Source organism: Poromitra crassiceps, assembly GCF_964638095.1.
Source record: "Poromitra crassiceps genome assembly, chromosome: 11".
In the NCBI taxonomy this organism is placed as follows: Eukaryota; Metazoa; Chordata; class Actinopteri; order Beryciformes; family Melamphaidae; genus Poromitra; species Poromitra crassiceps.
In genome coordinates this window covers 13,940,117-14,001,064 of record NC_139643.1, presented here as the reverse complement: position 1 = coordinate 14,001,064, position 60,948 = coordinate 13,940,117, and the positions used below count along the sequence as shown (strand labels likewise).

The 60,948-nt window shown below is 42.9% G+C and overlaps 1 protein-coding gene across 1 annotated transcript; it reads left to right on the top strand.

Moving 5' to 3' along the window:
* Window positions 1–225: 225 nt before the first annotated feature.
* On the top strand, window positions 226–39,578 carry LOC310785413 (uncharacterized protein). Its single transcript, XM_083646468.1, has 6 exons — window positions 226–425; window positions 5,434–5,562; window positions 11,611–11,805; window positions 13,139–13,365; window positions 30,592–30,707; window positions 35,678–39,578. Exons 1-6 carry the CDS (start codon window positions 314–316, stop codon window positions 35,862–35,864), a joined length of 966 nt encoding a protein of 321 aa, XP_083502594.1. The 5' UTR covers window positions 226–313; the 3' UTR covers window positions 35,865–39,578.
* The last annotated feature ends 21,370 nt before the right edge of the window (window positions 39,579–60,948 follow it).

The window sequence follows — 60,948 nt, the reverse complement described above, 5'->3', positions numbered from 1 at the left end:
TAACAACACGCATAGTTTGCTAGCAAAGCAGTTGATTAAAACAAATCTGTTGACAAAGGTCTGTAGGCCTAAATAAAATAAGAGATCAAACTGCTGCTCATAGGAAATCCTGTCCAACAATGTACGCTTTTACTTTGAAAGCTGAGACAGGAAGACCTTTGTTACATTCTGTCTGACTTGACAGCAGTGTGGGAAGCAGAGACGGTATAAAGTGTGGCCATGCAGAGGAGAGTTCAACCTGAAGCTGTCTGCATAACCTAAAGCCTGCTTCTCTCCAGTCTGATCAGTGTTGTTATTGTGTTATTGTAGTGAGATGTGTTCTGGGATGGAGCCTGCGGCCTGTGAGGGCATGTATTCCAAACTGATAGACGACGAAGCGTCTTACTTTGACGACGCGACCCGCAGACCAGATGCTGCCCTCAGGGGTAAGAACACATGAGACATGCATCTAGACAACCAATCAATAACAATACCAACCAATTAGCCTACTTTATAGTCCATCTAAAAGAGGGTATTTAGGCATTTATTTCTTTAGGGACTTCAGTTGTGTCTGTGAGGTTTTTTATGTTGTCACTATAATATTATTATTATTATGCAGGATTATTACTGCCTACACTATTTAGTGTCTTTAGGGCAATATTATTCTCCGAAAGCATGAACTAGCCTACCCTAAATGTTAGGCTACCTACAGTAGGCTATATTGTACACTATCCTAACGGAAGAAAATGTCTATATAGCAATCTACCTTTTTCTTTTTCTTTTCAAATGCAGAAAAATCACTCACAATTATCCAACAACAATTTGATTGACTGCTTATAATACTCATCGGCCTATAATCTTGTCAAACTGATGTAGCTGTTGTTGACAATTGACATTGTTAATAGTGGAAATGGATAGTGAGAGTCTTCTGTCTGAGTGAGTTAGCTGCACTGTACTATAGCCCAGTGGTTCTCAAAACTTTTTCACATGAAGGACGCCTAAACTGACACAAATTAGACCATGGACCCCTATTTGATCAGATTTTCTTCCACCAAGGGTCCCGCGCATCTGATACGATCGTTGGTTTTAGATGTTTTATTACAGAAAGTGTATGAAACCCATGACCAAAATAAGCATAGATTCTGTCATTGTCTTACTTATGGATGGAATTAGAGTGAAAATAGACTATCCCCCTTTTTGCTGGTGACCCGCTGGAACCCCCTCAAGGACCCCCGGGGGTCCCCGGACCCCACCTTGAGAACCACTGCTGTAACCGACAGATATGATGACTGAAGGAATGAAGGCTTGTTAACTCAGTTTGCTGTAAGGCAGGGGTGGCCAAACTTTTTTGGTTGTGGGCCGCATACAGAAACATTTAAGGAGTCGCGGGCCAAACAATATTAAGCCCGGCAGTTTTCGCGGCAAAAAAATTGGACCAGAAAACCCTTGTGCCATCAAAAATTGAATTTCTACCTAAATAAATGTATGACACATAGTTTATTGATGCGCTCACCTATTACAATGGGTATTTCTGTATGTTATCAAATTTTCTTTTCCTGTGCCAACAGGTTAAGACAGAGATAATTTAACATAACATTAGTATTAAACATTAATTCAGTATTTTTTATTTTTTTTTATAAATAGACCATGTCAGGGTGCCCAAGTATAACCCATTTTCAATGGTTTTAAATTGAAAAAACGAAATGGGGGGAATCAGTTTTTTTGTTTTTGTTTTTCAGTTTCTTTTTCTTAATGTTTTTGTTTTTCCGTTTTTTCCGCCGTTTTCGTTTTCGTTTTCGTTTTCCGTTTTAAACTTTGAAACAGAAAAACGGAAAAACGTTTTTAGCAACATTTTTTTTTTTTTTTTTTCCTAAATTCATGGCAGGCCACTTAAAAACGGGCAGCGGGCCGCAGTTGGCCCGCGGGCCGTAGTTTGGCCACCCCTGCGTAAGGAGAACAGACTTCATGTGATTCTCCACCGATCCCCCAGAGGGAACCTCTTTCCTCCTGCTCCTTTCCACCGGAGGTTAAAGGGCAGATCGACCACAGATTCTCGGTCTTCCTGTCTAAGACCCGCTGCAGATCTAGCACCAGATCTGGCGGTAGTGTGTTAGTGTGTTAGATATAAACAACCAGTAGAATCAGTGAATATCTCTGAAGTAAACAGTTCCTTCTTTCCCTCCCTGCCTGCTGCAAACCTGTCGTGTTTCCTCCACACAGCCTGGTGACCTCGGCATCAGGACAAACCGGCATGTTACGCCCCCGTATTTATGTGTGGCAGTGTACTGTAACTGTAACTGACAGATTCACGTCACAAATCTGCTCTGACATGTTTGATTTGCTCAAGTCTGCGCGTGTAATTAATCACACCATGTAAACAAGACATGTAGAGGATCAACATGGAGGAGATTCTTCAGTGACTCAAAAGCTCTGCAACAAGACGCTGATACAGCCGTCATCACTCACAAATGCAATGTATAAAACCATTCAAGCCTCAAAGAGGTTAGCACTTGGCAGGCACAGGGACATAAAATAGCTATTCAATTAATAACTTAACAAACTTCCAAAGTGAGGTCTGTTATGGCAGCAATAATTTTCTACGAGCAGGCGGGACAAAGTGCCAAGTGAATTTAACTTCATCAATACCAAGGTTAAAGACTTCGGTCCCTATCGTTGCATCGGCGCTGTTTCTAGGCCGAATGCCTGGCGCAGCTCAAATCAGTGGGCGTGGACCAGCGCACTTGATATCGTCATGCTGGCGCTAGACGCAGCCTCAACCATTACAACCACGCCTTTTAAGCGTAAAATTATGCACCGTCATGCTCATTGGATAACTGCAATAAACGAATCGCACGCTTGCCTTTTTAGCTCCAATTCCAGTGATCCCGCAAAACCAGACGAAAGCCAAACGCTCTGCCCCCCCCCCCTCCCTTCATCCAGTCTGTCTGTCTGACTGCATTATAGGCTATTATTCCATATTATTATGCTTCTCAAACCAATCTAACTGCAGTTTCAATACTGCAAGCATGTAAATACGCTACACTATAGCAAGATCAAAGTGAAAATAATGTACTAAACGCATCAGCTAGAAAAATATAGCCTATTAGATTGGTGAAAGTTTGTCCAGAAAGATATCGTTTTCTCTCCCCTGCTGCAGGTAGAATGATCGATGCACATAAATATACCCTACATTATGTAAAGTCATTGCATAAATGTGTTTTTATTGTAAAACTAAATGTCAAGTAGGGCCAAGTTATTGGAGCGGACATCACAGTATAGCACATCACAGAAGCGCGTTCCGCTGTCACTTATCTAAATCACGTTAAACCCACAAGGGGTATATATAGGCTCAAGAGGACATATATGTTTCACATAGGGTGGTGTTTCATTTCGATGTTTTATTTGGTCCAATATTGAAATGTTCGACAATTGCAGGTTGTCTTACCATTACACATTATTTTAGATCTACCTTTTATATCTATTTCGGCTCATTTGGTTGCTATTTAGTAGCGAAATGGAGGACCCAATTGCATGCTGGGAGTGGACATTCACAGGCAGTAAACTTACAACTGCTATTTCCTATGGGAAGCTGGGTGCTGCTATGTGTTGTGTCTGTTTGAGCGAGGGAGTCAGAGAGAGAGAGAGAAGGGTGACTCAGAGGCAGAAGAGCACTGGCGCACTGAATAGGCCTGGTTTCAGAGAGAGACAGAGAAGGGTGACAGGGGAGAGGCACAAGTGCACTGGCGCACTGAATAGGCCTGGTTTTCAAAGGCGCAAAGCGCTAAATGTAGGCCAGGTGCGAAGATAGCACTACGCCGGTAGTTAGCGCCGACACGCCCACTTTGGCCCATTCTGGGACTGCGCCACGCCCATTCGGCCTAAAGCCCATTTGGCAGCCTAAAGCCATATTGATATCGTCCCAAAACAGGCGCAAGGCACGTTTTTTTGCGTTTAAGGCCCGTTTTAGCGCCGAAGGCTTGTGGGAGAATAGGGCCCTTCAACTACAGCCCACTAGTGTTAATTTTGTCGTCTATTTTTTTATTTAGTCTTAGTCTTAGTCCCGTGTTAAATGTCCTTGTTAGTCTGTATCATATTTAGTCAACCTCATCCTGTTTTTATTTAGTCAAGCATTTTAGTCTCAGCTTAGTCAAATAAAACCATAAGTATTTTAGTCTAGTTTTAGTCAACGAACACTGTTGAATCTGCTGATGCGCTTGCACAAGTAATTGTGTGGAATTGTGTGGAAAGCACTCAGACTTCTCTGGATATAATGTAGACAAGCAAGTAGCTGTACATTTTGGGAACACAATGCCTCATACACACATAGATAAGACCCTTAGCTAAGACTGGGTGGGTTCTGTTGTAACTACTGTCAATGTTTTTAAGACAGCTAAATGTCAGCTACATCTATGATGCTGCAGCACAGGAACCTGAACTGCTGCATTGAGGGGGGGGGGGGACAGTCTATAATTAGTGTTAATTTTGTCGTCTATTTTTAAATTTTGTCGTAGTCTTAGTCCTGTGTCAAATGTCCTTGTTAGTTTTTATCATATTTAGTCAACCCCATCCTCTTTTTGTTTAGTCAAGTTTTAGTCGACTAAACGTTTGAGTATTTTAGTCACGTCTTAGTCAATGAAACTAAAAGTCTGAACATTTTAGTCTCGTCTTAGTCTTGGGGAAAAAGGTAGTCGACTAACATTTTTCGTCATAGTTTTCGTCAACAAAATTAACACTACAGCCCACTCCCATAGCTTTAACTTCAGAGGCTTCATCATCATTATTATTATTATTTATTTATGTATGTATGTATGTATGTAGGTATTTATGTATGTACGTATGTATTTATTAATTTATTTATTCAAACAAATCCATGAAGGTCAGGGGGGCAACACTCCTCATTTGCACCATATTAGTGGCCTCATCAGGCTATAGCCCAGTATTCTTAAAGCTGGTCGGAAAATTACAGTTTGCTTACTGAGTGTTTTGACAATGATAACATGCAACACATAGACATGAAACTAGCAGCAGCAGTATGCACAAGTTGGTAGCTTAAATTGACACTGGATAAGCAGATGAATGCATGCTTCTGTTCTGCTACAGGACGTGACTTCATCTCACACTTTGATCATTTTTAGTCTAATTCGAGGCTGCACAGAGCAGATAGTGCACCCTAGCTGCACAGAGCAGATAGTGCACCCTAGCACCAACTGATTGCACCAATTAACAGTTGTTCCTGGAGCAACATTTCTTCCTAGTATGGGCCGGGAAAACCCCGCCCTGAACTCATTTGATTGGTCGCCGCAGTTGCTTCTTCCTGAAAACGTGTATCATGTGAAAGCATCTTATTTGTTCTTTGTTCTTGTTGACAAACAGTTGATCGATGGACAGTTGACCAACGGACAAGTCTCTAACAATCTCACTGTATCTTTTCAATAATGTCTCTCTTTCCTCCAGCCCACCCAGTGTCCCCGGTCAGAGTGGCCCTCAGGCCAGGCGGCCCCGGCCCCTACCGACCAGCCACCTTCTGCCTGGCTGCCCTGTGTGCTGTCCTGCTCATCTCCATTATAGCTGTCACTGCACACTGTGAGTACAACACTACACTACACTACAATACAACAATACAATACGATACGATACGATACAATACAATGTAGTACAATATGATACGATACAATACAACAATACAATACAATGCAATAAAATACAATGTAGTACAATATGATACAATACAATACAATACAATGCAATACAATACAATACAATACAATACAATGCAATACAATACAATACAATACAATGCAATGTAGTACAATATGATACAATACAATACAATACAATATGATACAATACAATACAATACAATAGGATACAATACAATACAATATTGCAATAAAATACAATGTAGTACAATGATACAATGCAATACAATACAATACAATACAATACAACAATCATCATCATCATCATCACTCTATAAAAGGGAGCCGGGGCTCTGTTTGTTTCTCTGTCTGTCCCACTGATGACATCATCAGTGATGTCATAAATTCACTCACACACACACACAAAGTCCCAGTGATGATGTTATCAGTGATGTCATAAATTGTGACATCATCAGTGATGTCAGAGGCATTGTGACATCTTCAGTGATGCACACATACACATACACACGAGACAGACAGGCACACACATGCACACACAACACACACACACACACACACACACACACACACACACACACACACACACACACACACACACACACACACAAGAGACAGACACACAGATTGATGAGATCAGTGATGATCATCAGTGATGATGTCATCAGTGATGACATCACTAAGTGATAACTAAGTGTTAACTAAGGAAAACTAACGTGCACATTTACATAAACATAACATAAAAACCATCAGTCAATATCAAGTAATGTGCTTTCTTTAATCTGGTGGAAGCATTTTTCAATCAAAGGTGAAACAACACAATGATGGTTCATAGTGGGACATACCCTGCCATTCACCATTCACTTCAATAGAACTGACCCCACAAACTGTAAACACCGTCATGTGACTGATGACGTATCTTCCTTCTTTGGTTCCTTGATCAAAACCAGTAAATGTGACACCTTCCAAGAGGGTTGTGTGAGGTGTTTCCAGATGTGGGTGTGTTTATTTGTGCTTTCACAATATAACAGCTGTGAAACAATCGGAAGAAGAAGATAAATAATCCCTCGTTTCACCTGGTTTTGCGCCGCTCGCTCTCGCCATTCACTGTTGACCTCGCTCGACCCCTGAACCTCTCTCGCTCTCTCTTGCTCACTTGTGGAGCCGGGGGGGAGGGGCAAACTTTGAATGTTTACAAACAGCAAGCTCATGAAAGTTGCGTAGTATACCTTTTTACAGGTATACCTTAGACACTGCGGCGTGCGGACGCTCCAGCAGCTCTTGCATTACAGATATTATCTGGAAGTGATTTCAAATGTTTGTTTTTGGCATTCCAGTATTTCAGGAGACTAAACAGAGGAAGTACATTTAGACAAGTGCATTGACTTCTTCATCAGTGCACTGTGTGAAAAGTGAGGCCTGACTTCAAAACATTTAGTCCATAGTTACCGAATCAATAGTTTCACATGAGTGTACAGTATAAGAGGACCCATGGTGTTAGCGTTGCAACACTCTGAATCAGCACATTTTCTTGCATGTGTGTGTGTGTGTGTGTGTGTGTTGGAGGTTCTGCTTTCCATCAGCCAGTTGCCCAGCAGCCTGTTGCCAGATGAGTTCTGAGTCACAGTGGAATTCATGAGGAAACAAAAGAACACAAGTTGCACGTTGTTTGCACAAGACCTCGTGCACACATGTGGACTGATTATGATACAGTTGATGGAAGTTGGTCTGGTGCTGTGTACTACGCACATGCAGGCCACTTTCACTTCACGGTATACCTCGGCTTGAACAAATCGCGGTTCCAAAACCGCTAATATTTCCTGTCATCCCGCTCCGATGGTATGAGCTGCTGGCATAGAGTGCCCAAGTCATGGCCTATTCCGGGTTCGCCCTGCGGGACCTAAAGGGTTTCATACCCCTTGGTCAAACCAAGCCATTCAGAATCAGGAGAGACCACAGAACATTTAGCTCAGACCAAAACTATAAAAAGTTGTATTTATTTAGTTATTATTTGATTTTTAATAACTATTAAGTAAGAAAGTAAAAACCATTATTGGTTCATTCCTACCGCCCATAATTGTGAGAGGGGACAAAGGCAAGAAAATGGCTTGTGAAAGTAACCAACCTGCCACCTGCATGCTGCCAAGTTTCAAGTCAAGTTTTGACTTGAAAACATGAATACATTTCTCAGCTAGAAAAACAGAAAGCTAAAAGACTCAAGAGATTAATGGTGGATCTGCTGCACTGGCAGTGAATGGGAACCTGTTTTGGGATATCATGACAAAACCCTATGGTGCTTTCACAGCGATAGAGGGCACATTTTCTGTTTCCTAAGTGTGTTTGGGCTTGAATGAACGAATTAAGTGAAACACGCCTTTGGCTGTGAGTGACAGAGCAGAGCTCAAATCAAGATTTGTGTCTCAGAAACAAACATAATGCTGCGCGGTCAGACTGTTGTCACTGAACCTTTATTGATCACATCATACTGATCACATCATACCTTTTACTGATCACATCATACCTTTTATTGATCACATCATACTTTTTACTGATCACATCATACCTTTTATTGATCACATCATACCTTTTATTGATCACATCATACCTTTTATTGATCACATCATACCTTTTACTGATCACATCATACCTTTTATTGATCACATCATACCTTTTATTGATCACATCATACCTTTTACTGATCACATCATACCTTTTACTGATCACATCATACCTTTTACTGATCACATCATACCTTTTACTGATCACATCATACCTTTTACTGATCACATCATACCTTTTATTGATCACATCATACCTTTTATTGATCACATCATACCTTTTACTGATCACATCATACCTTTTATTGATCACATCATACCTTTTATTGATCACATCATACCTTTTATTGATCACATCATACCTTTTACTGATCACATCATACTTTTTATTGATCACATCATACCTTTTATTGATCACATCATACCTTTTATTGATCACATCATACCTTTTATTGATCATATCATACCTTTTATTGATCACATCATACCTTTTATTGATCACATCATACCTTTTATTGATCACATCATACTTTTTACTGATCACATCATACCTTTTACTGATCACATCATACTGATCACATCATACCTTTTACTGATCACATCATACTGATCACATCATACCTTTTATTGATCACATCATACCTTTTATTGATCACATCATACTTTTTACTGATCACATCATACCTTTTACTGATCACATCATACTGATCACATCATACCTTTTACTGATCACATCATACCTTTTACTGATCACATCATACTGATCACATCATACCTTTTATTGATCACATCATACCTTTTATTGATCACATCATACCTTTTATTGATCACATCATACTTTTTACTGATCACATCATACCTTTTACTGATCACATCATACTGATCACATCATACCTTTTACTGATCACATCATACCTTTTACTGATCACATCATACCTTTTATTGATCACATCATACCTTTTATTGATCACATCATACCTTTTACTGATCACATCATACCTTTTATTGATCACATCATACCTTTTATTGATCACATCATACCTTTTATTGATCACATCATACCTTTTACTGATCACATCATACTTTTTATTGATCACATCATACCTTTTATTGATCACATCATACCTTTTATTGATCACATCATACCTTTTATTGATCACATCATACCTTTTATTGATCACATCATACCTTTTATTGATCACATCATACCTTTTATTGATCACATCATACTTTTTACTGATCACATCATACCTTTTACTGATCACATCATACTGATCACATCATACCTTTTATTGATCACATCATACTTTTTACTGATCACATCATACCTTTTACTGATCACATCATACCTTTTACTGATCACATCATACCTTTTACTGATCACATCATACCTTTTATTGATCACATCATACCTTTTATTGATCACATCATACTTTTTACTGATCACATCATACTTTTTACTGATCACATCATACTTTTTGTTGATCACATCATACCTTTTACTGATCACATCATGTTGATCACATCATACCTTTTGTTGATCACATCATACCTTTTATTGATCACATCATACCTTTTATTGATCACATCATACCTTTTATTGATCACATCATACCTTTTATTGATCACATCATACCTTTTATTGATCACATCATACCTTTTACTGATCACATCATACCTTTTACTGATCACATCATGTTGATCACATCATACCTTTTACTGATCACATCATGTTGATCACATCATACCTTTTATTGATCACATCATACCTTTTATTGATCACATCATACCTTTTATTGATCACATCATACCTTTTACTGATCACATCATACCTTTTACTGATCACATCATACCTTTTATTGATCACATCATACCTTTTACTGATCACATCATACCTTTTACTGATCACATCATACCTTTTATTGATCACATCATACCTTTTATTGATCACATCATACCTTTTACTGATCACATCATACCTTTTATTGATCACATCATACTTTTTACTGATCACATCATACCTTTTACTGATCACATCATACCTTTTACTGATCACATCATACCTTTTACTGATCACATCATACCTTTTGTTGATCACATCATACTTTTTATTGATCACATCATACTTTTTATTGATCACATCATACTTTTTACTGATCACATCATACCTTTTATTGATCACATCATACTTTTTACTGATCACATCATACCTTTTACTGATCACATCATACCTTTTACTGATCACATCATACCTTTTACTGATCACATCATACCTTTTACTGATCACATCATACCTTTTACTGATCACATCATACCTTTTGTTGATCACATCATACTTTTTACTGATCACATCATACCTTTTGTTGATCACATCATACCTTTTATTGATCACATCATACTTTTTATTGATCACATCATACCTTTTATTGATCACATCATACCTTTTACTGATCACATCATACCTTTTATTGATCACATCATACCTTTTATTGATCACATCATACCTTTTACTGATCACATCATACCTTTTATTGATCACATCATACCTTTTACTGATCACATCATACCTTTTATTGATCACATCATACCTTTTATTGATCACATCATACCTTTTACTGATCACATCATACCTTTTACTGATCACATCATACCTTTTGTTGATCACATCATACCTTTTACTGATCACATCATACCTTTTACTGATCACATCATACCTTTTATTGATCACAGTATCTGGTGATGTTCGTACCATCAAAGCAAAGGCATGTTGTAAAAGGAAACTTAATTTGACCTAAACTCACACACACTATACTGATTTATATCACATCTCTTCTCGTCTGTTTGCTATGTCTGTTTTGTAAATTACAAAAGAAATGTTCTGATTGTAAGTTCCAATTTTGGTCCACTGGCTAGCTAGAGGGCTAGCGGACCATGCTACATTGTTTTATCTGGTTCTAGATTTGTTTTGAACTTTTTTCTTTTTCTTCTTCTTTCATTTTTCTCTTTTATTCTTATGGGATACATGTTTTTTTTTGGTATTCTATTTCATTGTTTGTCTGTCATGTAATGTATATTGTTGTCTTGGACCCCAGGAAGACTAGCTGTCATCTGGGCGTCAGCTAATGGTGATCCGTTCAATAAACAAATAAACAAATTGTTGAATGATACTGTATTTGATAATAATACTATTGTAGACAGATCCTCACTTTTAGTTTCTGATTTCTGTGTGGTGCTGATGGACAGCTCCTTTTATCGTTAAAATAAAAAGTGCTCTCAGAAAGCATTATTTCGGATGTGGGCCGCGAACATTTTTGAGATTTTCCAGTTGGCCACGAGCTGGAAAAGGTTGGGAACCGCTGCTGTAGATAAAGTGTATCTATCAGCCAGTAATGCGTCACCTGTCCACCTGTGCCCAGATAAGAACCTGCCGCAGCCCCCTGCTGGTGGTCCAGAGATCCAGAAGCAGAAGCAGGAGGTGAACATCACGTCTCTGACTGCCTCCATCACCAAGCTGCAGCAGAACAACACCGAGCTGCAGCGCGAGAAGGAGCGCCTGCAGCGGGAGAAGGAGCAGCTGCTGAACAGACTGGACGCCCTGACCGCCACTGAAGGTAGAGAGAGCCTGTGGAGGGTGTGAATGCTTCAAAATGTGTTTGGATATAGGGCTGGCCATATCATTATTCAGTCACAATAACATAAACGATAATATTGGACCAGAAAAGCTAACATTAGCTGCTAATGTTAGCGATCTGTAGCTAACGGTTAGCAGCTAGTGATTGTGCCATCCCATTTCTAAACGGTCTCTGCTGTAGCTTTAGTTGAAAAGATCCATGGCTGTATCTTTGAGATGAGGCGAGATGGGCTGTATAGAGCATTGTTTCTGTCAGAATCTATTGGTCAGTGGGCATGTGTCAACTGGTGCGTATGAAACAGGCTTACGTCACACCGTGTATCACGTGCCATGGCCGACCAGTGGTGTAACTTCATCAGCGACTCACTCAGAAACTCAATCAGTCAGCGACAACAGTTTGCATCAAAACTAAGTATGGGAGATAATTTCCCAGTCCTAGTTTGGGTTTGTGTGTGAGATAAGTATGTGTACTTATCATGTTAGTTATCAAATGGATAGTTACGGAAAGAGATGGCTGTGCACCGATTGGCTATCAATAGCGTGGGAGAGTGTGGATAACTGTGATTGGATAGGGAGAAGTATGAATGAAACTGAGCGTGGATAACTGTGATCGAATAGGGAGAAATGTGAATGAACAGGGCGTGGGCTAAGTAGTCTTCCTGATTTCAATTACGTGTAGACTTCACATAATGCAGGTGATAAGACGTGGTATCCCCAGAAGTCAAGTCGTCTCCCCACAAGTCTGATCCAAGCATTCGTCATTCCCTCTGCCTGCCACAGGATCTTCAGCCAAGTTCAATAGAGCAGAGCCTTATTTTGGCCGAGGCTGTGGCAGAGGTTGAGGTTTTGTGAAGGAGACCCCCATGACGGCACCCGGCATTTCTCAAACTTCTCCAGTAAAATTGGTCCCTATCGCGAGCCTCAACCCCGACCAATGCAAGCGGACGATCAAAGCCTGTGTCATCAACCCACTGATGATGTGGTTGACATTAGCCTCGACGCCAGACTCGGTCTTCATTCTTCATTCGCACCGAGTCTCGCCGTTACAACCCCTGAGTCAACTGCAGGCTCGGCTAAAATGGCCGCAAGCTACATACATACACGTTATCAATCACAATAAAACTGTACCTACCTCCTGCACAAGGTTGTTATCCAAAGTTTGCCACCAAGAGTTCTCCCAAATATTGCCTAGTTTCCAATAGCGAGCCCTTCTCTCTCTCTCTCTCTCTCTCTCTCTCTCTCTCTCTCTCCCTCTCTCTCTCTCTCCCTCTCTCCCTCTCTCTCTCTCTCTCTCTCTCTCTCCCTGTCCACAGCTCCTGAGGTCATTAACCCGGCGACGGTGGCGCCGACGACGAAGACCGATGTGGCGGTGACAGCGGGCCCCAACATCTGCCATGGTCTGCCATCGTTTGAGGACTGGGTCCATTTCAACAGCAGCTGCTACTTCATCTCCAGAACCTCCAGGAACTGGAGAGACAGCCAGAGACACTGCCAGAGACAAGGAGGCCACCTGGCCATCATCCACACCGCCGAGGAGCAGGTACACAACCAGATGAAAGGTCTTTGCACACTGAGTCCGATGCGTTTTATTATTAGGGCTTCAAGCCCTGAAGGGACTGAAACCCTATTGTTTTTGTGCTGGTTTATTATTCTTGTCCTGCTTGTCCTTGTTGTCGTTGTTCATCTGCCTCAACACAAATTCCAGTGAGTTGATAAATGGCAGAGACCTGAAATTTGGCTTGTTTCTGCTCAAGGAATATTTTTCGAATCGGCCTGAAGGTGGCACTATAATTAGAGGTTTTACCTTAAACGCCATAGCTTCCACGCCGTTTGTCTGATTTACAAGCATTCTTTTCCCACATGATCAGGTGAACCTGCTCTACAAATTTGCCATAAGGACCCTCAAGGTCCGTCTGGAAAATGTTTGAGATATTTCGAAAAGTTTGGAAAACGCTGTTGGAGGCGGCTGGTGTGGTTGACGGTGACCTGGATGGGCGGAGGGCTTGGGGACAGATGCAGCCTGGGGAAATTTTGGAAAAGATTTAGATCATAGATCGTATAGACCGGGGGAGTCAGTCTAACAGAATAATATACTCTGTCTAAGCTTCATTGGTAAAAGTTTTGAGGAATGCTGTTTGGGGCTGTGGGAGAAAAGATTTACATAGTTATATTTATAGAGAGATGAATGTCAAATTGATCTAGAATACATTTTGACTGGCATCCATTTGCTCAGTTTGTAGGAACGTTTTATAAATGTTTTGCATGGTCTGGCTGTTCCTTGAAGCTGAGTTCCATGATATTGATTCTAAAAGGTTATTCAATACACTGTTTACTCATTACAGCAGTGTAATACCTAATAAACTGATAAAATGGCAAAGCTAATATACACTCACTGCGCGCTTAATACTGGGTCATTAATATCAGCTTTCAGCTCAGTGTCAACCTGCTAACCAAAGTGACATCCACCTCCAGGTTGGAAGTGTTGCATTCTGAGATGCTTTTCTGCTTGTAAAGTTGTAAAGAGGTTATCTGACTTGTTTTTGTTGTATATCCCATTCTGTGTAAACTCTAGAGACTGCTGTGCATGAAAATCCCAGGAGATCAGCAGGATCAGAAACACTCACCGGTGGTCAAAGTCACTGAGATCTAGTCTTGGGTAGGGATGGGTATCGTTTCATATTTTTCGATACTGGTGCTAAAACGATCCTTCTAAGACGGTACCAGTGCCTGAAACGGTACTTTAAAAAATATTAAAACAGATTTAAACCTACTTTTTTTAATTAATGAGGTTATAAAGAGGATTTCAAACAATAATTGTATGTGTTATGCCCTAGAATTAGGGCTGCAACTAACGATTATTTTGATAATCGATTAATCGGTCAATTATTTGTTCGATTAATCTGATAAAAAAATGCACTGATATTGTTTCCATCCGTTTATTGAAAAACAACTTTTTTTTTGTTAAACAAAAACCCACCGGGCTTTGCTACATCAAATAGCTTTGACAGGGCATGAACGAATACAAAATACATACAAATGTATGGTGTAAGTGCAAAATAAATCTTCATATCTTCTTAAATAAAGTGCTAGGAGGAATTTCAAATCTAGCTACAACCTCCTCCAACCACTCTGCGATGTTGGGAGCTGTATGTCTCTCGTGCCAGCTCAGTGGCCTTGTGGTCTGAGTGTCCGCCCTGAGACTGGGAGGTCGTGAGTTCGATCCCCGGCCGAGTCATACCAAAGACTATAAAAATGGGACCCATTTGCCTCCCTGCGTGGCACTCAGCATCAAAGGGTTGGAATTGGGGGGTTAAATCACCATGTGATTCCCAAGCGCGGCGCATGCTGCTGCTCACCGCTCCCCCAGGGGATGGGTCAAATGCGGAGAACAAATTTCACACATTGTGTGACAATCAGTGGGACTTTACCTTTACTTTACCTTTATGGTGGTCAGGGAGTTTGCCTGCATGACCCAATCATCGGTTATGTAATGGCAAGTAATGCTTGCCAGGCAAGTAGGCTTCGTTTGCAACACTTGTCCATACATCTGTGGTGATTGCAATTTTGCTGGTGGTGGCCTTTAATGCATTTTTTACCTCCTGGAATGTGTCTTCATATTTTTGCTCCATCAGTTTTGTGAAGAATGTTCTTGAAGGAAGAGTGTAGCCAGGGTGGAGGGTGTTAATCATGGCAATGAAGCCTGCATCTCCAACCATTGACATGGGCCTCATGTCGGTGACCAGCATGTTCAGGACACTGTCTGTCACGATGGCTGCGCCTGCTTGCCTTGGTGTACATGCCGCATTCCCCAGAACGAAGCCCCTCATGGTGAGTTGTTTTTTTCTCAGCAATTGAACAATCAATAAAAGACACTCTTACTAAATACAGAGAGAAACTTCAGGCCACCAAATTGAATAAATACAGAAGAGACACAGAGGACTACCAGAGAAATGAGGTGTACGAGTGGGAAACTACGGCAAACGAACTATCTGAACAAGAACAAGCGAGGGCACCGCCGCGCACCAGTGCGCAATTACGCATGGATACTTCAAGACCAACATCGAAGCCCCGAAAACCCAGGAGAAACAGAGTTCAGACGAGGGGAGAATCGTCAATGGAGAGCGACTTCACTTTCGACAGCGACTCCACAAGTGCCCCTTTTTTATCCACACGCAGGAAGAGGTACTACCGAAAAACAAAAGGAGATGCAGACATGGGAGGAGGCGAAGATCCAAATATGGAACCCCCCCGCCGGTGGTATCCACGGAATCAACGGTAATAAACATTTCCTCGAAAGAACTCTCTGGTGACCAAATGTCCCTTCTTGCCAAAGGTTTATCATTTGTCCCGACTAGTGGAACTAATATGTTTGGCTTAAAAGTGGACCTTTTCAAAAGTTTCAGAAAAATTTAACTGAGACATTTCTTTTCACACAATTCTGGCCCTGCACCTATAGCCCCCCCCATTACCTCCTTTAGACCTAAGAGCACTTTTAGCCCTTCAGTGATGAATCATTCCATCAACACATTTTGTAGGATTGTCGAACAAGACATTATGAAAATGTGTGAGAAGCCATATAGGACCTCAAACAATCTTTCTAAGGGAGAGAAAAGAGCTCTAGGCGATTTGGTAAAAGATAAAGATTTAGTCATTAAACCTGCTGATAAAGGTGGAGCTATTGTTTTACAGGATGCCGATAAATATAAAACAGAAATTTTGTCTCAGTTGTCTAATGAGAAGTTCTATAAATTACTTCTCTCTGACCCTACTATGCGCTTTCAGCAGGAGATACATAGTTTTTTGGAAGGGGCCAAAGAAAATGGCTGGATCTCCAAGTCTGAATATGACTTTTTATATTGTCAATACCCAATTAGACCTGCCTTTTATACTCTTCCTAAAGTGCACAAATCACTTTCAAATCCTCCCGGAAGACCTATAGTGGCACAAACAAATTCTCTACTAGCTCCCCTCTCAGAATTTGTTGATTTCCATATTAAACCTTTTGTACAGACACTGCCTGCTTTTGTCAAGGACTCTACTGATTTTATTAATAAAATATCTAGTCTGACTGACCTCCCTGATGATGTCTTCCTTATGACATTAGACGTCACAAGTCTCTACACTAACATCCCCCATGATGAAGGTTTGGAAGCCTTACATTTCTTTTTAGAGGCTCGAGATCAGACAGTAAATCCTCCTAACCATTTTATTATTGACTTAGCAGCCTATGTGATGAAATACAACTATTTCTGTTTCAACAATGATTTCTATTTACAGATCTCTGGTGCTAGTATGGGCTCGATCTGTGCTCCAAATTATGCCAATTTGTATATGTTTTTTTTTTAAATAACTTCATATTTAATCATAGTATGAATATATATGCACCTAGATTGCTTAAATACTATAGATTTATTGATGACATTTTCTGTGTGTTCCAAGGTACCCATGAGGACTTGAATAATTTTGTGACTTTATTAACACGTTGAGTGCCATAGCCGAGATATCTCGTCTTACATAATCCAACGCTTGAGAGTGCCAGAGCCGAGATATCTCGTCTTACATAAACATTTTTTTTTTTTGACGGTGGGACATCAATCAACAACTTTTACGTCTTCTATATCACTATTGGAGCAAGAGAATGTGTATAATCTATTTTACCGACCACTAAGTGGCGACAGTTCTCTCCAGACAGAGACAGAGACAAAGCCACAGCCACAGGACCCGTGGACCAAAAGCAGCCGCCTCCCGCGGAAATGGCTTGGCGATTTTACAGTCAGAAACGAACGAGCCTCATTCTCATACTGTAGGCGGGGACGCTTCGCGCTGCTGCGGTGGGGGGTTCCAGAAATGGACTGGGTGAGCAGCATAAAGCCTAGAGTCGCACGGGGGTTCATCGGGGCTCTCAAACCCAAGAGACAGTGAGACCTATCCACACTCGCTGCCAGGGAGAGTCGCTGCTCAAACTCCCAGCAGCAGAGCACTGCGCAGCACAGACGGAGGGAGGAGTTTGGAGACACACACACTCTCTCTCTCTCTCTCTCTCTCTCTCTCTCTCTCTCTCTCTCTCGAGAGAGAGAGAGAGAGAGAGAGAGAGAGAGAGAGAGAGAGAGAGAGAGAGAGAGAGAGAGAGAGAGAGAGAGAGAGAGAGAGAGAGGAGAGAGAGAGGAGAGAGAGAGAAGAGAGAGAGAGAGAGAGCGCACAGAGTGGGAGACAAGGGCACCCATAATCACAGGCACGTGAGGTGGTTCTAAAAATCCATTTATCTCCAAACTCTCTGAAAATCTCTGAAACCATGCTGTACTCAACGGCTAATATCTACATAACTACTAACTCTGCAAACTAACTCTTTTAGACAGAGAAAGCACACATTATATTAGTTATTTTTAGATGATTGGTGTTCACGAATTCTTAACAGAAAATAATCCTCGGCTCTTGTAAAATGAGCCAGAATCCTCAAAAAAAAACCTGGCACAACTTACCTACAGGATTGAAAAAATGGCTGGCACTCAATGTGTTAAATGGTTTTAAGAATAATTTACAGTTTACTTGTGAGTTTAGCGCTGAAAAAGTTCATTTTTTGGATATGTGGGTGATGGTTAAGGATGGATGTCTTTCCACAACTTTATATCGGAAGGAGACGGATAGAAATACCTTGTTATTAGCAACGAGCGCTCACCCCACCCCTCTTAAAAGAGGCCTACCAAAGAGCCAATTGTATAGACTTCGAAGACTCTGTTACTCTACAGAGGATTATATAGATAAAGCTGATGACATGAGATCTAAATTTGTGGCACGGGGCTACTCCACTGACTGTGTTGAACTGGCTTATAAAACAGCACTGAGCCATTCTAGGTCTGACCTTCTCAAACCTAGTCAGAAAAAAGAAAGGCCATTTTCTGTCACCTGTTCCACAGTCTATTCTCCCCATTCCCATTTTATTAAATCAATATTTTTGAAGCATTGGCATATTTTACAATCTGACATGGAACTGTCCGATACATTTAAACACCCCCCTTTATTTGTAAATAAACGGGCAAAAAATTTAAGAGATCATCTTGTTCATCCCACCTTTTCTCAGAGGATCCCACAACAGAGTCAGACGCTCCTTGCTCCTCTGGAAAATGGTAATTATCGTTGCGGGAATTACGCTCAATGTCATAACACTTACAAGACATCCTCCTTTCACCATCCTCACACTGGGAAAAGATATATGATAAACAGCCTTATCACTTGCGCCTCTACTCATGTGGTGTACATGATCCGTTGTCCGTGTGGTCTTGCTTATGTCGGCAAGACCACACGTAAATTAAAACAATGCATTAGTGAACACAAGAGTACTATTCGGCGTAATGACAGGGACTATCCCGTAGCTGTCCATTTTAATGATATGAAGCATGATATTTCTTCCCTACGCTTCTGTGGCATTGAAAGGGTTGCCTCGCCACCTAGGGGTGGGGATCATGACCTTCTACTGAAAAGAAGAGAAGCTTTTTGGATTTTTCATTTACAAACCCTATCGCCAAAAGGCCTAAATGATGAACTCCTTCTAAATGTCATGCTTTGAGTTATATAATTATTATTATTGTTTTCATATAGCCTACCTTTTTTCTATTTATTCCAGGGTCTGTTGTAGACTATCCCTTTAATACTGTATTTGTAATTGTGTCACACCTGCAGTTATTTGCACTGATTTACTCCATGGGTCTTGACATGATTGCCTTGCTCCCATTGGATAATTGTTCTTGTCCTGGTTCCTATAAATAGGTTCCAGTGTTCTGCCATACCATATGCCAGATGAAGGTCTTGTGACCGAAACGTTGCAGCATTATTATTAAAAGCCTTGAAGTGGGAGTCAGTGTGCGGGAGTCCTCTTTTTTTCATTTGATCCTGCCTTTTCCGACGCACCTGACGTACACGGTTGTGCAGAGATTTCCTCTCTTTGAGTTGTTTTTTTCTGAAATAAGAAAGACAGTATGAGTGAGTATGCCTAACAGCACTATTAACATAAAACTCAATAAAACTCACTCATTGATGATTTAGTTGATAATTGCTTATGTAAAGAAGGCCTTTATATAACAGAAGCCTCAAATGCAATTTGTCCTAGCTCACTCCTTACATTAAGATGCACACACACACACACACACACACACACACACACACACACACACACACACACACACACACACACACACACACAATGAACAAGGGACAACAACCCCTCTTTTAGCCTTAGTTTACATACCAAGTCTGCTCTACCACTAACGTTAGCAAGCTAACGTAACGTTAACTAGCCGGTCGGCTTAACACACCATGCTTGTCGACCTGGGTGCGGGCGCATCAGCTGTTAATGTTAGATAAACGAAACAAACTATCTGAGTTTACATACCACGTCTGCTCTACCACTAACGTTAGCAAGCTAACGTAACGTTAACGAGCCGGTCGGCTATAACGTTAACGTTGTCGACCTGGGTGCGGGCGCATCGCCTGTTAACGTTAGATAAACAAAACAAACTATCTGCTGTGAGACAAACATTTCCACTTCAAACAACAATACACATGGGTCTAATAATGTAACATTAGTTTACATGCATATCGAGTTTGTAGTAGTATAACGCTAAGTTAAGTTAACTTACCCGGCTCCTGAGCTCCCTTCACCGGCATCATCCAATGATCCAACATGTTTGCGTTTAAGGTGTTCACGCAGGGCCGTTGTGCTTCCATGCCATGCAAGATTGGCTTTGCACATTTTGCACGTAACAGACTTTTTATTTCCAGTTAATATGAAGTGCTCCCAAACTTGCGAAGTTTTGGGTCGAGCTGCTTTCTCGTTCTCGGCCATGTTTCAACTTGTTTGTCGTTTACTCGTTTACTTTATATCAACAAAACAGATCGCTCTGCGGTCCAACTAATCGCGAGGCAACGAATCGATAATCAAATTCGTTGCCAACGAATTTAATAATCGATTTTAATCGATTTAATCGATTAGTTGTTGCAGCCCTACCTAGAATGTTAGTGAAGGTGCGTGCACCGGAGGGCGGATATTTCACTCAGCAGCTCGGGCATGGCACCTAAATGAGGCACCTAAAATCTGGGTTGCAATTCGGTACCGGTAGTATTGGTTGTAAAAGTACCGGTACGATATTGGTACCTGGTTTCGGTACTCAACCCTAGTCTCAGGGTTCCATGTCGCTGTTCCGACCTCTCGCTGTTCCGACCTCCCCTCTCCCAGCCCCCATGCCTAAACCTAACCTCCCCCAGACCCTAACCCAAAACCTAACCTCTCCCAGCCCCCATGCCTAAACCTAACCTCCCCCAGACCCTAACCCAAAACCTAACCTCTCCCACCCCCCACGCCTAAACCTAAGGTCGGCATTGCGAGTGGTCAGCATAGCGGGTGGACACCAGTCTCGGCTCCTACAATTGGAGATCTCTGCCTACTGGCCAAATGGATAGTGTCTGTTCACACTTTACCAGCCACTCAATAGCTTACCATTGCTTTAAGTTGTTGTTTTTTGTGAGTGAAGCAAATCTACCAGCCAGTTGCATATTTACGAGCATTTGGCTGGTGTTAATTGTGTACCCTGTTTCTACCCAGTTTTAACTGAAAGCTGGGGAAAAGTTCTCAGTCTCTACTTAACGGAAGCAGATAGAGACTGAGGACTGAATCTACTGAGATCACATTCCCCCATGAGGTTTGATGTGAACATGAGCTGAAGCTGCTGACCGGTATCTGCATAATCTTATGCTAGCGATGGGTTCTTTAAGTGTGATTTGCAAACTACTCACCAGAATGTTCTTTGACAGTGAGGCAGAGGCTAGGGGTGGCAGTAGCTCAGGAGGTAGGCATGTCGTATGCAAGTCGGAAGGTCAGAGCCTGGCTTCTCGCAGCAGTGTGTCAAAGTGTGCCTGAGCAAAACACTGAACCCCTAACGGCTCCCGACAAGTTGATTGGTGCCTTGCATAGCGCCCGCCGCCGTTGGGGTGTGCATGTGATCTGTGTGAATGTAGGCATTATTGTAAATCGCTTTGAGTGGTCATTAAGACTGGAAAGGTGTTATATAAATGCAGTGCATTTACCTTTTACTAAGAAAAATGCCAAAAACTATAGTGATAAGACAAATCTATCTTTCTGTGATTGGAATTGATTATTCACCTGTGCATCCAGCTTCTCCGTAAATCGTCCATGTCATTTTGGCTCTGCACATCTCCAGTAAGCCCCCGGTTCTCCAATGCTGTCAGGAGAGTTGACTTCAGAGAGAGAGAGAGAGAGACAGAGGTCAAGTCTTCACTAGGTTGTTTTCCAGAAAACAGGCAGAATATGTTAATTGAAGTGTTCTATCTACACTAATCCTTCTCTTTGTCCACACAGCTCCCCTGAAAATGGCTATAGCCTATACATAACATAAGGCATATATTTAGGCTATATATATATTTTTAATTGAAAAGGAAAGTAGGCTAGTTATAGACTACATTATATAAACTCTATAATACATTTGACATGTGCATATAAGGGTGTGGGGCTAACACCTATAAACACAATGAATTTCCTACAGTTTTAGGCCTATACATATCAGATGAAATAAAATAGAATAAACACTCACAAATACTGGTGCATGCCATAGCAGCGAAGATCTGCGTGTTTCAAACTCCTCGTATGGCCTTGACGCGCGCGGGTGTGTGTGTGTGTGTGTGGGTTACATGCACGTGGGTGTGTGTGCCCCCTTATGCCCCCCTTATCACTATGTCATCATCAGTGGGTGGGTGTGATGTCACGATGACATCATCAGTGGGACGAAAATTTAAACAGAGAACAGAGAACAAACAGAGCCCAAATTGCCAAATTTATGATAAGATAGATAGATAGATAGATAGATAGATAGATAGATAGATAGATAGATAGATAGATAGATAGATATGTGATGGAGGTGTTGGTTGAATGAGCCCAAGCTTAAGACCACCTATTATCCTTAAGTTACTGGTTATTTGAATGGATGTATTCATCACCACAGATATCTGGTAAGAACTCAATTGAGAAGATGTCCTCAAATGGGGGTTTACACACATGCAAGCAACTCTCTGTTAGTCTTCAGAACAATATTGTGAACTGAGATGTGTGGTCTCTGAAAAATACTAACGGCATAAATAACAAGCATTAACTATCACACAATGAAATGCATACACAGTATGCACCACATCATCACTATGCAACCACATCGAACATAAAGTATAATTTAACTGATGCATTCATCAATAACAGCGTTGCCAGACGTACGATAATTATCGTATTTGTACGATAATTTCGACCTCTGTACGATGTACGATCAATAATCCCAAAATCCCCCAAATGTACGATAATTTCATCATTTTGTGACACTCAGTCGAATCCTACGTCTATCACTCTATCTGTTTATACAAAGTAAGCACAGAAAACAAATGTACCCTGACTGAATGGGAAAGCAACGCTTTATTCACTGGCTGGCTCAAAGCTGTTGCAGGGTGTTTTGTTGTTGTTGCAACGCAGGCTGAGGTCACAGTGTTGAAAAATCATGCCAAGTCCAAAAAGTAGCCTGTGATCAGCCGCAGCCCCCCGGACATAGGCGCCGCTGGGGAGGGGGCGTACGATAATTTCACTCCAAAAACGATAATTTTGACCCTCTGGTACGATAATTCAACATTTGCCATCTGGCAACACTGATCAATAACAGCAATATTGGCATTTAACAAATAGAAAGCAATTGTGGATTATGAAATTACAATTAACTAGCCACACCTAAATACATCAAATGAAACAAATGAGAACCACAGATAATAAATCAACATGGCAAAGGTCATGAATCTAAACCTGCATGAAATAACAGCAGTAGTAAACTTACATGGACGCATAAATCTTTCAGTCCACAATGAGTCCAGGATAAAAAGAACAGAAAATAAATGAATATTCTGCTAACAGAGATACAGTGTTGATGGAGAGAAATGCCAACCACACACTGACTGCAACAGAGCAGAACTGAAACTAACTGTGGAGTGTCCTTCTCTGATTGGCTGAGGCCTTCATTGGCATTTCCCCAGAATTGAAACCTAAGCACCTGAACTGAAACTCAAAACAGGTAATCTCATTTGTCCACACGGGGCGCTCAAGACACACACACACACACACACACACACACACACACACACACACACACACACACCACAGCACACACACACACACACACACATGCGTGGCACACGCAAAGCTCTGCTGTTGTTGTTGCATCAAAACATTCTAACTCTCGAGTTGACCAAACAGAGAGGAATATAGTATCAGAAGAAAAAGAAAATGCATCAATACCTTTTAACACGTTCACTGCCGTTGACGAGTCAACTCGTCAAGCAGAAACCAACGGTTGACTGCCAATGACGAGTCAACTCGTCAAAAAAAAAAAAAAAAAAATTTGACGGTGGGACGTGGATCAAACCCTTTTACGTCTCCTATAAAAATATGGGAGCAACCGAACGTGTACAACCCATTCCACCGACCCACTAAGTGGCGACAGTGCTCTCCAGACTAGAGAAAGCGAGCCAAAACTGCAGGGAAAAGCGTGAGGAAACCATTCTCATACTGTAGAATGGTTTGGCGAAAACGCTTTCGCGCTGGCGCACAACGGTGGCGCACAACGGTGGCGCACAACGTTGGGGGGTTCCAAAAATAGACTCGGTGGAACACACTTTGAAACACGCAGCATAAAGCCCAGAATCGCAAAAGCTTCATCAAAGCTCTCAACCGAAACCCCAAGAAACGAGCGAGCCCATCCAGACTCGCCCGACGAGGGGCAGCCAGGCAGCACAGACAGCAGAAAGTCGCTTGTGACACACCCGCTGCAGCCACGGAGGGAGGAGGAGAACACACACGTAGGGTGACCAGATGTCCCGCATTGTGCGGGACTGCACAGCATTTTCAAGATTTTTCAAGCGTCCCGCAAATTGAGACGTCCCGCATTTTGATCGTCTGGCTCCAGTTTTCAAATGCGCGTTTCTAAAGTCTGGTTTATGAAGGCTGTGTGTGGTCTGTGGAGAAAGCAGGGAGGGAAAGCTGTCATGACGGGGCGGGCTATGTCTGATGTCACATGTCAATCAAACTGGAGCGGGTACACAAGGTCCTGGGATCAAATCAAAATAATGCAGGCAACCGGTTAGGGTACGCCCACACACCACCACAACACGGAAAAGAACAGCGAGTCGATTTGACGCCGCGCGCGGAATATGAAACATGGAAAGAGAAAGGGAAGAAACTGCGACTACAGCCAAGAAAAGGAGATGCAGCTACAATAAGGACTGGACCACTATTTACCCATGGGTGAAACCAGTGCAAGGCGATTCTCAGAGAGTGTTTTGCAACGTTTGCCGAAGTGATTTTTCAGTTGCACACGGAGGTGAATACGATGTGAAACGACACAAACAATGCGAGACTCACAAGAAACGTGTGGCTCAAAAGGATGCTTCCCAGTCTGTGGATACGTTCATACTGAAACCCAAACAAGATTCCAACACAGATAAGGTAACAGCAGCTGAAATAACTACCGTTTACCACACTGTGCAACACTGCCACTCATACAGGTCAGAAGACTGTGGCAGTAAGCTAACAGCTGTCTGTTGTTTGAGAAAGTACAGGCAGGACAAACCCTTTTGAAAGCACTTTAAGTACTACTTGAAAGAACAGTTCTAAGCCTTGACTGTTCTGTTTTATTGTAGGCTACACAGTTTAGTCAGGTCAGGTGTGTAGAAGCACTGTGAAACTTAAGCTTCATGCTTACTGTGTTTATGGAATGTAAAGTTGCATTTAAATAAAATACATTTGTTAAGTTGTTATTTGCATAGTCTATATTATGTGCTACTGAATCAACCTGAGGGCAGATGTTATGAGCTAAGGGCAGAATAGAAACGTTTATTTTTTTTAAGTTAGAGACATTTATATCAACATTTTAGACTACATTGATGCATTGGTAACGCGTCCCACATTGTCCCACACAAACATACTCTTTGTCCCACATTTGGCTAGTTGGGATCTGGTCACCCTACACACACGGAGGGAGGAGTTTGAAGGAGAGGGGGGTTTCCTGCTGTTATGGAGGAAATTACTGTTCAAAACTATTGTTTAGATGTCTGACGTCTTACTGATGCCAAAAATAAATGGTTAAAGTGACTGTTCTATCGAATTTCACAAAAAGGCATTTTTCTAACCTTTCATTTTCAGACGCTGAAACCATGCTGTATTCTACTGCTAATGCCTACATAACTACTAACTCTACAAACTAACTCTTTTAGACAGAGAAAGCACACATTCTATTAGTTCTTTTGAGATATTTTGTGTTCACAAAATCCTAACAGAAAAGAATCCTCGGCTCTTGAAAGATGAGCCAGAATCCTCAAAAAAAAACTTGGCAGAAGCTATACAGTAAAAAAAAAACTGTTGGCAGTGAATGTGTTAACTATCGGTGATGTTATGGAGACAAAAAAAAAAAAAAAAATGGCATCAGGACATTCTAGCTTTCATTGAAGCGAATTAAGAAAACAATGGCAGTAAATAATGGCAGCAGAAGACGGAGATATATTACCTGACATCACACCTTGTAAAATAGCTCCACCGAAAAAAAACCCAACAACAAGGTTGAGAATGAGATGTTGATGCCAGTGTTACTTAGCCAGCCCCGTCGTTGGTAACGATCGTCTTCACATAGGCCATTGCTTTCCCAGAATCCAGGAATTCCTTGTCGTCCCCTTTGTAGGAGATGCGCAGTCGGGCAGGGAATAACACACCATAGCGAACGTCACGTCGGCCTCGGAGAAGGTTCCTGATGTCGTTGAACGCTGATCGGGCCTTGGCAACGCTCGCCGTGTAATCTGGAAAGATGGCGATCCGTTCCCCCTTGTACTGGAGCGGGCCGTTCTCTCTGGCTCGGCGCAGCACCTCAACACAATCCTGGTAGTAGTGGAGTTTGGCGACGATGACGCGTGGTTTACCATCGAGCCTCCTCGGTGCGAGGCCTCTGTGTGAGCGATCAACCAGGATCTCCTTTTCCATGCGTAATACCTCCTTCAGAAGTTTGGAGACCGATGCAGTAGAACTTGAATCAGGATCCTCAGCGATGTCCACAATACGGATATTACATCGCCGCATCCTCCCCTCCATGTCCTCACACTTTCCCCTCAAATTCGCCATCTCAGATTTGAGCTCAGTCACCGTAGCTTGTAAGCCTGTGATATCATCCGAGCATGATGATAAGCCGCCCTCCACGCCGGTGATAGTATACCGCAAAGCATCCATTTCAGAGCGGATCGTGGCTGTGTTATTTGCAATTTCAGACTTAACCTCCTTTAGCTCACTCCTGAGGATACCAAAATCATCGGCCAACGCATTTTTTAGCTCTCCCCTGATGACAGCAGCAATGTCCGCTTTCAGCGAGGCTTATCTTGGCTGGTGTAGCACTGCTGTTAGCACGGTTAGCACTGCGGGATGTAGCGTTAGCACTCCGCGACGCGGAAGCTTTGGGCCTCGTGTTGGAGCTGGGACCGTCGTAACTGAATCTAGCACGGAGATTGTCGGCCATTGACGTAATGGAAGCCGCTCAAACTCACTCTTGGGTATTCTTGCATGTGTAATGAAACGAATTTCACATCAAATGTGGAAAGAATGCGTGATTAAATGATAGATTAGAAGAAGCTAGGAAGGAGCTTTCCCCACCACGTCTTGTATTTATTTTTAAACATGCGGCAATTTTGGACGACGAAATATGGACTTTGTGTGCAAAAGCCTTAACTGTCACTTCACTCAAATGAGTCACATTTCATTTCAATTTGAATGTTAATGATAAAATGTGCAGGGCTGGCCCGGATGCCTTTTTACAGGCTTTGAATACTTGTGATTTCCAAATGAACATTGAATAGTTGAACTAGTTCTCACCAATAACACGTTCAAAACTCATTTGAAGCGTTATTAGGTAGATAGATAGATACATTTTATTTCTGTGTCATGCACCATATTCATGGTGCCCAACCCATCTGGGCTTACAAGACACAAATCATTCAAGTTCAACAATACAAACAAATCAACAAACAAGCTACAAAAAGCTCAAACATAAACAAGACAAGACAGAGTTGTATTCAGATGAACAACGTCTCCATTCTGAGTTTCCAAGCACTCCCAATAAACCTGGCCAAAGTGAAGACTTCATCTCTGAATAGCCATTCCAACTTAGCATCATCTCCTGACCAAAATAGTTCAGGTTTCTTATTTTGCATTCACTGAAATAGAGACAATCTTGGTTCCTCATATAGCGTACAATGAAACAAGTGAAATTCATCTTCCACAACACCTAATTCACATACAGTACAACGTCTCTCCTCCTCAGCAATAGAATTGTTAGGATCCTAAATTTAAGTTTCAATGTCAAGGTAATGAACGAATATCTGAATCATCAAATAGAAAGGAGGAGGGTGTGTGTGTGTGTGTGTGTGTGTGTGTGTGTGTGTGTGTGTGAGAAAGGGGGACTGACTTCGGGGGGGAAATACAGGATACACAGTTTTGTTTTTAGTTTGCTTGTGAACCAAATTCTAAACATATTTTTTTTCTATGTGAGTTTGTTTGTTCTGTTGTTGGGTGCTCAGACTCTAAAAGAGAAAGAATGTCTTCATGTTGCAACGCCAACAGGAATGAAAAGAGACTTGTTCTCTGCAAGAAAAACAAGTGGTCTAGTAATTTATATTGAACTAAATTCATCACAGCACACATAGTTTTGGTAAAAGGTTTGGGGAGGCTGATGTTGTGTAACGTAACATAGCCAACGTGACCGACACCCCCCCAAAAGAAAACATGAAGATGTGGCAAACAGCGTTCCATGTGGCTGCTGTGTGAATCGCCTAATCCAGTTGAAGAAATTGTGTGATCCTGGTCGCTGTACTAGCGCCTCCTCTGGTTGGTCGGGACGCCTGTTCTGGGCAGAAGGCAACTGGTGGGAATAGCGTGATCCTCCCACGCGCTTCGTCCTGCCGGTGAAGCTCCCCGCTGTCAGGCGAAAAGAAGCGGCTGGCAACTGTGCATGTGTTGGAGGAAGCATGGTGCTAGTCTCGGCTCTCCCCAGATCGGCAGAGGGTGGAGCAGCGACCGGGGCAGCAGGGGGGGGGGGGGGGGGGGGGAGCAATTGGCCGTTATTTTATGAAGGGAAAAAAAACAGCTCACAAAGAACGAATTGATACAAAAGGTTTTTTCAATGGATTGTGTTACCATTGAGGATGGTAAATAACATAGTAAAAGTCTACTGTACCAAATTGAAAATGGTAACAGAATCCAAGGAAAAACCTTTTGTATCAATCTGTTTTGCTCCGCCCCGGTCACAACATGTACTGACTTCATGCCTGGTTGCACGCGGCCGCTCGTGGCGTGTGTCAAAAATAGACCAGACGAGGAAACTCTGGCTGCCGCGTCACACCCGCTGTGATCGCTAGCTCGTTAGCGAGGACCGTTATTATTATTATTATTAACGTGTGCCGCATTGATTCTGTGCAATTCGACCGAAAGTGGATGCCACAAATGCCAAAAATGGGCGGGGCCTAACACTAAGAAAATACGTCATCCCTGCGGTACTCTATTACTCCGTTCAAGACAACTCGGACCGCCGGAAAAAATGCGTTCCGACCTGTAAAAAGTGAATTGAACGGTCGTTCAGGCCGGAATTACAGCTCGGAAATTTGGGTATCATCCAGAGCTCCGGTTTCTCCGAGTTGACGTCACAGCCACATCAAAATGGCAACTTTACTTGACTTGCATCGTTAATGATAATCACAGAATTGTTATAAAGACGTTTGTTGACGTTTCAACACACAATTTGAGGCCTTAATTATGTAATGTTAATGTTTCATATGTGTTTGTGTCATCTGTGTTTCGCTCTGTGTGAAATTCAGCATTCAGCATGTTCGTCGGTTAGCATTGTTCGCTAGTAGGTAGCTACCATGCTAACGTGGGTTGCTATAGCAACAGCTTGTTTTCCCCCCGAGCGGGAGGTGCAGCGTGAACGCAAATCTGTCCGGGCCGGAGGTTCCGTGTTGAAACTTACGGCGGTCCAAGTTGTCTTGAGTTGTATTAAGACCCTTTTCACGGGGACGTTGGAAACTCTTATTAGTGTTTTGCTTGCACCTGTGTTTACCCTGCCTTTTCCACACAAACTGTCATCGCTATTATTAGTGTCTGTATCAGAGATTTAGCTGCAGAGTGACGCGAGAGAGACGCTTTGACAGGACAGACGGCTGTTGAAAGGAATCAAACATGCAATGTTTTGGTTAGGGTCAAGGTCAAGGTTTTCTTTATTTGTGTCCCTTGGGAGACATTTGTCTCCCAAGCTGCATACGTGGAAACATTTGACAAAAAAACACCAAGAACCAAAAACATTGCATATACACCATTGCACATACCCCCCGTGATAAAGTGCATCTCGTCACTTCTAGTTAATGTCATTAATCATTTTGATTGACAGAGGAACGAATGCGTGTTTATATCTATTATATTTGCAACGCGGGATCCTATATCTCCTGCCAGATTGCAGTAGTTCGTACTCTGGGTTCAGTACATGCGAGGGGTCGGATAAGATATTCCGAGCTTCAGTCTTACAGGACACTGTCTAACCATGAAAGGTACACGACTGTAAAGATAATGGAATTTAAACAAATGCTTTGTGTGTGTGTGTGTGTGTGTGTGTGTGTGTGTGTGTGTGTGTGTGTGTGTGTGTCTTGTCAGTCCTTCCTGTGGGAGCTTCTTCCCAGAGGCCACTGGAACGCCTTCTGGTTTGGCATCACTGATGAATCCACAGAGGACATGTGGAAGTGGGTGGACGGCACCCCGCTGGTCGGCGGGTAGGTCCTCCCGTCTCATTTACTGCAGAATGTGACTCCGCCCACCTGGCTCACAGCCTCCTGTGATTGGTCAGCAGATGGTAGCTGTGACTCAGAGCAATCTAGTAAAGCTGTGTTCACACCGAGATATTTATTTTTCTCCCTGTCGCTCGATTCAACCCTTTGGAATCACGCTGTCGCTGTGTTTAAATCGCTCTGCAAATCGGGAGCGCACTCCGCCCTGTGGCTGAGGTGTTCATACTCCGAGCTCGGAGAGAGGGACTGAGGGAGAGACTATTTGTGCACAATAGAGAGCCGCATGAACGAGTCCGGAAATCATCGATGCTAACACTCCTGGTTCTTCACTGTTTTCGCCTATGGGAGTTTTGAGTGGGTTTTTGGCACGATGCTTCTAATAATCTCTCTGGGCAACGCTGGCTTAATCAAACGCGAACCAGTGTTTAGTAATATCATCTTCACACACGAGGACCACTTTTATGAGTTTTGAAGCTTTTATGTGCCGTTAAAAGGGCGGCTAGCTAGCAAACGGCTAAATGAGACTACACTGTTGAGTCGATGGGGATATATACGTCAATAACGTCACCACTTCAAAGCACGAACACGGAAATTATCTTTCCCTCACCTGGTTCAGCCCGTTCAGCCCGGGGTAATCAGTGCACATCAACAACAGTCCAGGTTGAGTGCTGACGTGACGTGGAAGCCTATGCAACAGTGTGTAGTTCTGGATTAGCTTAGCTCGAGCTTTTTACTTCTAGGGCTCGCATTTACGTTACAAAACTCATGAAAGTGGTCCTCATGGGTGAAGATTATCCGACTGAACTCTGGTTCGCGTTTGATTAAGCTTGCCTTGCCCAGAGACCTTATTTGAAGCATCGCGGCAAAAACCCATTCAAAAATGAAGAACCAGGAAGTCCGGGACTTCCGCGTTCTGACTACAAAAATACGTCATCCCTGCGGCTCTCTATTGGCAGCACCTGTGTCGGCCCGCTGATAGATGTGGGCGGGGTGCAGCGATCTTGAGAAACAAGGGCCCCTATTCTCCCACAAGCCTTCGGCGCTAAAACGGGCCTTAATTAAACGCAAAAAAACGTGCCTTGCGCCTGTTTTGGGACGATATCAATATGGCTTTACGCTGCCAAATGCGCTTTAGGCCGAATGGGCGTGGCGCAGTCCCAGAATGGGCCAAAGTGGGCGTGTCGGCCTTAAATACCGGCGTACTGCTATCTTCGCACCTGCCGGAAATTTAGCGCTTTGCGCCTTTGAAAACCAGGCCTATTCAGTGCGCCAGTGCTCTTCTGCTGCCTCTCCCCTGTCACCCTTCTCTGTCTCTCTCTGAAACCAGGCCTATTCAGTGCGCCAGTGCTCTTCTGCCTCTGAGTCACCCTTCTCTCTCTCTCTCTGACTCCCTCGCTCAAACAGACACAACAGATAGCAGCACCCAGCTTCCCATAGGAAATAGCAGTTGTAAGTTTACTGCCTGTGAATGTCCACTCCCAGCATGCAATTGGGTCCTCCATTTCGCTACTAAATAGCAACCAAATGAGCCGAAATAGATATAAAAGGTAGATCTAAAATAATGTGTAATGGTAAGACAACCTGCAATTGTCGAACATTTCAATATTGGACCAAATAAAACATCGAAATGAAACACCACCCTATGTGAAACATATATGTCCTCTTGAGCCTATATATACCCCTTGTGGGTTTAACGTGATTTAGATAAGTGACAGCGGAACATGCTTCTGTGATGTGCTATACTGTGATGTCCGCTCCAATAACTTGGCCCTACTTGACATTTAGTTTTACAATAAAAACACATTTATGCAATGACTTTACATAATGTAGGGTATATTTATGTGCATCATTCTACCTGCAGCAGGGGAGAGAAAACGATATCTTTCTGGACAAACTTTCACCAATCTAATAGGCTATATTTTTCTAGCTGATGCGTTTAGTACATTATTTTCACTTTGATCTTGCTATAGTGTAGCGTATTTACATGCTTGCAGTATTGAAACTGCAGTTAGATTGGTTTGAGAAGCATAATAATATGGAATAATAGCCTATAATGCAGACAGACAGACTGGATGAAGGGAGGGGGGGGGCAGAGCGTTTGGCTTTCGTCTGGTTTTGCGGGATCACTGGAATTGGAGCTAAAAAGGCAAGCGTGCGATTCGTTTATTGCAGTTATCCAATGAGCATGACGGTGCATAATTTTACGCTTAAAAGGCGTGGTTGTAATGGTTGAGGCTGCGTCTAGCGCCAGCACGACGATATCAAGTGCGCTGGTCCACGCCCACTGATTTGAGCTGCGCCAGCCGCTCGGCCTAGAAACAGCGCCGATGCAACGATAGGGACCTATATCTTCACTGTCAAGAAACAAGCAGCACACAGCTCTAACGTTAGACAGGATGAAAACGCAAACAACACAACTGTGTTTTCTCCAAATGCAAGAATGAATAAATACTCCGGGGTTACGGCAGCCAATCAGCGTTAAGCAGCAAGCGACTGTTGGCAGCGAAATTACGCTCGAGTTGGGATATTTCATCTCGGACGCCCAGCGATTTTTCCCCCGGGCGAATATACGCTCAATCGCTGGTTTGCATTGACTTTGTATGTAAACTCAATGCCAGCGAAAAACTTTAATAGGTCGGTGTGAATGCACCTTTAGAGAGTGGCGTCAGCGAAGGTCCAAAACGCTGATCCAGGAAGGGGCCTTGTGCTATGTTTGAATGCATAAAATAAAGCTGATAATATACAATTTGATTCTTTAAACGTCTTTTCAAAAGTACATCACAAACAGTCCATTCTGCTGCAACTCGACAGCACTGCTTAATCCAGAACCTTAGAAAGTTCCTTTTGCAATGTAAACCACTGGCGTGAACGGAGATGTCGCAACTCTTCTATCATACAGCTCTGCTGTGACTCCGCCCTCCTGGCTCACAGCCTCCTGTGATTGGCCGGTCAGCAGATGGTAGCTGTTATTTTAGATGAAAACAAAGAAATGGTTGGCGTTGAACATGCTCTCTGGACCGTATTACACAATCAGCTGGATCTCTCTCTCTCTCTCTCTCTCTCTCTCTCTCTCTCTCTCTCCCTCTCTTTCTCTCTCTCTTTCTCTCGCTTTATATGTCTGTCTTTCTCTGTGAATGTCTCTCACTAACACCTCTCTCTCTCTCTCTCTACTTAACACACACACACACACACACAGACACACACACACACACACACACACACACACACACATTCTGACTAACCTTTTTAGGAATGTGAGCTGTGTTGATCCCTCATGCACCAAAAGACAGGTTTTGGTTTGTTTCCTGCACAGTGACGGTCAATCACCTGCTTTACATTAAACAGGGCCCGTCAGTGTGTCAGTGCAGGCTAGTGAACAGTGGGGGGGGGGGGGGGGGGGGGGGGGATCGATACAGCATAGTATCGCCATATTTTGTGGGCAATATATCGTATCGTATCGAATGCCAAGTATCGTGATATTTTATTATACAAAATGTCAAGTGCATGCAACATTTATGACAGGCTTTCATGACAGTGTTGGTCTGTCTGTCTGCTTGACAATCACATTTTGCTGCAATTAATATGATTGAAGTGAGATGAACAGACTGATTAGATAAGACAGATGTTGACAAAGTTTTGTCCTTTGGGGACATCATTTGCAGTTGAAAAAAGGTGATAAATCACAATATATCGCAATATCACAATACTCAATAATATATCGCAAATCACAATACTATCGTATCGTGAGCCAGTCGGGGCTTACTCAGTGTCAGTGCAGGCGAGTGCACAGGGCCAGTCAGGTCACTGTTATTAGTTTGCCCTCTCAACTCCTCGTGCTTCATTTGGCTTCGGGACAAAATATTCCGAGATATGTCCTTCCCCTTTAGTGCCGAGTCAGCAGGGTGTAATAATCATATGATGTCTCTTCCCCTTTATCAACAATATTTTGTGTCGATGCTGCTTGTTTTCTGTGGCTTATTAATCCTGTTATCCCCCTCTCATTCCTTCTCTTCCTCTTTTCATGCTGAGTTGTTGATGTCTTTTCCTACACTCACATTGTTGCTTTCTTGCCTGTGTTCATTTGGACGGTCCTGTCTGCTTGTATGTTGGCATGTTGTAATAACAACACATTTGGATGGTCCTGTCTGCTTGTATGTTGGCATGTTGTAATAACAACACATTTGGACGGTCCTGTCTGCTTGTATGTTGGCATGTTGTAATAACAACACATTTGGACGGTCCTGTCTGCTTGTATGTTGGCATGTTGTAATAACAACACATTTGTCAAAGCGTTTCAGGACAATCAACAAAACGATACAAATGATCTAACAACAAAGTAAACAGTGGATACATTAGTTAATATATCCATCTCTCTCTCTCTCTCTCTCTGTCTCTGTCTCTGTCTCTCTCTCTCTCTGTCTCTCTCGGTCTCTTTTTCTCTCTCTCTCTCTCTCTCTCTCTCTCTCTCAAAAATTCAAATTCAAATTCAAAAGGGCTTTATTGGCATGATAAGGTGCATCTTACATTGCCAAAGCATACATTAGCAACACTTAGCAATTACAAAGAATCAAAAACAGAAAACAAGGCATTTTGTTACTCAGTAACATAAATCACAAAATCTTAAGATATTCAAAGAGGAAGAGAAAAGAAAATTAAATGGAATATGATAAGAGAGAATATAAGACTATTGTTGACTGGAATCTATTCAAAATAATAACAGAACTGTAATAAATGGGCAGTTAAATTGTGATAGTGCAAATAGAGAGCAATTACAGTGTATTAACAAAAATTCACAGAATCTGTAAATAACCGTTGTTATTTTGAAATCTTCAGAAGAGAGCGAAAAACCAATCAAACCAAAAAAGAATAAAATATAATAGAATAGAATAAGATAAAATAAAGTATTAAAATAAAATAAAGTATAAAGTATATAGAGTATCTCTCTCTCTCTGTAGTTTCTGGGAGGACGGCGAGCCCAACAACCACATCAACGAGGACTGCGGCTACATCATCAAAACCCGCGTACTGCACCGAGTGGCGGTGAAGAGCTGGTACGACGCCCCCTGCACCATGTACTGGCCCTTCATCTGCGAGAGGGAGATGCGCACCGCGGCCACTAACAGCACCGCCGCGCCGCAGTAAGACCAAAACAACGTTATTTTTTTAAATGAACTTGTTCTTTGTGAACTTCAACAACTCTCGTCCAAAGCCGGAGTGAAGAGTTCTTACACTGCCTCTTGTCTTATTTGTATTGTCTTGCATATTTGTGTGTCCAAACAGGGTCAGAAGTAAGGGATTACAATGTAATGAGATTACAAAGTAATCAGATTGAATAAAAGGTAACTGTATTCTGAATTCAGTTACTGTTAAGGGAGGGGGGGGGGTTGATCTGGGTTTGTATGGACAGAATGATTAATACTGCTTTTGCACACTGCTTATTCTCTTGATAAATCACAGTATAATGCAAATTAGCCTTTCAAAGAACCTTTATGAGAATATTATGTGATTTACTTTTTGGGTCGCTAAATAAGTTTGAAAAGAATAAATATGCTTGAAGAAGGAAAAGGACATTTAAAGCAGCTACGAGCAACTTTTTCGATTGTTATTAAACAGTATAAATTTAATATCAATGCATCACATCTTACCTCTAATAGTCGACGAGACCAACGCACAGTAGTCTCGCTTGAACCCCGAGTGAATCGGCCAGTGTAGTCTGTCTGTGGCCAGGGAAGATCAGGAAGTGAAATGAAACGGTTTGCAGCAGCCACTTCGGCCATAACCACAAAATAACTTCCAAAAAACCTGTTAGAATATAACGAGAGATGTTCACGGGAGTATGCGTGGCATTCACATTGTTTATGCTATGTTGCTAGGCAGCGCGAACGGGGTCGGCAGGCAGCTGCGTTTCACTTCCGGGTTTCACTTCCGCGTTTCACTTCCGGGTAGCCGGGCCGGCGGTAAGGAGAGAGAGAGAGAGAGCCCCCTGTTGACGCGAGTTTAGACAGAGACAGACTTAATAATCATCCAAGGGAGCAATCTCCGATTCACACGGCTTTGCTCTCAGCTACTATTATAGGTAAGATGTGATGCATCAATATTGTAATTATACTGTTTAATAACAATCGAAAAAGTTGCTCGTAGCTGCTTTAAAGTGTGAAAACATGGACACAAACATCATTTTAGACCAATTACACTGTGAATTGGATGAAATTGTTGATTTAATTTCAATGTATTTTGGAGGTAAATTAATGTAAAAGGTTATGTTCAGGTAAATTGTCTGGGTTTTTCTATCACCTTTCCTCCAAAAAGCAAACTCTAAGTACACAAGTTATAGCACTTAGTTTGAGTATCCAGGGTATTCCGTCCGTATATCCAGGGTGGGAATTTCTTCATTTTAGGGGCGAGGCCATTTGGCCTTCGGCATCGCAAGAAAGTTTAGGGCACAAGGCCACAAAAGGCCATTGCTCTGTTGACATTGTGAAGAGCGATTTTTCTTAAATGTGTTCAAATGATTCAATGACACATCCTTTGCATAGAGCAGACTACATTAAACTGAGACCACTGATGCTTTTAAAGCAGCTGACACTAGCAGGCTGCTAGCAGGGCACTGCCAAGGTGGCCTTAGGGATCTCAGGGCGCCATTGCCAGAGGGAGGGGCAATGGAGGCCTCTGTGTAATCTCCACCCTGCGTATATCATTTCAGTGTTGTGCTGATAATGGATTTGAGGTTAGAGTTGTGGTTTTTGCAGGACAGAAACTCAATGTCTTGGTCACTGGCTGCAGTTACTGATTCATCCCATAATAGAGAGCCGCAGGGATGACGTATTTTTGTAGTCGGAACGCCGAAGTCCCGGACTTCCTGGTTCTTCACTGTTTCTGTCTATGGGATTTTTGAATGGGTTTTTGGTGCGATGCTTCAAATAAGGTCTCTGGGCAACACAAGCTTAATCAAACGCGAACCAGTGTTCAGCGGGATAATCTTCACACATGAGGACCACTTTCATGAGTTTTGAAGCGTAAATGCGAGCCCTAGAAGTAAAAAAGCTTGTGCTAAGCTAATCCAGAACTACACACAGTGTCGCATAGGCTTCCACGTCACGTCACCACTCAACCTGGACTGTTGTTGATGTGTGCGCTGCTGTGCATTGATTACCCCGGGCTGAACCAGGTGAGGGAAAGAGAATTTCCGTGTTCGTCCTTTGAAGTGATGACGTTATTGACCTATAATATCCCCGTCGACTCAACAGTGTAGTCTCATTTAGCCGTTTGCTAGCTAGCCGCCCTTTTAACGGCACGTAAAAGCTTAAAAACTCATAAAAGTGGTCCTCATGTGTGAAGATTATCCTGCTGAACACTGGTTCACATTTGAATAAGCTTGCGTTACACAGACCTCATTAGAAGCATCGCCCCAAAAACCCATTCAAAAATCCCATAGGCGAAAACAGTGAAGAACCGGGAGTGTTAGCATCAATGTTTCCCGGACTCATTCCTGCGGCCATTTTCACTATTTTATCAGGTAACATTTTACAGTGTAGGACTGTTACCAGTTTTTACAGTGTAGGACTGTTACCAGGCCAAGCAGAGCAGACAAAACAGAGCCAGCATTTCTTTGCATTTGGCTGCTGGTTGATGGTGATTTCCCGCACTGGATATAAAGTGGCTTTAGAGAGGTTTATGTCTGTTTTGTAAAGTCAGATCGTTTTTTAATTGTCAGAAGTTTGCATACATTTTAACAACTGTTGGGCCACAATTTGCAACAAGCAAAGGCTATGCATGTGAAACAGAAACATTTTAAATTTAAACCAACTTTATCGTGGCTTTATCTTTCCATAGCACTGTCATCGGATAAAAACAATTGTCTCCAAAATGAATGTTTATGTTTTCAGGGAATGAAGAAAATAATGCTTTCTTTCTCATTTAAACCTGTGCATTGTCTTTTAACTTGGTGGGGTTTTTTTTCCAACCACTTCCATGGTGAAGTAGCCGGTAGCTTTCTAAGCTATGCTTTCAAAGTAGCTTTCCTGTCAATTAATCGTTTGTCATTTTCAAGTAAAAACATCAAGCATTTGCTGCTTACAGCTCCATAAATACTGAGATTTGCTGCTTTTCTGTTTCATCATTATCAAACATTGCTTTTCGTGCTGATCATCACCCGTAAGTTGTGATGGGGAGTAATTATTTTTGTTATTTTATAGATTAATAATTAATTGATTAATTGGAAAAAAAATATCGGAGTAAATTAATCAAAAATCTAAAATAACCATTAGTTCAGTGTAAACTGCCGGCTTGTCTCCACACCTGAGAGGAGCGAGTGACAAATATACATTACAATGTGAAATAAAAGCCTTATAGGATCTTATACCGTCAACTGACATCAATTCCAAGTCCCTTGTATTTTCTGGAAGACTTGGAGGACCTGGTGTTAACATGGCTCATGATGGTGACTGTCATGTCAAGCTGTGGTGCTTCAGTCTTTGTATTTAGATTTATGCACCAGGGATGAAAGAACAATCCATGTTTTCATACACTTTTTATGTGTAATGGTATTAAAAACGATGTCGCTGCTGTAACATCTTTTAGCTTAGCACAGTGCCAGGTTTATTTCTGCTGTACATAAAATCAAAGTTGTTTTAATTATATTGGTGTATGATTATATGATCGAATGTTTCAGTGAAGTAACCACTTCAGAAAAGAGATTGCTTTGAATTTCTTGTAATGCACTTTTATATGTCACAAGGATTTCAATCTGTTTTTCAGGCTGTTTTGCTTGTTTTATTAGTTTCAACTTGATATAAATCAAATATGTGAAATTATACAGAAATGTGCTCTGTAAATAAAAAATATATAATTTCTGTACATCACGTCTATACCTCCTTTGGTTCACTAACCCTGGACCAACCAAATGTCTTATTTATTTTCTCTGGTAGTTTGTTTTCCTTTCTCAATACAGCTGAGCATTATTTATTCTCTGTCCAACACTGCTGGATGTGGCTTAGAAATTACATTATACTGTATTACTGTACGATGTAACATGTACAGTACATTGAAGTCATGTAAGTTGTATGAAGATAGATTTTCAGTAGAAAAAAGGGGGCATGCTTTGATGAAAATATCATCATAAATCTTTGGTCAATAATCACACAAAACATATGAACCATCACTTGAATCTTATATATTGATGCTTCTACAGCCCACCAGCAGGAGAAAGTTAGATTAGGCCACCATCTTGTGGCCATTCAGAGTAACACAGGCATAAATGTTACAATTTCACTTGGCAGCCGATTTTATCCAAAGCGACGTCTGAGCTTTATACAACACAACCAATGATCTAGTCAGAAGATAACATGAGTAAGTGCCATGAGGTCAAGCTTGAGCTATATATATATTTTCTATTGCTTGTGTGGATTTGCGGTTCTGTGGGTTCATAGTAGTCTCTTAGAACAGACGAGTTGGCTTCCGCAATTTTCAAATGCTTCCGCCATACCGTCTGTACTTCGTGGGGGAAAATCATGCACCAACCGGAATGGGAAGTAGAAAGGCGGGTTTTCCGCTCATTAGTCCAATCAGAATCGCAGAAAGGCGGGGATCATTAAAGTCTTTCTGATTCTGATTCTTCCGCTCATTAGTCCAATCAAAATCCAATATGCCGCATTTTTCGTGGACACACGAGTCGTGATTGGTCGGATTCCGTCGAACTTCTTTCCTGTCTGAAGGTTTTTTTCCCAACTTCCTTGCATGTTCTGGGGGTGTAACGTACAGACTGTATATAGCTGCATTCGCCGGATGTAGATGAGACAGTCTGTTTTAAGAGACTCGTTTCATATTGATCTCCATGTGACCTAAATGGGCTGTTCTTGATGAGATTGTGCTCGGGGGAAAAACAAAACAACAAAAGACTGAAACAGACTAGATGTTCTCTTTTGAAACGCCAAAAAAGGAGTTTACGAATTATATCTTTCAACTGTTTTTTTTTTATAAAATTGTTATTATTGGAAATATGCAATCTTTACAGCAATGGAGTTTCTGTTAAAAATGTGAGAAATGTGATATTGTTTCAAAACAGATTCAAAAGTATATGTGTTTTCTGTTTTGCTATGATCGTAAAACATTATTAATAACGATTGTGAGGAATCATTAACAGTAATTAGTGATCAGCCGATTCTCCTGTATCAGATTAAATGCATAATATTCATTATTTAAGGTAATCCGAGTAAATGTACAAGTATATCAAACAGGTAGCACTCCACATCCTTCAGGAAACTCAGTCTCAAAAAGGTTGGTGAGCACTGACGCTACAGTGATACTCAACTTGCGGCCCGGGGGCCAGATCCCGCGATAGGGTGCAGAGTGGCCCTCCAACCATTTTCTAATTCACAATGAAAAAATAAGTTTGACTGAGCTCTAGCTAAATTGTCAAATACCACTGTCTGCTCGATGCTCAGGCACTTCTATGTACTGTGGCGACCCAGAGTTTGACATGTCGGTGGCGATTACGACGTTACGTGAAGGCAGCGGACCAGCCAGTGTATAGGGGACTTCCGGTCTCGGGTGGGGAGCGAGTCGGAGAATATGAGGAAGCGGACAGGACGTGTGTGTAGCTAGGAGCTGTGTGTGTGTAGCTAGAAGCTATGAGTGTGAACCAGAAATAAAGACTGTACCAAGTATTGCCTCTTCTCCTCCTCACTTAATGATCCCGGGAGCGGATTATTACATTGGTGCCAGAAGTGTAACTACGAACTTTGGTCGCTCGCCTCGCACGAGGTTCCAGCCAGCTGCAAGCTAATCGGGCTGGATTTCCCTCAAGTAGGCCGGCTTGAGTGCTACAGTTGGCGTGTGAGAAGGGGCAAGGAGGAGCGGAGAAGAAGTGAAAATTAACGCCTTGGAGGATCGGCCAGGCGTGGGCGGCTAGCTGTGTCTGCTAGCTGCTGGAAGGTTAGCTGTGTCTGCTAAACTGCTGCAAGGCTAGCTGTGCGTGCTAGCTGGAGGCTAGCTGGTGTGCTAGCTGGGGGTTAGCTGGTGTGCTAAATGCTACAAACACCACGTGGAATGGCACACGTTGGTGGACCCTCGTCGTTGGACGGGGGGAGGGAGGAGCTGCTACCGACTCCGGAGTTCAGCGCGGTACTGGCTGGCATGGAGACACGCCTGAAGCAGGAGTTCAGCGCGGTGCTTGCCGGCGTGGAGGCCCGCTTGATGCAGGAGATCAGACGGCTGTTGGAAGCGACGCCTGTCTGGGCAGAGGAGCTTATGAAACGGCTGCAGGAGGTCACAAAGCACGGAGAAAAGCGGACGGAGGAGCCGCAGAGACTGTGTTAGACTTGTGGAGCACAGGGTCATCTGGCGAGGTCACAGCATTCATTCGGGGCAAACCAGGTACGTGGAGCAACGGTACTGGGGGCGCCCGGGTGTCGTGCGGGACGTCTGGACATCTGGCCAGGGAGTGTCCGGAGGCTGTCAGAGGACAGAGGACAGCGGGAGAGGAGAGATGCGCAGGCGGTAGAGGGCGTACAACAGGTGTAGAGGGCGTCCGGGAGGCAGGGCCGAAGGGTGGAGCAACCCTGGACGATGGCCCGGACACCAACGACACAGGCGGAACCTTTCAGGAGGCCGACCCGGACACTGGTGACGAAGACCATGATGGTGGCTGGGCGGTGCAGAAAGCTGGCGACTAAGGATGGGCAAAAACAAAAGGGGTCAGACGTCACAGCCCTAAAAGAGGCCTTGATTGTCATGCCTGGCCTAATGTCAAATTCAAAGCAACAAAGCTATACACTAAATTACATAACATCCAGTGTGACAGTCAGTCAGTCAGTCAGTCAGTGGCAGACAGACAGACATCAGTCAGTCAGGTAGACAGGCAGACAGTGAAACACACAGTCAGTTCAGACACTGACAGTGGGACAGGCAGACAGTCAGGCAGACAGTGAGACAGTCAGTCAGGTAGACAGGCAGACAGTGAGAGAGTCAGGCAGACAGTGAGACAGACAGACGGTCAGTCAGGTAGACAGACAGTCAGGTAGACAGGCAGTCAGTCTGATAGACAGGCAGACAGTGAGACAGTCAGGCAGACAATTAGACAGACAGACGGTCGGTCAGTCAGTCAGTCAGGTAGACAGTCTGACAGACAGTCAGTCAGTCAGTGACAGACAGACATCAGTCAGTCAGGTAGACAGACAGTGAAACACACAGTCAGTTCAGACACTGACAGTCAGGTAGACAGGCAGACAGTGAGACAGTCAGGCAGACAGACAGACAGGTAGACAGGCAGTCAGTCTGACAACAGTCAGTCAGGTAGACAGGCAGACAGTGAGACAGTCGAGCAGACAGACAGAAAGTTGGAAAGTAGGATATTGACTGTCTGTCTACCTGTTGAAAGCACATTAATGTAACATACACATCTGTTATAGCTGATATAAGTTTGCAAGCATGGCCACATGGAGAGGACAACATAAAAATGACAAACATAAAACATACCGAAATAACGTTACTCACCTTCATTCCAGAACTGATATTTCAGCCAGGTCCACTTGCTCAGCCCTGCTACAGACAGCTTTGTCTGTGATCCCCGTCTGTCTGTCTGTCTGTCTGTCTGTCTGTCTGTCTGTCTGTCTGTCTGCTGCAATATAGGGCTGTTTTTGTGTTGACAATGACAGAATGTTGGCCATGGGTGCCACACACTATCTCCTAATAAAACATCTAATATCAGATGGGGGACCCTGATCAAATATGATCGAATGAGGGTCCATGTGGTCTAATTTGTTTTAGTTTAGGGGACCTTGACATGAAAAAGTTTGAGAACAGTGTATAAAGGCAGAGACCTTATTGATTTTTTTTTTAGCTATGTATTTTTATTTTTTATTTTTTGTAGCCTATTATTTATTTATTTTTAGTTATTCATTTATTTTGTATTTATGTATGTATTTATTTATTTATTTTTATATTATTTATTTTTATTTATGGATTAAATATAGCATTGATGCACTACCACCATTTATACTTGAAACTGTCAAATTTTGAATATTCATTGAAGGTAAATTTTTTTAATTTTTAATGAACAATGTAATTATTTTGACCAAATATTTTATACAGAAATGTAAATACTGTATAGCAAAACTCTACTCTGTCTACAACCTTTAAAAATGATTTAGAAACATTTTCCAAATCCATAAAATATACAGTATGAAAAACAAAATGTGTTGGGTGAGTTGAAAACGAGCCTAACTACGCTCAGTGTGGAAGATAGAAAGCATAATTGTTCTTGTAATTCTTTAAATCAAGAGAAAAATAACGAGTATTTTATTTTGAAGGGTGATGTGTATACCAGACCGTGTCAAGAGGCGTAGCCAGACCGTGTCAAGAGGCGTAGCCAGACCGTGTCAAGAGGCGTAGCCAGCTGGCTCTGCGGCGCTGCAATAGACCAAATCACCGTGACGTCACCATGTAAACAAATTTACTTCCGGGTACCACTTGGGAAAGGCGGCAGGTTTAAATGTGCGTGTTGTCATATAAATGCTGTCAAACCCTCTCGTTGTTTTCGGCCGACTACTTTCAATTTAAATGGTTAAACGGTTGGTAAACATGCTTGTCCGACGTATCTAGCCTTTCTTCTGTGTTTGTTTTATGTAGTGTTAGCTAGCTAATAAAGTTTGTTTGTCTGTCAAACTCGCTGTTTTTTTACGTTACAGACAGAGTAACCTCGCGTCACCAGGCTCTTCTCGGCGAGAAAGAGCCTGGTACAGACAGAGCTACTGACGCCAGGTCAATTTAATTTAGCTTCAAGTCTACTCTAGTCTGGTCCAACAGGTAAATTAGCTAGTCTGGTCTCCACTAACGTTAGTGAAAGTGTTGTTATGAATGATATTAAACAACAACACAACACGGACGGACCATTTTTGTCTTCTTTGTCTGTTTTTGTCTTCAACATGTCAGTTTGTGCCGTCCACCGCCATTATAATGTGTGGACCTCAGGGGTACCCGGAAGTAAATGTAAACATCCCGCTGATTTGGTCAATTAGATGATGTTGGCCTCGCCCAGCCTCGCCATCTTCTCCTCCGCCCTGCAGGTTTACATCGAGGTGTCTCATATGGATGTGGTTTCTCATCGCTCCGGTAGAGTGGTTATATGCGAGTTTCTGCTTACACAGCCTGTCATCGTCATCTGCTGCATCAAAATACTGCCAAACGGTGCTGACTTTCTTGCGCGGCAGCGTCGCCATCTTCCCACTTTCCAAACTTTCTTGCTTTCTTCCCCAAACTTTCTGGCCCTGCCCCCTGGTAGGTGTGCGTGTGGGGGGAGGGGAGGAGGAGCATCTCTGCCTGGCTGCTCAGACTGACAAAGAAGCCGAGGCGGATGCGTGAAGCCAAAATCCATTAAAGAAAAGCAGAGCTGAACTGCATTGAGAACATAAATGTTCAGCTCCTAATTTTATACACTTGGTCGACTTGGAGACATTCAATTCAGTTCAAATTTGACTGGGTGGTTAATAACTCAATTTCCTGGGCTGTGACACACTTAAACACATTTTTTGGTTTCAAATGACTTTAAGATGTCCAGTGTATTGTAATGTGTAATGTGTAATGTGTAATGTGTTGCAGACCTCAAACCAAAGGGCAAAGGAAAAGCAGTTACAGCCCAGAATATATTATAATATTTTGTTGTTTTGTGTACATTAGCAAAAATATGTTTTTGATATGTTTTGTTTGTATTTTGATTATATTTTGTAAAAACAAATGGCCTTATCTGCAGATTTCTGTTTACCCTGACAAATAAAACAAAACAAAACAAAACGTGGAATTTTTCAAATGTAATATTCTTCAGAGATAATCAGATTTTTTTGTGCATTTTGGTCATTTTTGTTAGATAGAGATATTGCTGTGAACTTTGTAAAGTTTGATTCAAAGGCTGTGATTTAAAGGCTGTCTGTAAACAATAGCCCCCCCACACTCACGAGCATCATTCCCTGCCCTGGCCCTGATTTGCATTTTTGTATCACCTCATTATTATTTACATGTGAAAGGCCCCAAGCCAGGGGGAGGCTGCGGGGGCTGTGTAAAACAGCCATCCCCGTCAATCCTTCAGAGCTTCCTGTGCTCTCAGGAGATCACCACAAATAGTTGTTAATCTGAACTTCCACAGCCATTCACAATGGCGCTTACTGACGAAAATGCCACTTTTCATCTAGTGTTTGCTACTCTATGATGAACGGCACTGCGGGTATAATGATAATAATGATAACAATAATGATTGTAACTGCCCGCTTGCCTCCTTTTGTTAGGCCTTTTGCTTGCTTTATTTGTGCTATTTATATGTTCTCTTTTTATAAGGAATTATTGCAGTACTCTTTAGTTTTTGTCATTGATTGAACATGAACTGCGCCTTTACCTGTGGTGTCCACAAGATGTAGACATTTTAAGTCAACTGCCCTTGCATGGTATGTCATGTGACACAGAAACCCCTCATAAGGCCCAAAACACCTGTCCCAGATGGCCTCATGCACATGCAGGCAACAAGCATGTAAGGGGTGTTTGGACAAACTCCAACACACTACAAATAAATATTGGAAATGACTTGTAAACGCTTGAAGGTATGTACAAGTATAGTTTCGGAATTACAAGCTGTGATTGCATTCGAGTGTGTTTCATTCGATTTAAAGGTGATTTACTCTGCTCAATTTGTTTGTTAGTGTACCATGTGTGATCACTGATGCCAGAGATGAATCTGAAAACCCACGTTTAACACCCTTGGTGAGCGGAACGAGGTACGATCAGATTGTTTATCCCGTATGTATACATGTGAATGCAGTTTGTTCGATCAAGTAGTTTGGTGCTGCTTCGTTGATTGTGTGTATTGAGGACATGCACTTTATTTGTTTGCACTTTTGGTGGATAAGTATTTTTAATAGTTGATTTGGTAATAAAGTCCTGTATTTTAAATCGTTGTTTTAACTAGCTTAATAAATTGTACAGTTTTAATTTGTTGTGAAAACTATGTATTGATTTTTTGTATTGTGTCTTATAGTTTTCACGGTGTCTACCACAGAATCTTCTACTGTGCCATGTGATGATTGGCAACAAAATAAACTGTGGACCATCTGTATGAAACTCTCTGCGTCTTCCTTAAACACCAACCCGAGGGCTGTTACAATGATGATAACAATAATGTACACACCCTCAAGTGTGTAGATGCTCAGCTAACTTCTCCTTGTTGTGACTGACTGTTATGAACTACAAGTCCCATGAGCGCTGCGCAACACTACCCCAGTGTTGTGTGCTATCCACAGGGAAGATGGCATAATGTGATCTGGTTTCCCCCCAAAATACAAATAAATGCTTCTCCTTACTCACCGACAGAGCTCTTCTGCTGTCTTCCTATGTATTCTCCCTTAAAGGGGAGGTTTGGTGATTTTGGACCGGGCAGAGATCGCTGTTTCAACCAACAGCTGACTCTGGAGCCAATATTGTCTGTGGGTCCAATAAGGATGGAATATGTTAATTATCCTATATATTGGTCCAAAATCTCTGAACCTATCCAAGTATATACTATACATAGACCCTGAAATGTCATGTTTATTTCCAAGGTTAAAAACAAAGAAAAGAAAAAAAGAAGTGTATCTTTCTGACCACAAGGTGGTGAGAGAGAGCAGCCTGTCACCAGGACACAACTTTGATCCCTGCATCCTGTTGAAGTGTCCGTCAGCACCGACCCACTCAGTCTGTCAAACTTGCTCCAGGTAAGAGTGTCAGTTACATTTGTGCCATAAAGCAATCCAGCAGATCCAGGTGGAGAAACAAGAGAAGAGAGGCTGACAGCTTCTCAGTGATGCTCTGGTTTCTGTTACGTAATTATACCAATGTCTCAAAATGAAGATGTGACAATCAGATGCTGCTACAGCATCACATAGAGCTCAACAGTCATGTGACTTTCTGTGACGTCTGCAGCCACAGAAGAGAATTCAACACTCATTTTCACATGTTGGTGCCAGTTTCTGTGTGTGTGTGTGTGTGTGTGTGTGTGTGTGTGTGCGCGAGAGAGAGAGAGATAGTGTGTATGTGTGTGCGTGTCTGGTAGGCTGGCTCAGCTGTTAGCGGGATAGCGGAACGCATCTGAACTTGGGGGGGCCGGGGGGCGTGTCGCCCCCCCCCCACACACACACACACGTCTGTGAACCACCATCATTGATTATTATTATTATCATCATATAAAGATTTTGGTCGTTTGAAGCCAGATTCATATAGGAATATCTAATTTTAAATTAACATTAGGGTTAGATGGTTGTGATGTCAGTATTCACTCTTAACAATCATATATTTGCTCCTTTTCTCACTCACTCCTATGTCACCACCTGCTCTCACTGCAGGGTTTGAGATTCAACTTTTTTTTTATCACCAGCCAATATGGCTGCTAGATTTTAAAGTTACGAGCCAATTAATTTCAACTAGCCAAAATGTTTTTCTTGAAATAAACCAGAATATGAGTGCGACTGGGTTTTACAGCAGGGCTATTCAACTAAATTGTTCAGGGGGCCACATTGTCAGAAACCTAAGGGACCGGGGGTTGGACCGTTCCCCGAGCCAGTACACTTGACACAATGCGCCACCATATTTTCGCAGCCGCGCTGGAACTATTATTAAGTAGGGGGTGCTGTAAGGAATGGAATCTCGGCAGCGTCAAAGAAAATTTTATGTTTTTTGGACTTTTATCCATATTTAGAAGAATATTTGATTTTAAATTAACATTAGGATTATACTGTTGTGATGTCATTATTCAGTATCTTCTCCTTTTCTATTATTAGTATTAGTATTAGTATTAAATACTGAGTATCTCATGAAAAACTATTAATATTGCATCTTTTGTGTTTAGCTCCGTCTCACGGCAGGCCCGGCTCCAGAACCAAATTACAGAGGGGGCCTGCCCCTAGCTTGGGGGGGCCAAGCTACCCAAGGGGGGTCCGGGGGGATTCTCCCCCGGAAGAAGATTTTGTACATTTTAAAGTAAAATTCGTCAACCTGGTGCATTTGAGAGCAAAATGAAGAGGCTAAATCTAAGAACTACACACATCTCTAATGTGTTGTGACTTTACAAATAATTAGGCCTAAACAATTAATAATAAATGTATTTACACATTGTGCACAAATTGCATTCATTGTGACAAATTTACAATAGTTAATATCCAGCCAGAATCATTGCAAATGGAGGTTCAAAGTAACAGTTAAAATAGCATTCAGTTAATCAATGCCTAATGACAGCCAGATTCCGTTTTAAACTTTAAAACAGAAAAACAGAAAAACGTTTTTAGCACACACACACACACAAAAAAAAAAATTGAATGGGGGGGCCAGTTTAGGGAATAGGGGGGCCCGGCCCGGTCAGGCCCCCCTCCAACGCCGGGCCTGTCTCACAGCATTGTAACATTGTAGTGCAGCAAGAAAGGAAAACTACTGTAAACATTTGAACCATATTTCTTGTTTAGAACCTATAGCTAGCAACATCGCCATCTCCTGAAAAACATTAATATTGCACCTTTCTTGTGGCTACATCACAGCATCTACTGAAAAACATTTATAGTGGATCTGACTTGTTTAGTTCACTTTAGATTCACATCACATCTGAAAAACAACCAGTCGAGTGTAATAAGTAAATGAGGTTTAATTGTAAAAAAAAAAAAAAAACCTTTTTTTTTTTTTTTTTTTTTTTTTTTGGGGGAACTGAAATGTACCCGGGCCCGGGCCCGTGTGGCCCGGGCGGTTCCGCCATCCTTGTCCCCACCAGCTCCCCCTCGCCACGCTGCCGAGCGTCTGGCCGAGCTGCTGCTCCTCCCACTGATCACCTGTCAATCAAACAGGGTGGGCGGAGCTTGTCTCTGTTGCTGCAGTTTGATTCATGTCTCTCCTCTCTGTGTGTTCAGTCATGCTGGCTATCATAGATGTATAGAACACGTTTAGATACCTTCTTCCTGATTTGACTGTGCGTCTGTGTGGCCGCCACCTTGGGAAGGTCAGCTAAGCCCCGCCCCCAAGTGTGTCCTCCCAGCTCCCAGTAGCCCTCACTGCAGTGAAGAGTTTCCATCTGTCCTGTTCCTGCATTTCATAGTGGAGTTTGAGAGGAACCGTATGTCAATCAGATGTAGTTGTTGTCACTTCATAGCTTTGTTATTATACACAACGATTTGGGGAAAATAATGATAAAAAAATTAAGTTAAATAAAGGGTTACTGATATTTTTTCAAACATGTTTTTACAGGATAGAAATTATGTAAAAACTGCATTTTCATGCTGATGATCTGAATGTGATGCTACATCTGGTTGCATTGGTTACGCATTCATGGCATCTCTGCAGAGCCGAGTGCGAGTACCATACAAGATGATAAATATTTCACCACACACACACCTACACACACACACACACACACACACACACACACACACACACACACACACGCACACACACACACACACACACACACACACACACATGATAGCACCTTATCGTCTAATCTGTTTTATAAAACGGCTCTCTCAAATCAAGCAATCTGATTGGTTCACAGCCATTGTATAATTCCAGTAACCGAGTTCAATAACCCATGGCCGTGGTTGCCATGGCAACTCTCTTACTAAGAGAGTAATAATAAGGCTTACCTCAAATGACAACGTAGAAAAAAAAATGGCGGAGACAGCTGTCAGATCCTTGTGAATCGATCTTCGCTTATAACTTTACTAATACTTCGCAGAAAATGATGTTTTGTACAAGAATAGATGCGGGCTAATGTCTTCTTTGCAAAAGAAAGGCTGTTAACCCCGCATTTAACCCCGCATTTAACCCCGTAACGTTAGTTGGTGTCGGGCTTTGCAGAAAGCATTCAGCTTCTCAGCAAGCGCTGAGAATGCAACGCTGCCCTCGAGCTGCCTGTGTCGGGGTTTCCAGAAAGCTCTCAGCTACTCAGCAAGCGCCAGGATTGGCCAATGTCAACTTCAGTCTCCAGAACGATCCAATCAAATCACCCGCATGTTCTTGCGGTCCCGCCTTACAGTAGTGTTTCAACTGACTCTATCAGAATGACATGCTCAATGACATGCAGAATGACATGCTCTCTTCTCTAGCCTTCAGCGTGTACGGTCGTGTACAAGCTGTGCTCCGCTGCTATCGCTTGCCTGCTTCTGCTATCTCCCGGCCTACGGCCTTTATCTACCAGCCTGCCTGGCGTGGATTTGGGACCCTCTGTTACCTAAGGGCATGTCGCCCTGTAAAGGATGTACTGGCCACCTTCAAAAAATTGCAATACTGGAAACTACCATCTATTGTTTGAAAGACACTGGGATTACCTCTACACAGCCTCAGAGCTCCCTCTCCAATGGATTCACAGAAGCTACGATGCCGAATGCTAACTTAGCGTTAGCTACTCCCTCATCAGGTAATGTACATGCATCTTTCATCACAGATACTACGAATGCTAACAGTCTGCTAGCTCTCCCACCCTTGGGTAAACTGCCCACACATGTTCCCGAAAACATTGCCTCCCAAGCCTGTGCTATCTCGGGGAAACAAACTGATACTGTCCTCTGGAATGTCCAGGGAGCGAAGCCGAAAAGATTAGTGATCCCTGGACCCTCAGAGACTGCCTCTTATCACCCGGAAATTAGCTCAGCCACGGGCTGGCCTGCATTAGCTAGTACACCCCCTGTTAGCACTAGCACAGATCAACCATGGATTATTGTGAGAGGTGGAAAGAAGAGTTTTGCTCCTCCACCACTGATGTCCCTACAGCTGGTAAACAGATTTCAACCGCTATTGGGTAGCCCTGTATCGACTGCCGATATGGATATTGGACCGGCCCATCGGCTATCTGACAACCTAGGTAGCCCCAAAGCTAGGAGGCTATCAAGAGCTAGCAGGCCACAGCCTCAAAGGCTATCAAGAGCTAGCAGGCCGCAGCCCCCTATAACATCCTTGCTCATCGGAGACTCGGATATTAAACACATTGGGATTAAAAACAATACCGCTACACTCTGTTTCCCTGATGAGATGATCTGCGACATAACAGAGAAAATTCCTGAAATCCTGTCTACTCACAGCTCGCTAAACAAGATTACCCTGCATATCGGAGCCAACGACATTCTGAAACAGCAATCAGAAACACTAAAACGTGACTTCCTGGACCTACTGAAGCTCCTAGCCTCACTTGATATTGAGGCATTCATCAGTGGCCCCCTGCCCCCCAATGGATACAAAGTCAATAAGTTCACCAGGTCCCTAAGCTTAAGCACGTGGCTTTCAACCATCTGCCCTCAGTATAATGTGAATTATATTGACAACTTCAATCTCTTCTGGGATCGAAGCCATCTCTACAATCGTAATGGTCGACTCAACAGAAGTGGCACAAGGCTGTTTGCTGCTAACCTCATCTTCAGCATCAATCACCCAACATATGATAGCTCCACGGCCAGGAATGAGCCCCCCCCCCCTCTCCACTATCTCCAGCCCTCGCCGCGAGGTCACACTGCCAGCTGGCGCGTCTCATCAGCAACAATCTCTGTTGCCACGGCTCGAGGCCAGCCGACTAGACGAAATATCCTCTGCCATGCAGGCGATATCAGCCCATCCCCCCCCCCCCCCCGTCGGAGCCTCTACTCCCCCCCGCCAACTCCCAGCTCATCAACAACCAACCATGATGTCCATCCGGGATGAAGTGGAGGACGCTGCCCCCCCCTCCTCCTCTCCTGCCCTCTGCTCTATCTTATCCCATCCCCCCCCCCCTTTCGCAGCCCCTACACCTCTCTGCGTCCCAGTTACGTCTTCCTTACAGGAAGCGGAGGACGCTGCCCCCTCCCCCTCCTCTCCTCCTCTCTGCTTCCAGGATAAAGTGGAGGGCACCGCCCCCCCCTCCCCCTCGCCTCTTCTCTCCCCCCCCCCCTTCCGGGCCTCTACACCCCTCCGCGAACTCCCAGTTACGTCTTCCTTACAGGAAGCGGTGGACGCTGCCTCCTCCCCCTCCTCTCCTCCTCTCTGCTTCCAGGATGAAGTGGAGGGCACTGTCCCCCCCTCCCCCTCGCCTCTTCTCTTCCCCCTCCCCTTCCGGGCCTCTACACCCCTCAGCGAACTCCCAGTTCATCAACAACCAACCATGACATCTTCCTTCCAGGATGAAGCGGAGGACGCTGCCCTTTCCTCTACCTCTTTGCTCCTCCACCTCTCCCCACCCCCCTCCCCCATTCCATTCTCCAGCAGGATGAACGAACTGATAAGCTTTGGACTGTCTATGATCCCCCAGTCCCCTTGTCCATCTAATCCCCCTCGTTCTACCCTCCCGACCCTGAACCTGGCCCCTCGACCGTCCCCTCCCTCACATGCCCTCCAGCCCTCTCCCATACTGCCATGCCCCACGCCCCCCCGACCTACCCCCGACCCACCACTCCTGACCCCGAACCTAGCCCCCCCACAGCCCTCTTCCTCACATCCCCCTCAACCTCAACCTCAACCTCAACCTCAACCCACCTGCTCCCCGCCCCCCCTACCCTCCCTCTCCTCTCCCTCACATGCCCCCCAGCCCTCTCCCATACTGCCATGCTCCACGTCCCCCCGACCCACCCGCGACCCAGCACTCCTGACCCCGAACCTGGCCCCCCCTCAGTCCCCTCCCTCACATCCCCCTCAACCTACCTGCTCCCCGCCCCCCCCACCCACCCTCTCTCCGCCATCCCCCACACCCCCTCGACCCACCCCCACACCCCCTCGACCCACCCCCGACCCACCGACCCCGAGTCGGCAGAGTCGGCTGTGGTTGCAGTCCCACAAGAGTCGACGCGCCCCACCCCCCTCCCCCATTGGGGCGACGCGCCCCACCCCCGACCCACCGACCCCGAGTCGGCAGAGTTGGTTGCAGTCCTACAAGAGTCGACGCGCCCCACCCCCGTACGTCCAAGACCCCCCCCAATCTGCCCCCCCCTCTGTGGTCCAAGTCCCCAAGCGTCGACCAGCCCGACGCCAGACCCCTCCATCCCGGCCTGTCCCCATAGAAACAAGGTCCCAAAGCATTATAAAGGAACAGCGCCAGCACACACTAGAAATGGAACTGCCTGCGATAAACCACTATTGGTCTATCGATCCAATGCTTCGATACCAGTCTGGATTTCATACAGACGTAATACTTTCCCCTCAACACGATCTGTTTCTAAATCAGACTTAATCGCCATTCCCCTTGTGAAGCAAACGATACAAGTTCCAGGCTCTAAAAATATTAAAGCCGCACTCCTTAATGTTAGGTCGCTGTCAAATAAATCTCTCCTCATCAGTGATCTGATTACCAGTCATAATCTGGATTTAATGTTCCTCACCGAAACCTGGCTCGATATGAACAACAGAGTGGCTGTTCTGTCCGAATCAGCACCGCCCAATTATAGCTTCATTGACACTCCCAGAGCTGATAAGAGGGGGGGGGGAGTAGCGATTGTCTTTTCTGATATGTTTCAATGTAAGCAGGTAACATTTGGAGACTTTCCATCGTTTGAATACGTTGCTGCTATTCTGAAATGCTCAACCACTGTGTTACTGCTGAATATCTATAGACCACCAAAATACTCAGCCAGTTTTCTCGTTGAATTTGCTGATCTTCTCTCCTTAATTTTCATTGAACATGACTGTATATCTATTGCTGGGGATTTCAATATTCATATTGATAACCCGACGGATAATTTTGCCAAAGAACTGAATATCTTGCTTGATACTTTTGATCTGTCTCAACATGTTTCAGGGCCTACTCACAACCGAGGCCATACCCTGGATTTAGTTATTACTAGGGGCTTCAAGTCCTCTTCTGTGTCGACTATTGATGTTGCGTTGTCTGACCATCTCTGCGTCTTTTTTGAAATGGAAATCTCCCCTGAGATCATTAATAGGTCACAAACCGTTAAAAGACGAGACATTAATGCAGGCACCAGCGCGCTGTTTATGGAGACATTTTCTTTATCTCCTCCCACATCAGCTTCTGTCAATGAGATTCTTGATAACTTCAATTCGACAATTCTGAAAACTATTGATAGTGTGGCGCCTGTTAGATTAAAATTGCTGTCTGGCAAAATTAAAGCACCCTGGCGAAATTCTGCATCTGTTAGATGCAAAAAGAAAGATTGCAGGAAAGCTGAGCGTAAATGGCGGAAAACTAATCTTCACATTCACTATGATATTTACAAAGAAAGCCTTCACTCCTACAACCTCGAACTGAAAAGGTCGAGACAATCGTTCTTTTCCGAGATAATTAACAAAAATGTGAACAATGCACGCACTCTATTTGCCACAGTTGATAGACTGACTAATCCGCCTCTCTGTTTAGCACCTGAATTCCTCTCCACTGTCAAATGTAATGAGTTTGCTGCCTTTTTTACGGATAAAATTATTAATATCAGGCAGGCTATTAGTGGCTCCACACCAAGAAATGCTGTGACATCATCCTACCCGCAGATCTCCAGTTCGATAAATTTGTCCCAGTTCAGCGTTATCGACCACGACATCTTAGAGAAAACTGTGCAAGGCCTTAAATCATCTTCGTGCTGTCTCGATACCCTTCCAACAAGCTTTTTTAAAAGCGTTTATAACTGTCTGTCGTCGGACCTATTGCAAATAGTTAATAGATCCCTTGTGACCGGCACTTTTCCTGAGTCCCTGAAAACTGCAGTTATTAAACCCCTACTAAAAAAGCGCAGCCTTGATGCATCGGTAATCAGTAACTACAGACCAATATCTAATCTCCCCTTTATAGCCAAAATAATTGAAAAGGTTGTTTATCTACAACTCAATAGATTCCTAACCTCAAATGATCTCCTAGATAAACTCCAATCAGGCTTTCGCCCCCATCACAGCACTGAAACCGCGCTTACTAAAGTCATAAATGACATCAGAATGAACACAGACTCAGGCAAAAATTCGATTCTAGTGCTACTGGATCTTAGCGCTGCATTTGACACTGTTGACCACTCAATTTTATTGGACAGACTGGAAAACTGGGTTGGGCTATCGGGTACGGTCCTCCAGTGGTTCAAGTCCTATCTTCAAGACAGGAAGTACTTCGTCTCCATTGGCAATTACACATCTGACCTAACTAGGATGACCTGTGGGGTGCCTCAAGGATCCATTATGGGGCCCGTTCTCTTCAACCTTTATATGCTCCCTCTAGGCCTAATTATGCAAAAAAACAAAGTAGCCTATCATAACTATGCAGACGACACTCAGTTGTATATAACTCTTTCCTCAGCTGACTATGCCCCCATAGAATCATTGTGCCAGTGCATTGATCAAATAAATAACTGGATGTGCCAGAATTTCCTACAGCTAAACAAAGACAAAACTGAGGTCATCGTGTTTGGCCCCAAAGAACAAAGGCTTAAAATCACTGCATGCCTTGAGTCTCGATCCCTGAAGCCTAAGGATCAAGTCAAAAATCTTGGAGTTATTATTGATTCCGATCTCAACTTTAACTCCCACATTAAGTCAATTAGAAAATCTGCTTTTTATCATCTTAAAAATATAGCAAGAATTAGTGGATACATGTCCAGACAGGATCTAGAAAAACTAATTCACGCCTTCATTTATAGTAGGTTAGACTACTGCAATAGCCTTTTTTCTGGTCTCTCCAAAAAAGAACTTAGGCAACTTCAACTCATTCAGAATGCTGCTGCTAGAGTACTAACGAAGACTAAGAAAGCTGATCATATCACTCCAGTTCTTAAGTCCTTACATTGGTTGCCAGTGTGTCAGAGAATAGATTTTAAAATACTGTTATTAGTCTATAAATCACTCAATGGCCTAGGCCCAAAATACATAGCTGAATTGCTCCCACGCTACGAACCATCTAGAACTCTTAGGTCAACAGGGTCCAGCTTATTAACTGTCCCTAGGATCAAATCAAATCACGGGAAGGCTGCATTTACCCACTATGCTTCTGCTAGCTGGAACAAATTGCCTGAAGACCTCAGATCTGCCCCAACCTTACTTACTTTTAAAAATAGACTAAAGACTTTTATGTTTACCGTCGCCTTTAACTGCTGACAGCTACTATGCAAACCCAATGAGTCCTCTATAAGTTTTAGCTCTTTCTGCAACTGCTGCGCCTGCTGCCTATTGCACTTTTTTATACTCTTTTTTTTTAAAGTTTTGTTGTGATGCTTTTAAATGTCCATTTTATTTCTTCTTTTGGTTTATTTTACACTTTTTATACTCTTTTTTTTAAGTTTTGTTGTGATGCTTTTAAATGTCCGTTTTACTCTCTTCTTTTATTTTATTTTCCTGTCAACCATTTTATGTGAAGCACTTTGAATTGCCTCTGTGTATGAAATGTGCTATACAAATAAACTTGACTTGACTTGACTTGACTTGACTAGTCGGAGTCGGACTTATAGTATTATTATTATTATTATATTATCATACTTGGAAACCGTTTTATAAAAGCAATATAGCACTCGAGCTGCGTGTGTTGTGGAATATATCCCCCTGATCAGCTGTTATCCCACGAGGCCTGCGGCCTCGTGGGATAACAGCTGATCAGGGGGATATATTCACCACAACACACTTGCTCTCGTGATATATTGCTTAACTCTATAGGCCCAGCAGAGGAAGCAACACTCAGACCACAGCTTGATTGAGCCGTGCCATGCACAGCCTGTTTCCATGGTAACAGTGTTTCCATTTACCAGTTAGAGTATTTTCTCACTCCACACTATGAACACACATTTCACCCTAAAGGGCCCTTTTCACAGCAACCGTTTTGAGGTGGTAAAGCAGGAAGTAAGGCAGGTGTAACCATTTAGGTGTTCCATGCAATGCCAAGGCCTGCAATAATGTTTATTGGTTACACCTGCTTTACCGCCTCAAAATGGTTGCTGTGAAAAGGGCCAATAGAACTCCAGCTGAGTGAAAACTGTTAATTGTTGTCCATTCTGCAGCAAACTATAGCAAGTAAACAGAGAAAACCCAGTATAGCACTACTACACTACACTACATCAGGTCAGTCACTGTGACTGGCTCTCTCTCTCTCTCTCTCTCTCCCCCCCCCCTCTCTCTTTCTCTCTCCCCCCTCCCCTCTCTCCCCCCCCCCCTCTCTCTCTCTCTCTCCCTCTCTCTACCCCCCCTCTCTCTCTCTCTCCCCCTCCCCTCTCTCTCTCTCTCTCGCTCTCTTTCTCCCCCCCCCCTCTCTCTCTCTCTCCCCCCTCCCCTCTCTCTCTCTCTCTCTCTCCCCACCTCTCTCTCTCTCTCTCCCCCCCTCTCAAATTCAAATTCAAATTCAAAAGGGCTTTATTGGCATGATAAGGTGCATCTTACATTGCCAAAGCATACATTAGCAACACTTAGCAATTACAAATAATCAAAAACATGGAATGTGATAAGATAGACTATAATAGAAGACTATTGTTGACTGGAATCTAGAATCAGAATAATAACAGAACTGTAATAAATGGGCAGTTAAATGGTGATAGTGCAAATAAAGAGCAATTACAGTTTATTAACAAAAATTCACAGAATCTGTAAATAACCGTTGTTATTTTGCACTCTTCAGAAGTGAGCGAAAAACCAATCAAAGTACAAAAGAATAAAATAAAATAGAATAGAATAAGATAAAATAAAGTATTATTAGGGATCTCTCTCTCTCTCTCTCTCTCTCTCTCTCTCAGTGGGTGTGTATTTGCAGAACAGAACAGTATAAAACTCTCTAATTCAATTAGATTGATTGGCATGAATGTAATGAAGAAAGCATATTGCCAAAGCATTCAACGGCTCAAAAAAGAAAAGGAAAAAGAAAGAAAGAAAACAGATAATTTCTTAAGAAATGGAGACCAGCTGGGTCTGTTGCAGTAGCCTCATCAGCCCCCCAGCTGCTGCACCAGTTGGCTACAGTGAAGAGTTCAGCTAAAAACAGGCTGTCAATGACATCTTTTCAAATAAACTTGGCATCTCAGGGCTTGTGGAGACTTAGATTATGTCAGGTGAGCAGTATAGAAACATTTGATCTATTTTTTCTCTTGCTGTTTTACGTCTTTTGCTCATGGCCCCTTCACACTCAGCAGAAAGCTCTATTTCTTTAATTTTCGTATCCTCTGTTCTTCCTGTCTCTACTCTTGATGTGTTTACGTCAGAGCTCACTGCCTAAAGCAGAGGAGAATCACAGATCGTATCATAGATAGTAAATGAAACACTCTGCCCACCATCTTATCGTATGGACCCAAACTAGGTCACCTCATGCAGAGCTGAAGGGCCCACCCTAACCACACAACTGCATTTCCTTTAAGCTGTTTTTAGTCACACTCAAGATCAACTCAGAGTTATGTATTTTCTTTATTACTCAGCCAACAAAACCAGCAAAAGTTTGTCCTCAAATGCCGTTCAAGTTGAGAGATTCACAAATATTAAAATACGTCCTTTGTATTTACCTACATACCAAACACATTCAAAGTTCCAAATGCAGGGTGGCAGAGGCAGAGGAGGGTGGGTCCTGTCATCCTGCATTTAGGAAATGTCCGGTGGGGGTGTTTGTGAGAATGAATGTGTGAACACATGTGTGTACATGGTCACAACTATTGTGAATTAGCACTTTTTTTTCACAATGTGCTCACTCAGTTCATGTGTATCAGTAGTTCCATCAAACCCGTGTTCAAGGTCCCGGGGACGTGCGTTGCCACCAGAGAGATGAACTGTGCATAGCTGCACAGGATCAGTCTGTGAGCTAGCGTGTGCAACTTCAATGAGTGTAGGACGCCTTAGCGGTTAATATAAGACACCGTTGTTGCAATGGCGCCGGAACAAGTTTGCAATTAGGGTGATTTTTTTTTTTTTTGTCAATTTTTTTTTTTTTTTTTTTCTCTCTTTTTTTTTCAAATTCTTTTTTGCCGGACGTTTTTTTGAACGTCTGGATGATTTTTAGCCATGTTTAGAGGAATATCTAATTTTAAATTACCATTAGGGTGATGTCATTATTCAGTATTTTCTCCTTTTCTCACTCACTTGGTGACCTGCTCTCCCTTTAGGTCATTTTACAATTACACTACAACAGACAGCAACACAGGCAGAAACACTGAACTTATTATTATTATTATTATTATTATTATTATTTTCACTTCGAAACACAGTGCAAAACTGGTCATCTCAACACAAAAATAAAATAACAATAACCGTATACGATTATAGCAGCAGCCAATGACAGTGAGTGCAGTACAGAGTCCGGGTCTGTCTGTCTCTCAGGTGTAATAATCCCACAATGATCATGGCTTTAACAAGTGTCACATGCTGTGTAAACAGTGTAAAGTGGGCTCTAAGCGTCAGGGGCAGTTGCCCCCTCAGATTAAAAAAAAAAAAAAAAATTAGGGGGACCAAATTTTAAGGGGGACAAAATGTCCCCATGTCCCACTTGTTCCGGCGCCAGTGCGTTGTTGTGTTGTCAGACCTCAAGGACGTGGCGTCCTTGTATTTCCTTGAGTCCTAGAAAGTTGATATGGGATCGCTGGGGCCTAAGCTGACGTCACCACCGTAGGGTGACGTCACCCTACGGTGGTGACGACACTACCGCAGGGTGATGTCACCCTACAGTAGTGACCTCCCTACATTAGGACAGTGGTTCTCAAACTTTTTCACATCAATGACCCATAAACTGACACAAATTAGACCACACCCCCAGTTAGAGTAATACGATTTTGTCCACTCATGTGACATCACCCATTATTTTAGTTTTCACAAATGGGATAAAAGTTTCACAAATCAGATATTGACTGAAAACCATAAGGTTTATTTTCAGATGTGGAGGGACGTCAGATTTGACCTTAACTCCAAGATGACCGCCATTTTCACTGAGATTTGATTGTTTTGTTTTTCCGCATCTAGACCGCATACAACCAGGTCTAGTTCAAAGACCATTACACTTATACCTTTCAAATCTGTTCTAGATTACCAAGGGGACCCTACACTCTCGCCAAGAAATACTTTCAGATTTGTGAAACTTTTATCATGGTATGAGCACAGTAGCACACTTGATTATTAGACTAGGGAGGAATGGTGGCCATCTTGGATTTGAGGCTGAATCTGCCTTCCCTCCACATCTGACAATACACCTTACGGTATTCACTCACTATGTGAGAAATGTCATGCTTCTCTGAAAAGGTGCACAATTTGCACATTTGTACATTGGACTAGAAAAATACATCTTATGGTATTCCCTAACTATGTGTGAAATTTCACGTTTTTCTCAAAAAGTACT

Coding starts and splice junctions, on each gene's coding strand:
- LOC310785413 (XM_083646468.1), top strand. CDS start 314: ATGTGTTCTGGGATGGAGCCTGCGGCCTGTGAGGGCATGTATTCCAAA. Junction 13,366..30,591: donor TCCACACCGCCGAGGAGCAG/GTACACAACCAG, acceptor GTGTCTTGTCAG/TCCTTCCTGTGGGAGCTTCT. Junction 30,708..35,677: donor GGCACCCCGCTGGTCGGCGG/GTAGGTCCTCCC, acceptor CTCTCTCTGTAG/TTTCTGGGAGGACGGCGAGC.